This window comes from Nicotiana tabacum, chromosome 3 (assembly GCF_000715075.1).
Source record: "Nicotiana tabacum cultivar K326 chromosome 3, ASM71507v2, whole genome shotgun sequence".
NCBI classification, from domain to species: Eukaryota; Viridiplantae; Streptophyta; class Magnoliopsida; order Solanales; family Solanaceae; genus Nicotiana; species Nicotiana tabacum.
This window is the reverse complement of record NC_134082.1, coordinates 166,305,321-166,377,409: the sequence shown is the minus strand read 5'-3', so window position 1 is coordinate 166,377,409 and position 72,089 is coordinate 166,305,321. Positions and strand designations below refer to the sequence as shown.

The 72,089-nt window shown below is 34.9% G+C and overlaps 4 protein-coding genes across 7 annotated transcripts; 1 reads left to right on the top strand and 3 right to left on the bottom strand.

Annotated features, from left to right (window-relative positions):
* The first annotated feature begins 7,908 nt into the window (after positions 1-7,908).
* Positions 7,909-11,619, top strand: LOC107775631 (mitochondrial ATP-independent inner membrane protease subunit 1a). 2 transcript variants are annotated; one of them, XM_075250155.1, is made up of 5 exons: positions 7,909-8,297; positions 8,392-8,616; positions 8,713-8,823; positions 9,338-9,399; positions 11,238-11,619. In XM_075250155.1, exons 1-4 carry the CDS (start codon positions 8,172-8,174, stop codon positions 9,383-9,385), a joined length of 510 nt encoding a protein of 169 aa, XP_075106256.1. In that variant the 5' UTR covers positions 7,909-8,171; the 3' UTR covers positions 9,386-9,399; positions 11,238-11,619. The 2 variants fall into 2 exon arrangements, with proteins under 2 accessions (XP_075106256.1, XP_016450869.1); XM_016595383.1 differs by lacking the exon at positions 11,238-11,619 and adding an exon at positions 9,897-10,503 and having other exon boundaries at positions 7,912-8,297.
* A 9,875-nt stretch (positions 11,620-21,494) lies between these two features.
* Positions 21,495-24,205, bottom strand: LOC142177942 (uncharacterized). The gene is made up of 6 exons (XM_075247023.1): positions 23,988-24,205; positions 23,317-23,930; positions 22,895-23,130; positions 22,729-22,813; positions 21,989-22,284; positions 21,495-21,932 (listed from the first exon to the last, which is right to left on the bottom strand). Exons 1-6 carry the CDS (start codon positions 24,203-24,205, stop codon positions 21,495-21,497), a joined length of 1,887 nt encoding a protein of 628 aa, XP_075103124.1.
* A 5,914-nt stretch (positions 24,206-30,119) lies between these two features.
* Positions 30,120-44,435, bottom strand: LOC107814012 (tobamovirus multiplication protein 1). 3 transcript variants are annotated; one of them, XM_075250153.1, is made up of 13 exons: positions 43,958-44,435; positions 39,997-40,047; positions 38,825-38,858; positions 36,741-36,827; positions 36,615-36,666; positions 34,706-34,874; positions 34,014-34,109; positions 33,448-33,508; positions 32,677-32,741; positions 32,344-32,418; positions 32,188-32,263; positions 31,018-31,178; positions 30,120-30,511 (listed from the first exon to the last, which is right to left on the bottom strand). In XM_075250153.1, exons 1-13 carry the CDS (start codon positions 44,207-44,209, stop codon positions 30,461-30,463), a joined length of 1,230 nt encoding a protein of 409 aa, XP_075106254.1. In that variant the 5' UTR covers positions 44,210-44,435; the 3' UTR covers positions 30,120-30,460. The 3 variants fall into 3 exon arrangements, with proteins under 3 accessions (XP_075106254.1, XP_075106255.1, XP_075106253.1); XM_075250154.1 differs by having other exon boundaries at positions 30,120-30,501; XM_075250152.1 differs by lacking the exon at positions 30,120-30,511 and having other exon boundaries at positions 30,704-31,178.
* A 7,605-nt stretch (positions 44,436-52,040) lies between these two features.
* On the bottom strand, positions 52,041-54,897 carry LOC142177941 (uncharacterized). The gene is made up of 5 exons (XM_075247016.1): positions 54,552-54,897; positions 54,175-54,379; positions 53,475-54,025; positions 52,915-53,300; positions 52,041-52,484 (listed from the first exon to the last, which is right to left on the bottom strand). The coding sequence occupies exons 1-5, from the start codon at positions 54,895-54,897 to the stop codon at positions 52,041-52,043; spliced, it is 1,932 nt and encodes a 643-aa protein (XP_075103117.1).
* Between the last annotated feature and the right edge of the window lie 17,192 nt (positions 54,898-72,089).

The window sequence follows — 72,089 nt, the reverse complement described above, 5'->3', positions numbered from 1 at the left end:
TGCGTAGAGACGTGTGCCTAATCAATTGTCAGAAGCCTTTCAGAAGGAATCATAGTATTTACCGCCAAAATAATGTTTCTACCAACTTCCCGGTGACACAAACCTATGTCATCGAAAAGTATGAGGATTATTTGTATAGGATAAAATATGATATGTCAGGTGACCGCTTAAAAAAATGACACGTGTAACCGAAGGCAGTTATCATGTTTGGTACTGGAAGGAATGACACTCATAAAGATTCAATACATACCCCCCGCCTAGTGGCATTAATGAAGAATATTTCACAGCATTGAGTGCACTACCCATTACAAAGAATTTATCATTTATGCTCACGGTTATACCTCCATCAATGACTCTCTTAATTAAGATTAAAGAAGGGCATGATTCTAGGACTTTGTTCCCTAGACGTAGCTATAAATAGTGAGTTCTATTATTATTATTATAAGATATGAATTTTCTGGCAAAACTGATATTGTAATCTATTCAAAGCTCTATACAACTTTATCTTCTTACTTTTTGTTCTTATTACTGTTGCTCCGGGAGGCCTCGTAACCAGAATCATTATTTCTGCTTTTTCGTTTTCATATCAAGGTTAAGTGTTACATATTTCTTTAATTATTTCATTATTTCAGGATCGAATTAATTCACTTATCTAGAAACCACGTATAAATTCAACTGTACCATTTTACGGGTAAATAATACTTGTACTCAATGCTTATTCGTGACAACAAGTTAGCCTAAAAGAAGATGGCCCTGATATCTTGGGAGAAGGTTTATATCCCAAAAAAGTTTGGTGGTTTAAACATAAAAAGTTACAGAGCATGGAACATCGCATTAGTAGAAAAATTACTATGGCAATTAACTAACAAACAAGATCTGTTGTGGGGGACCGGTTCCCATGATATATATATATATATATATATATATATATATATATATATATATATATATATATATATATAAGCTATATTCGATACAGTATTACCATCAGCAGACTACAGCTGGTATTGGAAGAAATTGAATGGTTAAAGACACAAATGACAAGTTGGTACCATGGAGGAAAATATCAACTAGCCTCAAATGGTGTATACTCAGCATCTATAAGTTATAATGATATGTTGAGGAACCTAATAAGAGTGAAAGAAGCTGACCTAATCTGGAGCTCACTAATATTACCAAGAAGCTATATTACTATGCTGAGGAACCTAATAAGAGTGAAAGAAGCTGACATAATGTGGAGCTCACTAATGTCACCAAGACAAAATTATTATCTGACTTGTAAACCAGGATAAGCTAATTACTAAAGAAATATTACACATGCTACACATTCCAATGGCTAGTAATAGTTGTTGCTTATGTGAGGAAGAAGAAATGTGATGGTAGGCTAGAAATCCATGTTATAGTCATATTCTGCACTCTAATCACTGCATTTTGCTTGTGTTTGATCTTAAATAATGGTAATTTGCACCGATTACGTATTTTATATCTTGTAGAACATGATTCCTAGTTGAGAAGATCATCTGGAGCTAAATTGAATAAGTTGGAACTTTGAAGTCTGAGAAAAAGTCCAAGAATTAAATCGGGATCGCTTTCGAGGGTTGAGGACCAAGTCTGGATGTCAAAAATTGAGAAAAAATATTACTCTGGGATTTTTACACTACCGCGCCACATGGAACATCTGATAGAAATTCAACTCTCTCAAAATTTCCACTAGCACGATGCGGCAGATCATTTTCGTTGTCCAACTTTTCCACTTTGTCTCAAAGAGGGTAGTTTTATCCGGGCTCGTTACTACTTGGTATTAATATACTAAAAACACGATGTTTAGAGGATTTTTGACCTTGGGAGCTTTTGGAGAGCATTGGAGACTATTTTCTTATTCTTTAACTCTATTTGTGATGACTTTCTCCATATCTATGGAGTAGTTTACTTTAGGGTTTGACGTGGTTCAGTGATTTGGTTCTTATTTGTGGATTTGACTACTGTTTAATTGTTTGAATTTATTGGAGGAGCTTTAATATTTTTTGTGATTTTATTTTTTATAGTGTTTAATCGAAAGAGAAACATCTTATTGAATATTATTGTAGCGTATGCATTAGTTTATTTTGGTGATTCTTTGAAGTAATCGAGAGAGCTTTTTGAGTTACCGTTTAAATTAAGATTGAAAAATATTCGTGAGAAATTTCTCGTAGATCGTTTTGACAAATAGATTCTTGCAAGTTTCACTGCACTCCATATTAGTTTATTTGAAAGATTTAGATTTAATCGAAAGAGGAATCTGAATCGGAAGTATAATCGGCAGAATCTTAATAGTGAAATATAATAGTGTCAAATTCAGGATAGCAGTCTTGCACCTATCATGTCAAAACTCTTATTCTTCGTCTTGATAATAACCCGTTGCTCTACTCTCTAGTTATTTGTGATTAATTGTTAATTGATTTAATTTTAATAATTAATTTTAGTTTATAATCATTCCAATCAAAGTGTTAATCATCCTGAATATAATTTAACCTAGAAAATACTTAAACATTGTTTAAATCCAATCTCGGTAGAAATGGTATTTTAATATATTATCTTTGACTAGCGAGCATTAACTTTATGTTGTGTTTTACGCTCATCACAATGGAAACTCAACACCATCTATTATGCAGATTGCAGATGGATAAATGAAGTGAGAAACGCACTAGCTACGTGGGCAGGAATGCCAATACAGAAGAAAGGAATAATGCAGTGCATACAATGGATCAATAAGAGACATTTGAGATAATTCAAGAAAAAACTACTAGCCGCAAATAGGATGCGATGATTCACTATACGTGGCAAGCCAGAAATTGAAAGATGTTCAGGAATACAAATGTAAAAACAAATTTGTCTAGCGCAGACTCAACAAGAGATTAGAGAAAGGATAAATTTATTAAAATACTCAAAAAGAACCGGTAGGTGTCAATGTGTAGTTGAAAGATTATGTAATTAGTTGGGTTGTTTCTTTGACAGTCTGAGGCCTAGATGTTTACAGCAGGGGGCTTTTGCATCTATACCCAGTTTTGGGGTCACAATTGAACCTACACTTATTTTGGGAAAAAATTTACTAGTCTATCCACTTTACGATCAACTTCAAACTTATCGGATCTGAAGTTAAGACAAATTAGTTTGAAATGAAAAAATTACACTTCAAATTCACTTAAGGCCAAATAGGCCTGAAGTGCAACCAATGGTTTCATGCACTTAAGGCCAATAAGTCTCAAAGGAAAAATTGCACTTTAGATTAAAGGTGTTAATCGGGCCGGATTGGCCCACTAACAATCCGGTTCGACCTGGGTCAGCCTGGTTCGGTAAGGGGTGGGACGGGTTGGCTAGGGTTGGGGGGTTGTGCCGGACGGGTCGGGCTTTTTTTGGCTACCGGTGCCCCGGAACCCGGCTAGCCTGCTAATTCCTTCAGCCTGGTCCAACCCGATTTATGTTGTAATTTTTTTTTTAAACAGTTACCAACAGTCAAAATCAAAAATGACGATTGGGCAATAGTCATTTTTTGCACTTTTAGCCATTTCAACCTATCTCCTTATTAAAATAGCTCCTCCACCCCCTAATAAAATATAAATTATATTCTTAGCCTTTTAATAACTATAAATAGCCTCTCTCTTCTTTATTTTTTTCACTACTTACTCTTTTCTTATACTCTAATTCTCTCTCAATTCCCTTTTGATTATCGAATTGCTTTTTGCTCTCAAGTTCTCAATTAATTACTATTTCAAGTTTTATCAATTATTTATGGTAGCCACTACACAATTTCAATTTTCAAGTGAAGTGTGGTTAATTTTTGTTAGGTTCAAGTTAAATCATTCTCCGTGCTTCTAGAGTGCGTCACATATTTGGGAGCACTTTGAGGTGGTAAAAGAAAATGAAGAAGTTCGCAAAGTAGAGTGCAAGAATTGTGGTCGAGTCTTTAATGTTCATCGAAAGTGGGAGAGCATAGCTGATTTAAGGAGGCATATCAAGGGTTATCTTGTACGTCCTCTAGGAATTCATATTTAAGTAGATTTGACACAATTTAGGTTATTTTGTATTTGTTAAACTTATTTAAGCATAATGTGTTTGTTTATAAGACAAGTTAATTTGAAGTATTATTATGCAATGAAAATATGAAATGAAAGCCTTTAAAGTTTGATATTTACATATTGATCTTATTAAATAATTTTATGTAGACACTTAATTTCAATTTTTAAATTTCAAGTTTAAAACTTTAAACTTTAAAGTTTAGTTTTATGTCGTAAAATACTTATTTTATTATTTAAAAGTTTGCAAACACTTAAGTAACAATTATATTGAACAAGGAAACATAATACAGTAAAAATAAAAATAAAATTAACCCAGCCCGGTTCGGGCTTATCAGGTCCGGACCCGATAAGTCTGAACCCGGACAAGTCCACCAAAACCCGGAATATCCCAGCCCACTATCACCCCGAAATCCCAACCCACTAACCAGCCTGCACCACTAACCGGACGGGCTATTTTTCCCATGTCCAGCCCAGTCTAGCCTGTCCGGTAAAACACCCTTATTTCAGATGCACTTAAGGACAAAAGGTCAAAAGTGCAACAAACGTTTTCCTACACTTAAGTCCAATAAGTTTGAAGTGAAAAATTACACTTCAGATGCACTTAAGGCCAAATAGGTCTGAAGTGCAACCAAATGGTTTCTTGCACTAAAGGCTAGGAAGTCTAAAACAATAAACTGCACTTTAGATGCACTTAAGATCAAAAGGTTTGAAGTGCAATAAATATTTTTCTACACTAAAAGCCAATAAGTGTGAAGTGAAAAATTGCACTTCAGATGTACTTAAGGCTAAAAGGTCTGAAATACAACCAACGTTTTCATGCGCTTAAGGCTAAATAGGCCTGAAGTGCAAATTGCAAAAAAACAAAAATTTGTTCTTCGAATTTTATCAATCCAATGTACAATTTAATATCTAAATCTACTCCAAATGAGATCAAATTTGAAACATAACTTCCAAATATCATCAAGAACGAACCTCAATCAACGAATTCATTTTGCAATTAAGAAAAAGAAAAAGAAGAAACCCTAAGCAATAGTAAAAAAATAAAGTGCCACAACAACTCATAACTGTAAAACATCATAAACTACCTTAAAATATGTTCCCAAATACCATATAAAATCATTGTTACAAGAAGAAGAAGAAGAAGAAGAAGAAGAAGAAGAAGAAGAAGAAGAAGAAGAAGAAGAAGAAGAAGAAGAAGAAGAAGAAGAAGAAGAAGAGAGGAAAGAGGAGAAAAAGATGTGAAGTTTTTTAAACAATGGGTACAAGTTAAAACAAAAAGTGGGTACATGTTAAATGGGGGCAGCCAAATAGGGCGCTCGTGCAATTTTTACTTATAGCACCCTTCCTAGAAGGTTACTCTAACACTAAATGCTCTTGAGATGTAAATTTTTTATTGTTAATAGTAATTTCACCGGTTATTACAACAACCCAAAAAAACACAAGTTGGCCGATTAATTAAAATAGTTAAAATTACACTAATTTTAAATTTATGATCATGGCATCATGTTTTAAAGGACAACCTTAAAGGTGGCTATTGGTGCAAATGGCCCGGAGGCATGAAGATGAGGCTTGACCAATTGACCGCAAATCTGCCCTAACTCCAAAATTATTACGCAAATTGTTAACTAAGAGCCCGCTTGGCCATGAATTTATTTTCACTTTTTTTGAAATTAGTGTTTAGCCATAAAAAATTTAATTTTCACTTGAAGATGAATTTTAAAATTTTTCAAAAATTTAAAAACTTCAAAAGCTGTTTTTCAACATTTTCACTCAAATCACACACAAAATTCAAAAAGAACCCAAAATTATATTCATATCTAAATACAATTCTAATTTTTAAATACCATTTTCATTTGAAAAAAAATTCACCTTTTTTCGAAATTTTACAATTCTTATGTCCAAACGCCCACTAAGTTAATCAAACTTATCAGATGCAATATGTTTAAATGAAAAATATTCTAAATATCGATCCTTCGGAGAACAAACAAGAGATAATTTCCAATAGGGTTATCTCTTTTAAAACTACAACCAAACTAGAAATTTAGGAATATTGAATGAATTAACTAAAAATCAATTAACAAGCAAAAAAAAAAGGATAAGGTCCAGATTTGTCCCTATACTATTGTATATTATTTATATTTGTCCCTCGTTATACTTTTTATCCATTTCAGTCTCTACCGTTAACAAATTCTTCAGATTTGCCCCTAACTCTAACAGTGGCAGCTGAACCATCCAATTTTTGTCCATGTGAGCTGCCAAGTTAGACCCATGTCATTCATCACATAATGGGTAAAGATCTAACTTTTTTTTAAACCTCAAAAAATTTGTATTTTTTTCCTAAACCACAAGATATGGAAAAATGATGTGTCAAACCAACGATGGAGTAATTTAAGAAATGGAACAAAGTTCCGGGCAACTACAAGACGAAACAAAAGCCTAAATAAACACTTAACATATTATGAAACAACAAAGTCAATGTAAAAGCTAATAGAGGTATGAAATTAGTATCTCGGACAATCAGCAATGATAAAGGCGACAATAAACAACGGCAAAATCAAATTTCAATAGAATGTGAGGGGATTCACAACTACAAGAAATGACAATAGTGAAACACAATAGTAAGATTAGATCCATGAAACATGGTTTCGTTTTACCACAAAAGGTTTAGATCTTGAAAGTTTATCGGCGGTCTATACTTGTAAAATAAAAAATAAAAAGAATTAGAAAAATACAACTAAAAAATTGGAATGGGATCGTGTGGAGTTGCTCCGATGGATTTGACGGATTCCGGTAGCCAGAGACAGCCACAACTCCTTTATTCTTCCTTTTTTTTTGTTCTTGGGGGAGAGTATTTCACTTGAAAAATGTTGGAGGAGAAGAAAAAACAGATGCCGAGAAGGTGTTCGACACGACTCTGGCCAGATTCCGGCGAAAAGTATGTCGCCTCTTTTTTCCTCTCTTTTATTTGTTCCCTCTGCCATCTGACTTGGCAACTTTTTTTTTTTAATCTGACATGGCAGCTGACATGGATATAAATTGGAAGGATCAACTGCCACAGTGTAGGGTCATTAGGGTTTGGGGCAAATCTGAAGAGTTTGTTAACGATAGGGAATGAAATGGACGAAAAATATAATGAGGGACAAATGTAAATAATATACCATAATAGAGGCAAATTCAAACCTTCTCCCAAAAAAAGAGAATTATTATTACGAGAGAACAACAATCTTGTTATAAATATATTATATTATGGATGTTCATTTAGTACCCTGTTGTAAATAAGCTTCCTGAAGAAGCTTATTCATATGGGACTTCGCCGTAAATATGTTTATCTATTTAGTACTCTATTGGAAATAAGCCTCCTGAAGAAGCTTATCACTTCGATACCCGGTCATGGATAAATATTATTCCCGATAGAAGATTATCCATACCGGGTATAATAAGCTTATCCTTTCGATACTCCGTTATGGATAAACATTACTCCCGGTAGAAGATTATAGCTTATTCTTTCGATACTCCATTATGGATAAACATTACCCCCGGTAGAAGATTATCCATACCGGGTACAATGAGCTTATTCTTTCAGTACTCCGTTATAGATAAACATTATCCCCAGTAAAAGATTATTAATACCTGGTACAATAGCTTATCCTTTCAGTACTCCGTTATAGATAAACATTACTCTCAGTAGAAGATCAGCAGCTTCCTTTCTTCTATAAATAGAAGGGATTTCAATTCATTATGTACATTAGTTTGAATTCGAATAATACATCAGTTTCTCTCTATACTTGTCTTTACTTTATTGTCTTTATTTTATAACAAATCTATGATTTTTCCCATTTCCTCATTCCCTTTCTGTATTTGTTTCAATTCAGTTGCCACATTCAATTTTTGCACCTCTCTTATTTAGTCTAGGGATATTAACATCGTCTTTTGGTAATTGGCATGTGTTTAGCAGAGTTCAATCCCCTTGCCTAGGCGTCCGAACTCATTTGTAGCATTTGAGAGAGATATGTGACATTTGCTTAAATAACACAATGCCCAACTCTTATTTACTCAGTCGTTGTGTTTCTCTTTAAAACCTTTCTTGAACCTCAGTGGAACAGAAATCAGGGGAAAATGGGTCTGGGAAATCTGAAGCAATTGACACCTTTTGTCAAAGAAGCATTTCAACAAACACTACTCGTGGCCAAGTTCCTCTGTGGTCTTCATGTCACCAACACCTACCTCTGCACCTTCGCTCTCGTACTTTACCATAAGCAGTATTTTTTTTGTTTACTACTTCATGTTTTGGGCCAATTGAACAGCAATTTGAAATCTTCTTTTCTTTTTTGGACAGACTCAAGGTCCAAGCATGCTTCCAACGTTTAATCTGACTGGAGATCTCGTTTTGGCCGAAAGGCTTTCGACTCGGTTTGAGAAAATGCAACGGGGCGATGTGGTGCTAGTGCGGAGCCCCGAAAACCCGAGAAAGATTGTGATCAAGAGACTCATGGGTATGGGTGGTGATACTGTTAAATATATTGCGGGTCCTGGGAATAATGACAAAGAACATACTATTGTGGTAATAATTGATCGAAAAACTTAATTTACAACTGCCTTTTCCCTTGTGCATGTAATTGGGGTTTCTTTTTTTTAAACCTAGGTTGAATGTGAACAGGTACCAGATGGACATGTTTGGATTGAAGGGGATAACAAGTTTAATACCACTGATTCAAGGAAATTTGGACCTGTTCCTTATGGACTTGTACAGGGCAGAGTCTTTTGGATTGTCAGTGATTCTTCTCTATTTAAATTTTCTTAGCTTTAATTGCTAAATTGCTATGACTTGATTATATTTAGAAAAGGCTTTTACTTAATTTCTTCTAAAAAACTTTCGAAGGTACCTTTCATGCTAGTCATCATATTTGCTGTGTTAAATACTGCTTCTACTATATTTATTGGTACTGTTAGCTACAGTTTGGTTAGTTTGGGCTAACTGTATCATATAGTATGTATTAACAGACCAAAGCTTATGAAGCTGTTGAATACTTCAGGTTCTTGTAGACTAGTTGATACTTGTAAAATTCATCTGATATGTTTAGTGTTTCAGAATTGAATCAATAAGCCAACACATATGTCGTTAACTCTTTCTGGAGACTCGTATTGAATTAGTAAAGTAGGAATGTTATAGAAAATACTAACTTTGTAATCATTTCTCCATTTTTCAAGTACTAGTATGTGCAGCATTCTTTCTTTAATATTGTTGTGTTATAGAATACTAAAAGTTCTGCTATTGCGATTAGGTATGGCCTCCTGAAGATTTTGGATCAGTAGGACGAGAAGTACAATAATTTAACCTTTTAAGGTACAGTTGTTTAGCATTTCATGTTTAAAATGTTTATGCTAATTAGGAGCTTGGATCCTTTGCTATGGGCTCGTATCATTGATTTGCAATATAGTCATATCTTCACTTTGACTTTCGTCTTTATGTTGTCATTGATTGGTATCGTGTGTTCTTTGATTGCATCACCTCTCCTCTCATTTATCATTATTCAAAAGATCTTCTCTAGCTGCCAAAATTACTCTTGTTTCCTCTTACCATTTTGAACCAATGGTTTTAATTTGAAGTAGTGTCATCAACTTCATTCTTGGAATTTAATGCAAATAGAAAAATCATCATTCCTTACTGAGAAGAAGCTCATGTAGGTTCTTTAATAATTCTAAGCCAAGTTTAATAAGTTAAAGTTTGACAATATGGGATCTTTATTTTTTGGATAATCTTTGTTTAGTGAATGAATTTAGAGAATCAAACAATTTCTCTACAAATTGAAATGTGTTTTTTCCTTTTTCTCATTTTTTCAGCAAATACGTACAGCAGTTGACATTACTTGTGATCTTAGTCAAAGGCCGGATAAGTATGTTTGGCATGCACTGTACTCAAAAGTACTAACCAGAGTATCTCTTGCCATAAAGACAAAGCAGTGCGCTGCCACCTATTATATGGTCCATAGTATCAGATCTTTTGCATAACCAGGAGATTGAACTAGACATTTTCTAGACTTCAGCAAGGTTAGCAGGTATTCGTGGAGCATATGTCATGCCTGACAAGTATGGTTGACTGAACTGTTTTTCTGCACTAGATATTTAGAAGCTGGTATGTATCAGAAATCTCAAATGCAACACAGAATGGCTTGATAGTTATAGGTACTTGGAGTAGATTGGGATCTTTATGAAACCAGTTGGCTATTCAATTTACTCACGGTAGGAAGGGTCCTCTGATTTGGTGTGCATGAGTGTAAGACAAAAACGTCTTGGAATGGACAGTAGCAACTATAGCCAATCTTTTATGTTATGCAGGGTATGTTTTTATGCTAGCGGATACTATGAAATACTACTGATTTTAGATAATTGTAAGAAATATATTTTTGCATAAACCATTTTGTGCTGGAGATAAAAGTATTTTATGCTAGTGATCAAGCATTAACTCTGAAATCTTCGAAATATATCGTTTCGAGTAGCCTTTGACAGTACGGACAGATTTCTACAGATATTAACATAAATTTGATTTGAAGTGCATGTCATGTGGTCCCTTTGTAAAGGTGAACTTTCAACATGACTCGGGAGCTCTAATGAAGCGTACAAACCCTTGAAATAGATGATATCTGACTGAGATTTGGGACACTTCTTCCAGGTTGCTGTAGGGTATGAAAAGTCATAACTTTTGAAGAAGTTATCTGAAACTTGATATGTGTTAAAGCTTCATGTACCCACATTATAAGAGGTAGCAAAATGTTTAGGAAATCAAATGTTCTGCTTAGGTTTCTTCCTAGTGTTTCTGCCTAATTCGTATGGGGTAACTCAAAATTTTACCTAGTGGTTTGCTTGTAGGAAATTTGCACTTTTTCAAACTAAGCTTCTTCTTTGCTTAATGTTTGATCTATCGTATTGCGTCCGAATAATAACTGTATAAAGTATCTAACTTCATTGGCTGTGGCCAGTGAGTGAAAAGGCGTGTGCTTGGTAGGATATGACAAAACTATGCCTCGTAATATTGTATCTTTTGCATAGTATTCTGATTCTTTTGCTATATTGCTTCCCATAACAAAGGCCTTGTTAGATGGCATTCTATTTTGTTGGACCATGTGATTCCCTGTTTTCCGTGTGAAAAGTTGAAACTGATTAATGCTGACTTTACCTTGGCAGATTCGGAGTGTTCTCTTACAGCATGGAATTATGTCTAAACAATTTAATGAAAAATGGCAAGTTGTGGGTTGTTTCACTGCTATGTGCTAAGGTGGAACACAAGATGCTAGAACTGTTGATATTCGGTTAACGCATATCTAATTCAAAAAATGGCACGATTTGCATCATTCTTTCTTGAAGTGAATCTGCTAATGCATAGGAAGTTCCTATTAAGAAGGCTTTTTCCCACCCGAAAGAACCCGCATATGATTACTCCTCAAATTATAACCCAAATATTGTTCAAATTGCTACAAACAATTTCCCAATACCTATATTTCTAGCTTGTTGCAAATGATTTCAATTTGACACATTGGGATAATTTTCCGCTAAACTTGCTTTGTTATGCTTCCTTAACTTTATCTGAGCTTATTTGCATTTTGAAAGAAACAATCTCGACAAGATAATAAAGATATAAAGTACCACTAATCCTTTTTTTTCCTCACTACTATTTCTTCTCGCTTATAATATATTGAACAAGTTTGAATGTTCTCAGTCATTTTAATTGCTTAAACTTTTTGCTTGAACAACTATCATTTGGCAGTAGGGGTGGCAAACGGTCGGGTGGGGTCGGATATGGACTGGTTGAAAATGGGTAATGAAAAACGGATAAATTATCCGACCTGATGCACATTTAATACGGATAAAAAACGAAGCAGATAATATATGTTTTCATATTATGCATGGTTTCTTGAATATGATCACTTTTGGGAGAATTCTTAGTCTCCCAAACTTGAGGATTCCCCAATTTGAGGTTTTACAAATGTAAAAGTTAAACTCATTGGTTATCCATTTTCTAAATCGATAATATGGTTCTTATCCATATTTGATCCGTTTTTAAAAATATTATTATCCAATCCATTTTTAGTATATAATATGGATAATTATTTTTTTGCCACCATTATTTCGCAGTTATTATTAGTTCTTTTCTTATGCAGACAACTTGGGACCCGTAATTTGTCTTCTTGGACTCATTCCGCTTTATTTAACGGGGCTTTTGATCACCGTTGAATCTATACCTACTTTGCAAAAAGTTTGCAAGCGTACCCACTTTACAATTAACTTAGACTTATTTGGTGTGAAGCTAAAAAAAATGTCTGAAGTGAAAAAAATTGCACTTCAAATGCACTTAAGGCTAAATAGGTCTGAAGTGCAACCAATGGTTTCATGCACTTAAGGCTAATAAGTTTGAAGTGAAAAATTGGACTTCAGATACACTTAAGGCCAACAATCCTGAAGTGAAAATTTGCACTTCAGATGCACTTAATGCCAAATAGGTCTGAAGTGTAACCAATAGTTTCATGCACTTAAGGCCAATAAGTCTGAAGTGAAAAATTGCACTTCAGATGCACTTAAGGCTAAAAGGTCTGAAGTACAACAAGCGTTTTGCTACACTTAAGGCCAATAAGTCTGAAGTGCAATAAATGTTTTCATTCACTTAAGGCCAATAAGTCTGAAGTGAAAAATTGTCCAGAAATAGAAATTTGTTCTTCGAATTATAACAATCCAATATACGATTTAATACCTAAATCTACTCCAAATGAGCTCAAATTTGAAACATAACCTCCAAATATCATCAGGAATAAACCCCAATCATCAATTTGTCAAAACAACAATAAATCTGGTGAACCCATTTTGCAATTAAGAAAAATAAGAAGAAACCTTAACCAATAGTAAAAAATAAAGCGTCATAACAACTTACCATTGTAAAACATCATAAACTACATTAAAATATATTAACCACTATACAAAATCATTGTCAAGAGGCCTAAAGTTGTTTAAAAAGTGTGTACATGTTAAAACATTTTTAAAAAGTGATAAATGGGGGCGACCAGATAGGGCGTCCGTGCAATTTTTACCTATTCAACTCATTTTATTTCAATACTTAAAAATAATTTGCCTTGTAAGACAATAATGGAACGTATAATTAGGGAAATCTACGTAGTATAACCACCAAATATAATTTGTTTGCTGTTATGAATAGTTTGTACATTGGATACTACTTTGGATACTACATTGGATGCCCATGTTGTGAATAACTTAAAGATTAAATTTACTATTTTATGTCCATCATCTTTACTTTTTATGCCTATAAAAGGTCATGTAATTGCAATGAAAAATTACACTAAAGTGAAAGAAGAAAACACTTCTCCATTCTCTCTATCTCTTCTTGTTTACATTTTACTGCATTGCTTTTATTTTATAACACGTTATCAGCACGAAGCACTAATTTTATTCTTAACTCCCGCTAAGTTGAGCCATATTTTATTAAGGTATGTATCATTATAATCATTTTATTTATGGCAGTACATATCATATGCTCATTGTTTGCAGATTACTTATGCGCTTGGGCATCTTAAATAGTTTAAGTACATTGCAGTGATAAAATAACTATTTCCTTCCGTGCTCAACTCTTAGAGGACCTCAAAGTCATCAAACTAGCTATGCACTAATGTCATACTTATAATATTCATGGACTCCCTAGATCAAAACATATCTTTAAGGCATTTTGAAGAACTGTGAGAAATAAATTGACAAGCAATAATTTTATAGTTTAATTACTTTATATTTATTGGAACATATAAATAATGTTAGTCACGTTCAGTTCTATTAACACATATATATATATATCAATAATATAAAGTGAAATGAAACAAGTATGTAATTTCTACTTTATGGCAAGAATAAAATGAAATAGTAGATTGTTAACATGATATAGCTCTATTTTCATTTCTTTTACCTTAATCGTTTTGTTTTCATTAATTGTTTATTATTATAATTATTTCTCTAACTTATTCATCTTTTATGATAGTTTTCACTATGTCAAATTTATCAAAACTTGAATTTGTGGCACTTGACATCACCGGGAGGAACTATTTATCATGGGTTCTTGATGCTAAAATTCACCTTGACGCTAAAGGTCTTGGAAATACTATTATACAAGGAAATGAAGCATCAAATCAGGATAAAGCGAAGGCCATGATTTTCCTTCGTCATCATCTACATGAAGGGTTAAAAACTGAATATTAAATCGTAAAAGATCCACTTGAATTATGGATTAATTTGAAGGATCGATATGACCACCTAAAACTTACGGTATTACCGAAATCTCGGTATGAGTGGATACATTTAAGGTTGCAAGAGTTTAAAACCATAAGTGAGTATAATTCTGCTATCTTTAAAGTAAGTTCTCTATTAAAATTATGTGGAGACACTATCACAGATGAGGACTTATTGGAAAAAATATTTTCTACTTTTCACGCTTCAAATGTGGTGCTACAACAACAATACCGTGAAAAAGGTTTTAAGAAATATTCTGAGTTAATCACATGTCTACTTGTGGCTGAGCAGAATAATACTCTATTAATGAAAAATCATGAAGCCCGTCCCACTGGGTCAGCTCCATTTCCGGAAGTGAATGTTGTAGCAACATATGATAAGTTTGAAAGAAAACAAAATAATTACCGTGGTCGTGGACATGGTCGTAAACGTGGACATGGCAGGGGGCGAAACAATTATCGTCATTATGGTGGAAATAAATTGGAGAACAATAAGGGTTCTCAAATTAATCATTCAAAATGTAAAGCTAGTATGTGTCACCGATGTGGTATGAGAGGTCATTGGGCACGCATTTGTCGTACGCCAGAACATTTTGTCAAACTTTATCAAGCCTCCCTCAAGAAAAAGAAAATAATGTGGAGGCACACTTGACCTTTCAAAATAATGATGATGAAGCAGGTCCCTCAAATAAATATGATTCTAAGGCACATCTTGCATATAAAGATGATGATTTTGAAGGTCTAACAAATATTACTCATTTAGAAGTTGGGGACTTCTTTGAGGATATTGACTGAAGAACTAATCATCTTACTGGGGCATGAAGCTATAAAAGTTGTTATGTTTATGTTTGCAACTAGTTTATTTTTCTTGAGTGTATTTTCCTAATGCATCATGTGTTGCTAGTTTCTACATTTCTAATGTATTTCTTAATGTTTTTTTCCTTCTTGTCTTTCATATTTCTTATGATGTATTATTTGTCTTTTTTTTATGAAGAATATGAAAATTCCCCGGTCTTCAGTTGGACTCAAGATTAATAAAGATGATATATGTCTTCTGGATTGTGCTACAACACACACTATTTTAAAAGATAAGAGATATTTCTCTTATTTGGTAATGAAAGAAGCGAATGTTAATACAATATCCGGTAGTACTAGATTAATTAAAGGTTCTGGAAGAGCCAATTTATTACTACCAGGAGGAACAAATTTGGCTATTGATGAAGCACTATATTGTAGTAAATCTCAAAGAAACTTATTAAGTTTCAAAGATATTCGCCAAAATGGCTATCATATTGAGACTACAAATGATGAAAAGATTGAATATCTTTATATTACTACAATAATGTCCGGTAAGAAATATGTGCTTGAAATGTTACCTGCTCTTTCCTCCGGCTTATACTACACAAGTATTAGCAGGATTGAAACACATGTCGTAGTAAACGAGAAGTTTACTAATCAAGATAATTTTATTATTTGGCATGACCGGTTGGGCCATCCTGGTTCTAATATGATGCGTAAAATAATTGAGAATTCACATGGACATGCAATGAAGAATCAGAAGATTCTTCAATTTAAGGAATTCTCTTGTGTTGCGTGTTCTCAAGGAAAATTAATTATTAGACCATCAACTATTAAAGTTAGGATGGAATCCCCTGCATTTCTGGAACGTATACATGGTGATATATGTGGGCCCATTCACCCTCCATGTGGTCCATTCAAATATTATATGGTTTTGGTAGATGCATCTACAAGATGGTCACATGTGTGCTTACTAGCAACTCGCAATATGGCATTTGCGAGATTGTTGGCTCAAATAATAAAGCTAAGAGCACAATTTCCAGATTATGCAATTAAGACAATTCGTCTTGATAATGCCGGTGAGTTTACATCCCAAGCCTTTAATGATTATTGTATTTCAACTGGGATAACAATTGAGCATCCGGTTGCTCATGTTCATACACAAAATGGTCTAGCAGAATCATTGATCAAACGCCTCCAATTAATTGCTAGATCAATGCTTATGAGAACAAAACTTCCCATTTCAGTATGGGGTCATGCTATTTTGCACGCAATAGCGCTTGTGCGGATAAGGCCCACAAGTTATCATAAAGTCTCCCCATTGCAATTGGCTTTTGGTCAGGAGCCAAATATTTCCCATCTTAGGATCTTTGGTTGTGCGATATATGTTCCAATTGCTCCACCACAACGCACAAAGATGGGTCCTCAAAGAAGGTTGGGGATATATGTTGGATATGAATCTCCTTCTATTATAAAATATCTAGAGCCGATGACTGGAGATTTATTTACGGCAAGATTTTCTGATTGCCATTTTAATGAATCAGTATATCCAACATTAGGGGGAGAAAATAAGCAGCTGAAAAAGAAGATAGATTGGAATGCATTATCACTGTCTCATTTAGATCCTCGAACAAATCAATGTGAACAAGAGGTTCAAAAGATTATTCATTTACAATTCGAGTTGATATCCCGACAGAAAAATTAATTAAAGCAAATAAGTCTAAGCCATGCTTGAAACGTGGTAGACCAATCGGTTCTAAAGATAAAAATCCTCGAAGAAGAAAAGGAGCAAGTGATCAAAGTGAACATAACACAGAGGTAGTGGCTCAAGAAGAGCCCCAAGACGTAACAAATGATAAGACCTTAGGGGAGGTCCAGGTACCTAAAAATAATGAAAATGAAGAGATATCAATAAGTTACGTCTCAACCGGGAAAAGATGGAACCGAAATAATATTTTTATCGATAACATTTTTGCTTATAATGTTGCTGTTGAAATAATGCAACAAGATGAGGATCTTGAACCAAAATCTGTCAATGAATGTAGACAGAGAAATGATTGGCCAAAATGGAAAGACGCTATCCAGGCAGAGTTAACTTCACTTGGAAAACATGAAGTCTTCGGACCCATAGTTCGAACACTTGAAGGCATTAAGCCAGTAGGGTATAAATGGGTTTTTGTGCAAAAACGAAATGATAAAAATGAAGTCGTTAGATATAAAGCACGACTTGTGGCACAAGGGTTTTCCCAAAGGACTGGAATTGATTATATGGAGACATATTCTCCTGTAGTGGATGCTATCACCTTCAGATATGTCACACCCCAACCTTGGGAGGTGTGGCTGGCACCCGATGCCCGAAGGCCCGAACGAACCAACCATGAGATATGATCTGAAATATAATAACCTGCAGGCAGAAGAGCCCAACACGACATATATATATATATATAAACTAGGCCAACAAGGCTGCAACAACAGTATAACAGCTATCCAGAAGGCCGATAGGGCGATCCGAAAAATATATATATATACAATGACCGCTAGTCTGCAAGCCTCTAAGAGTGTAAGACAATCTCAACAGGGCGGGACAAAGCCCCCGACATTCCCAAAACCACACATATACATATGTAATAGTACTTATGGACTCAAAGTCAGCAACTCCAAAGAAGTGGAGTGCGAAACCCAACGCTGATCCTGGGGGTCCTACTGAGGAGGCACGCCGCTCTGTCTATTCGAACCTGTGGGCATGAACACAGCGCATAAAAATGCGTCAGTACGAAATATGTACTGAATATGTAGGGCGACAAGTGTAACATGAAAAATATAATTAACAAGAGAAGAGACATAGAGACAATTTGAATTCTGAAACTAGCCTCGGTAGGAAACTAAAATTCAATATGGATATAAATGTATGCTCGTGACACCGTCGTTCACTATCGCTACTTATAATATATCACATTATATAATAATAAATCCCTCGTGGGGCTATAATATCCATAACATACCCGGCCATAATAAAGGCTCGGTAGAATCGTACCCGGCCACGTGAAGCTCGGTAATCCCAACTGATCAGTGGTTACACAATATGTGTCATACCCGGCCGTCTATAGTGCAGCTCGGTAATGAAAGTAAATACATACATATACTAAATCATGAATTATATAGGTGCAATGCGAAACCAACCTTAAAAGACGTATTCTAAGAAGAGTCGAAGTGGCCTATCATCATTATTCCCCGACTATCATGGTTGTGGCTAAAAATATTTAATTTTCAACTACGAGCCAACAAGTACTAAGAACATGAGAGTTATGTATTATGAGTACCTTTGAAGTAAATGTTACTTATTCATGATTTATATGAACGTCGAAAGGAGAACGAGTAAAAAGGCTCTAGTTCTTTTTAAGCAAGGAACAAGGAAATCCGAGAATTCATAGATATCCTCTAGAGTAAGCAATCTATGAAAAAAGATCAGGTCTAAGCATCTTTATAAGTTGAAGATGAAATAACTCGAATCCGACGAGACAATTCGATAAACGTTTATTCGAATTCTAGTCATGCCGAAAAGTATAGCGAAAGCCCTACATACCTTGTGGATGAAGTTATATACTGTTTCCAAGACCTCAAAAGCCTTAGGAATGATTTCCTACATAATACAAACCATTCAAAATCAAATTCAAGATCATAGCTTATATAATTCTTCATTTAGACATTTACGCGAACAACTTGTGGCCATGAATTTGTAGACTATTTTGCAGATTAATTCCCCCCAACACACCACCAAATTTTACTTTACTACATCTCCTCATCGACAGGAATCCACCCATGTCTTCACAGATCCAAACAACACAATAAAACCATATAGAACAGGCCCATCAATCAAGTCATATTAAGAGAGGTTTCTTAACAAAATCAAGAACATTTCTATAGAGGTTTCAACTATTTCTTAGGAATTCTTATGGTAGAAGTTTACAAAGATCAAAGAGGAAGTTAAATCATACCTTATGTGACCAGAATTACTCAAAATTCGAAATTTCTTCAAGGCGGAGTCTTGCTATGAAAAGTGAAACACCGAAGAATTCACGATTCCGAAGCTACCATGGTGTTCTCCATCTTGAGGATGACTAAATTGTTGTTATGCTTGGCTAGATGGATGGGAGGAGTTTCAGAGGAAATCCCTAGGTTTTTGGTTCTGTTTTGGAGAGGATAAAATGCAGGGGTTCTGTTTTAAAAATTGACTTAAATAAAGAAATTTTGACTAAACCCGACTAGGCACATTGTTCCCGTAACAGTGTGTACCCCTGTACGAAAATGTTAATATCTCTCTACTCTGAAGTTGTATTAATGAACGGTTTGTTGCATTGGAAACTAGACTCATAGACCTTCGATTCGGTAGGTAGAACACACCATAAATCCCAGTATATTGAGAGAAAAACTCATCAACATTTTATCCAAATTCCAGTGAAATTTAAACCCGTAACTTGCGCGTGATCTTTGTCGAATTTTTAATCACAACTCAAATGACTTCCAATCTTAACATATAACTATCGCATCATTTAAATATCTCATAGAAATTATCTTCCTATCGAATTAGCCCATTTACAGCATGATAACGCCGAATACACAAGGTGTAACATTCTCCCCTCCTTAAGAACATTCGTCCTCAAATGTTAACGGTTAACCTAACTTCTGAATTTTTTTTTTTAAAAAAAATTGCCAGAGTTTCCCCTATAAATAGAAATATCCAAAACTTGTCATCAGCCCAAACATACATATCTAAGGCCACACAGGGCTACACATCATAATAATAACATCAACTTGGCCTCACACGACCATTTACTTATACAATAATGATAATAAGAAGGTTAGCCATAACTTAATTACCTCAACTGTCACTGGTTGATATATGTGCAACACCTGCCATATTTGTCTCAAGCATATCACCTGAAGACTCAACTAAATGAGGGTATCTGGACTTCATGTCCTCCTCGGCCTCCCATGTCATTTCCTCTACATTATTGCTCCTCCAAAGTACTTTTACTGAGGCTACCTCTTTAGTCCGTAGCTTACGGATTTGACGGTCAAGAATGGCAACAGGTATTTCTTCATATGACAAGTTCTCGGAAACTTCAATATCCTCGATATGGCTGATGCAAGAAGGATCACCTAAGAATTTTCGAAGCATGGAAATGTGAAATACCGGATGGATTGCTTCTAATTCTGGTGGCAGGTCAAGTTTGTAGGCTACTCGCCCAATTCTCTGAACAATCTGATATGGCCCAATATATCTAGGGCTGAGTTTTCCTTTCTTACCAAATCTCATTACACCCTTCATAGGCGACACTTTCAAGAATACCCAGTCTCCCACAGCAAATTCCAAGTCTCGACGTCGGTTATCTGAATATGATTTCTGTCGACTTTGAGTTGTACGCAACCTTTCCTGGATCAACTTTACCTTTTCTATAGCTTACTGTACCAATTTAGGTCCTAGCAACTTTGTCTCGCCAACATCGAACCAGCCAATAGGAGATCTGCATTTTCCTCCCATATAGTGCCTCATAAGGTGCCATCTGAATACCGGTGTGATAACTGTTATTGTAGGCAAACTCAATAAGCGGTAAATGATCTTCCCAACTTCCCTTGAAGTCTAAGACACAAGATCGCAACATATCTTCGAGTGTCTGAATAGTGCGTTCGGCTTGTCCGTCGGTCTGCGGATGAAATGTTGTACTAAGGTTAACAAGAGTACCCAAACCTTCTTGAAAAGACCTCCAGAAATTAGTTGTAAATTGGCCACCTCTGTCAGATATAATAGAAAACGGAACTCCATGTAGCCGAACTATTTCCTTGATATACAGGCTCGCATAGTCTTCAGCTGAATAGGTGGTCCTAACTGGGAGAAAGTGAGCTGATTTCGTCAGCCTATCCACAATGACCCAAATAGAATTGAACTTACGGCGAGAATTGGGCAATCCTGTAATGAAATCCATATTAATCGATTCCCATTTCCAAGATGGAATCTCAATATTTTGAAGTAGCCCTCCAGGTTTCTGGTGTTCAGCTTTAACCTGCTGGCAGTTGGGACACTAAGCCACAAATGTGGCTATATCTTTCTTCATGCCGTTCCACCAGTATAGCTGACGAAGATCATGATACATTTTGGTTGAACCAGGATGAACTGAGTACCGAGACTGGTGCATCTCTGTCATAATTTGCTTACGAAGCTCCCCAACATTAGGTACACACCATCGGCCTTTATATTTTAGAATTCCATCATCAGATTGCTCGAACAACTGCTTCTTCTGAAAAGGGATGCTCTCTTTAATTTTGACTAACTCCGGATCCTCAAATTGATGCATTTCTACCTCAGCTACCAGTGATGACCCCGCAATATTTGGACTACTACACCATGGTCACCTGTATCATGCAGCCACACACTCAGGTTAGCCAATCGATATATCTCCTTAGTCATTTCTAATTTCCCAGCTTCTACATGCTTCAAGCTGCCCATGGATTTGCGACTCAATGCATCAACTACCACATTCGTTTTGCCCAGATGGTACAAAATATCCACATCATAGTCCTTCAACAATTCAAGCCATCTTCTTTGTCTCAAATTCAAGTCTTTCTGCTTAAATATATATTGTAAACTTTTGTGATTTGTATAGATATCCACATGAACACCATAAAGATAATGACGCCATATTTTCAAGGCAAATATAACGCCTGCTAACTCAATATCGTGAGTTGGATAATTGTATTCGTGCTTCCGCAACTGCCTCGAAGCATATGCAATAACTTTTCCATGCTGCATTAGAACACATCCCAATCCAACCCTGGATGCATCACAATATACCACATAACCTTCAGATCCTTCAGGAATGCTAGAACAGGTGATGATGTTAAGCGTTTCTTCAACTCATGAAAGCTCATTTCACATGCATCAGACCATTGGAACTTAACGGCTTTGTGTGTCAATTTTTTCATGGGAGCAGCAATAGAAGAGAAGTTCTCAACAAATCTCCGATAATAACCAGCTAAGCCCAAGAAACTACGAACTTCCGTAGGAGTTGTAGGTCTAGGCCAGTTTTGTATTGCTTCAGTTTTCTGACCATCTACCTTAATACCTTCATCGGAAACGATATGCCCAAGGAAAGCCACTGAATTTAACCAAAATTCACATTTGGAGAATTTAGCATATAATTTCTGATTTTTCAAAGTCTGCAACACCACACGCAAATGATCCTTATGTTCTGCTTCTGATCGAGAATATACCAGAATATCATCAATGAAAACAATTACAAATATATCTAGAAATGGCTTGAAAACCCAATTTATTAAATCCATAAAAGTTGTTGGCGCATTATTAAGACCAAAAGACATCACAAGAAATTCATGATGGCCATATCTAGTCCGGAAAGCCGTTTTAGGAATATCTCTCTCCTTAACTCACAATTGGTGATAGCCGGATCGAAGGTCAATCTTTGAGAAATATTTGTCACCTTGCAACTGATCAAACAAATCATCAATTCTGGGTAAAGGGTACTTGTTCTTGATAGTCACTTTGTTGAGCTGGCGATAGTCAATACACATTCTTAACGAACCATCCTTCTTACGAACAAACAACATTGGTGCACCCCAGGGAGATGTGTTGGGCCTGATAAAGCCCTTATTCAGAAGATCCTTCAACTGGGCTTTCAATTCTTTTAACTCAGCAGGAGCCATTCTGTATGGAGGAATAGATATTGGTTGAGTATCTGGAAGCATAACAATAGCAAAGTCGATTTCTCTTTCTGGAGGAAGACCAGGAAGTTCATCAGGAAATACATCAGGAAATTCATTCACGACGGGAACCGATTGAAGAGTTGGAGATTTCACCTCCATATCATGCACTCGTACCAAATGATAGATGTACCCTTTCAAAATTATCCTTCGAGCTTTAAGGTAAGAAATAAACTTTCCCTTAGGCGCTGCAGCATCACCTTTCCATTCAATAATAGGCTCACCTAGAAAATTAAAACGAACAATCTTTGTCCAACAATCTACATTGGCATAACAAGAAGCCAACCAATCCATACCCATAATGATATCAAAATCAACCATTTCTAGCTCATGCAAATCAGCTAACGTATGGCGGTCATGAATCTTCACGTCACAACTTTGATATACCCATCTAACTACAACAGACTCACCCATTGGCGTAGATACCTCAAAGGACTTATGCAACAATTCAGGCTCTCTATCCCATTTACTAGCAACTAAGGGGGAGATATACGACAATGTAGAACCAGGATCTATCAAGGCATACATATCGATAGAAAAGACGGATAGTATACCTGTAACCACGTCCGGAGATGACTCTAAATCCTGACGACTCGATAAAGCATATATGCGATTCTGCTGACCTCCTGAACCAGAAGCTCCAAATCTTCCCCTACCCCTGCCAGCTGATGTCTGCATACTCTGCCTAGGAGGACGTACCGAAGAAGAAGAAGCCCATGCAGATGCCGTCGGCTGAGCCATACCCCCTCCACCTGTCATCGGACAATGTCTCATAATATGACCTGGCTGTCCACATGTATTACATGCATCAGAACCCTGGCGACATGGTCCAAAATGATTTCGGCCACATCGATCACATCTAGGAAACTGAGGCCTCATCTGACTGAACTCGCCTCTAAACTGTGGACCTGGGGTCCGTGAACTCTGACCTGGACCAGAATAAGTGGTCCGATCCTGGCGCTGTCCCTGAAACTGTGGCGGTGCACTGCCTGCTGGATAAGACTGACGCCGGGGAAACTGTGGCCTAAATCCACCTCGAAACTCTCATATGTTACCTGCGAACCGCGCCCTCTTCTGCTACCCTCTATCATGCTCTCGATTGGCTCGTTGTTGCCTCTTGCGATCCTCTAGACCCTGTGCATATGCTTGAATACGGGCAATATCTATTCCTTGGTTTAGAGAAGTTGTAGTGCACTCATTTATCAAGTGTGCCCCCAAACCACTAACAAACTGGTGTACCCGATCACTCATATCAACAACAATCATAGGAGCATACCTAGCCAAAGAGTTGAACTGCATGCTATATTCCCGAACGCTCATATTACCCTGTTCTAAGTGTAAGAACCTATCTCGTCGAGCTCTTCGAAGCTCGATTGGCAAATATTGTTGTAAAAATGCCTCAGAGAACTCCTTCCATGTCACTGGTGGCACATTAGGCCCTCGATTCTGCTTTCAAGTCTCATACCATGTCACAGCAACATCACGTAGTCTATAAGAAGTAAACTCCACTGACTCAACATCCGTGGCATGTATAATTTGTAAGGTTCGTTGCATAAGATCCAGAAAATCCTATGGGTCAGCATTAGGATCAACCCCTGTAAATACTGGAGGATCCAAGTTGATAAAGTCCCGAACTCTCGCACTCACAGACCTATCAGCAATACCGAGGGTCTGGTGTTGGGCCTGGGAGGCCACTATTCGAGTCAGCAATTGTACAGCAATCTGCATGTCTAGGTCCTGATCAGGAACAACTAGGAGAGGGACTGGAGGTATGTTAGCTCCTCTACGCCCTTCCGAGGGTGGTGGGGGTACTGCCCCAGAAGCCTGCGAATCAGCCACATTCTGTGGCTCATGTTGATCTACATTAGCAGGTGGCACCTGACTTGTGCCCTCTCCCGTCTCCTCATCCAACCTCTGAATAAATTTCATAGCCACTTGTCGTCTCCTAGTGTTAGGCATCACTGAGAAGGTAAACAAAAAGAGAATTAGGAATGAACACTTATGATTAGGCTCTATTGCACGATCTAGATCAAGAAGAAAGTAATAATCCTAAATGCCCAATAGCCTCATGTTTATAAGTGTGGTGCACAACACACCATAAATAAGACTCTACTAGACACGACTTGCAGACTCCCTAGGATTGACCTGCTCTGATACCAAGTTTGTCACACCCCAACCTTGGGAGGTGTGGCTGGCACCCGATGCCCGAAGGCCCGAGCGAACCAACCATGAGATATGATCTGAAATATAATAACCTGCAGGCAGAAGAGCCCAACACGACATAATGTGTGTGTGTATATATATATATATATAACTAGGCCAACAAGACATAAACTTTTAGAACAAGGCTGCAACAACAGTATAACAGCTATTCAGAAGGCTGTAACACAGTATAACAGCTATCTAGAAGGCCGATAGGGCGATACGAAAAATATATATATACAATGACCGCTAGTCTGCAAGCCTCTAAGAGTGTAAGACAATCTCAACAGGGCGGGACAAAGCCCCCGACATGCCCAAAACCACACATATACATCTGTAATAGTACCTATGGACTCAAAGTCAGCAACTCCGAAGAAGTGGAGTGCGAAACCCAACGCTGATCCTGGGGGTCCTACTGAGGAGGCACGCCGCTCTGTCTATTCGAACTTGTGGGAATGAACACAGCGCATAAAAATGCGTCAGTACGAAATATGTACTGAATATGTACGGCGACAAGTGTAACATGAAAAATGTAATTAACAAGAGAAGAGACATAGAGACAATTTGAATTCTGAAACTAGCCTCAATAGGAAACTAAAATTCAACATGGATATAAATGTATGCTCGTGACACCGTCGTTCACTATCGCTACTTATAATATATCACATTATATAATAATAAATCCCTCTGTGGGGCTATAATATCCATAACATACCCGGCCATAATAAAGGCTCGGTAGAATCGTACCCGGCCACGTGAAGCTCGGTAATCCCAACTGATCAGTGGTTACACAATATGTGTCATACCCGGCCGTCTATAGTGCGGCTCGGTAATGAAAGTAAATACATACATATACTAAATCATGAATTATATAGGTGCAATGCGAAACCAACCTTAAAAGACGTATTCTAAGAAGAGTCGAAGTGGCCTATCATCATTATTCCTCCGACTATCATGGTTGTGGCTAAAAATATTTAATTTTCAACTACGAGCCAACTAGTACTAAGAACATGAGAGTTATGTATTATAAGTACCTTTGAAGTAAATGTTACTTATTCATGATTTATATGAACGTCGAAAGGAGAACGAGTAAAAAGGCTCTAGTTCTTTTTAAGGAAGGAACAAGGAAATCCGAGAATTTATAGATATCCTCTAGAATAAGCAATCTATGAGAAAAGATCAGGTCTAAGCATCTTTATAAGTTGAAGGTGAAATAACTCGAATCCGACGAGACAATTCGATAAACGTTTATTCGAATTCTAGTAATGCCGAAAAGTAAAGCGAAAGCCCTACATACCTTGTCGATGGAGTTATATATTGTTTCCAAGACCTCAAAAGCCTTAGGAATGATTTCCTACATAATACAAACCATTCAAAATCAAATTCAAGCTCATAGCTTATATAATTCTTCATTTAGACATTTACGCGAACAACTTGTGGCCATGAATTTGTAGACTCTTTTGTAGATTAATTTCCCCCCAACACACCACCAAATTTTACTTTACTACATCTCTTCATCGACAGGATTCCACCTATGTCTTCACAGATCCAAACAATACAATAAAACCATATAGAACAGCCCCAACAATCAAGCCATATTAAGAGAGGTTTCTTAACAAAATCAAGAACATTTCTATAGAGGTTTCAACTATTTCTTAGGAATTCTTATGGTAGAAGTTTACAAAGATCAAAGAGGAAGTTAAATCATACCTTATATGACCAGAATTACTCAAAATTCAAAATTTCTTCAAGGTGGAGTCTTGCTATGAAAAGTGAAACACCGAAGAATTCACGATTCCGAAGCTACCATGGTGTTCTCCATCTTGAGGATGACTAAATTGTTGTTATGCTTGGCTAGATGGATGGGAGGAGTTTGAGAGGAAATCCCTAGGTTTTTGGTTCTGTTTTGAAGAGGATAAAACGCAGGGGTTCTGTTTTAAAAATTGACTTAAATAAAGAAATTTTGACTAAACCCGACTAGGCACACTGTTCCCGTAACAGTGTGCACCCCTGTACGAAATTATTAATATCTATATACTCCGAAGTCGTATTAATGAACGGTTTGTTGAGTTGGAAACTAGACTCATAGACCTTCGATTCGGTAGGTAGAACACGCCATAACTCCCAGTATATTGAGAGAAAAGCTCATCAACATTTTGTCCAAATTCCAATGAAATTTAAACCCGTAACTTGCGCGCGATCTTTGTTGAATTTTTAATCACAACTCAAATGACTTCCAATCTTAACGTATAACTATCGCATCATTTAAATATCTCATAGAAATTATCTTCCTATCGAATTAGCCCATTTACAGCATGATAACGCCGAATACACAAGGTGTAACAAGGTATCTCATAAATATGGCAGTACAAGAAAAACTTGATATGCATCTAATGGATGTTGTTACAGTCTATTTGTATGGATCAATAGACAACGAAATTTTTATGAAAGTACCTGAGGGATTTAAAGTGCCAGAAGCATATAAAATTTTTCGAGAAATTTGTTCAATAAAGCTTCAGAAATCTTTATACGGATTGAAACAATCAGGACGTATGTGGTACAATCGCTGAGTGAATACCTGTTGAAAGACGGGTACAAGAATGATCCAATTTGTCCCTGTGTCTTTATAAAAAGGTCTGGATCTGAATTTGTTATAATCGCCGTGTATATTGATGATTTAAATATCATTGGAACTCCTGGGGAGCTTCCGAAAACAGTAGACTGTTTGAAGAAAGAATTTGAAATGAAGATCTTGGAAAGACAAAATTTTGTCTTGGTCTACAAATTGAGTATATGAAAGATGGAATATTTGTCCATCAATCGACATACCCCGAAAAAATTTTAAAGCGATTCTATATGGATAAAGCACATCCATTGAGTACCCCGATGGTTGTGAGATCACTTGATATAAAGAAAGATCCATTCCGACCTCATGAAAATGATGAAGAGCTTCTTGGTGCCGAAGTACCATATCTTAGTGCAATTGGGGCATTAATGTATCTTGCCAATAATTCCCGACCAGATATAGCTTTCTCAATAAGCTTATTGGCAAGATTTAGTACTTCGCCAACACAAATACATTGGAATGGTATTAAACATATATTCAGATACCTCCAAGGGACCATTGATATTGGTTTATTTTATTCAAATGAATCCAAGCCATCATTGATTGGTTATGCAGATGCAGGATATTTGTCTGATCCACACAAAGGTCGATCTCAGACAGGCTATTTATTTACAAGTGGAGGTACAGCCATATCATGGCGTTCGACAAAACAAACTATGGTTGCTACTTCTTCAAATCATGCAGAGATAATAGCCATTCACGAAGCAAGTCGAGAATGCGTTTGGTTAAGATCTATAACTCAACACATTCAGCAAACATGTGGTCTTTCTTCGAAAGAGAATATTCCAACAATATTGTATGAAGACAATGCTGCATGCATAGCTCAATTGAAAGGAGGATATATCAAAGGAGATAGAACAAAACACATTTCACCGAAATTCTTTTTCACTCATGATCTTCAGAAGAATGGTGAAATAGATGTACAACAAGTTCGTTCAAGTGATAATTTTGTTGATCTATTCACTAAGACATTACCAACCTCAATATTTGAAAAGCTGATATATAAGATTGGAATGCGTCGTCTTCGAGACATTAAGTGATTTTTCATCAGGGGGAGTAACTACACGCTGCACTCTTTTCCTTAACCAAGGTTTTGTCCCACTGGGTTTTCCTGGTAAGATTTTTAAAGAGGCAGCAAGCAATGCATATTATAAATAACTATGTACATCCCAATATTTTTTTGTAAGTTTTTAATGAGGCACATTATCTTACATGGATATCCAAGGGGGAGTGTTATGAATAGTTTGTACATTGGATACTACTTTGGATACTACATTGGATACTACATTGGATGCTACATTGGATGTCCATGTTGTGAATAACTTATAGATTAAATTTCCTATTTTATGTCCATCATCTTTACTTTTTATGCCTATAAAAGGCCATGTAATTGCAATGAAAAATTACACCAAAGTGAAAGAAGAAAACACTTCTCCATTCTCTCTATCTCTTCTTGTTTACATTTCACTGCGTTGCTTTTATTTTATAACATTTGCCAATATATATAAAACACATAATCAGTATATGTTTTTTGTGTATTGACTAGTGGTTATAATTATTTTCGGCAAACCAACTAATATGTTAAAAGCCCTAATATTTTTCCTAAAAATACCAACCTCCTCTTTTTGACATTTTTGCATCATAATATTATATTCATTTATGTTTATTGGCCACATTTCTAGCAAAAGTTATTTACAGAGTAAGAAAAATTAAATAAATAGGAATCAAAAAGAATGAAGTGATTTTGAAAGTAAAACAAAAAAATTCCCCTAACTCTACTTTTTAGCTAATCAAAACGCAGAATTTTCTCGACAAAAATAAAACAAAATAGAGAAGTCTCAAATACTCTAGGCATGCACTTAAAAGTAAAATAGCAATGCTCAAAATAATGGTAGATGTTACATCAATTTATTAAAAGGAACTTCTCTATCCATGTTGCGAATGCATTATAATCAAAATTTAGAAAAATGTAGAGCGCCAAATTATAGGTAAATAACTTAAAGTGAAAACAAAAAGAAAGATTATAAAGCCAACTTATAATAATCTGTTTGGTCAAGCTTCCTTCTGGCCAAATTCTTTCCAGCAAGCGAGCACCCGGGTATACTGAAGACAAAGCATTTAGCCAAAAATAATTTTTTTAAAAACAAAAGCGTAAAAAAAATAACTTCTCCCCCAAAGCATTCAGAAACAGGAGAGTATCTACGCTAAATTTAGAAACAGGATAGTCTCTCTAGGAGGGAGCTACACAAACTTAGAGGGAAAGAATGATTTTCACCTGATTAGAATCCTAAAATGCAACAACTACGACATTCCTGATAATTGATTCTACTTCCCATAACATTTCTATATTCTCTAGCTACCCTGCCAAGGGGGATAAACTCGAGAGGCCAATGAAAATTACTGTCTCAAAGCAGCAATTTGCATTATATCCATTTCAAGAAATTTGTAAGGTAAGGTAATTAGATAAAAACCTTTGCATGTAAGAAACATCTAAAACCTTCATATTATCAACAAAAAGGAATCCATAAAATTTGGATGGTTCATACAGTGCTTGCTATGTACAAGAATCCAAGTTATGCAGGCCTCAGTACCCCGAGCAACCAGCTTGTATGGGGTATTTCCGTCGAGCTTTCTTCGATCACTCAACCACGATATCCCCTCAACTCAATGAGTAGTTATCCCATTTTAGTATTGTCAGTCCCTCATCTCTAGCTGAAGATCACCAATCAATGTACAATTCCATCACGATGATCATATTGGGCTCGCCCTCCACAATGCTCAGAATACATTGCTACAAGTGCGTCTAAATAAAGTAAGATAATGAAAATCAAGAAATGAATGGAAGGACCTCCAGTGCAGAAAGTTGAATTCTTTATTTACTTTGCACTCTAGTTTCACATACTCTCTTTGGGGCTTGGTGTTTGGTGTAAAGGGAGGTAAAAAATAATGATGTTGTATAAGTTCTTATCACTTTCAAGTTTCAACTGCTAAAGCTGCATTCCTGGCAAGTTAGTAGACCTTAAAAAATATTAAAGGAAAGCTCAAAGTGATTTGCACCCATAACTTCATTATATACAGCCGACCTCCAAGTGCAACGATACCACAATTGTGGAAAGGGAAATTAAAATATTTGCTGTTTCAACTTTTTCCATTTCATATGGTCAGTGATAGTCTTCATAGAACAATACACATGTTCAAAAATTTTGCTGCTCAAGGTCATCATGCACATGACTCTAGACCAAAAACGAGATGTCCAGGCAAGAGTTAAAAGAAGGCATATCACCTGATTCTGCGCACTTGCAGCAGCTGTCCATCGCTGAGGCTGTACTGTCACTGAACTATCACTGATAAAAGCTATTGTCCTCGACTCCTGTTGCCAAGTGACAAGTGGAGGTGGTAGTTCTCTCATCACCCATAGCACAAACACTGAAGGTACAGAAGAACCTGGAAAATATTTGGTCAGGTAAATAAGTATTAGGAAGTTCTCCCCCTTTGTGAATGAAACTCTAATTGGTAAGAAACAACAGCATTGTGAGATTAGACTCCTTCCCCCCTTACATAAAAGCTGCTTGTATTCTTGGTTGAAGAAAGTAATGGCAGTCTCCATAATGTAAACAAAACAATGAAGGTAGGTGTAAATTTTTTAAACTAAAGGGTAGGTACTATGATATTGCTAAACTAGGAGGGTGATACGCAATATCTTGATGCACCCTTGCTATGTCCCCTCTGTCAAGTCAAGTCAAGTCATTTTCTAGAAACATTTGATGTGTCCGAATGCAGTACATTTTTTTTATAACCGTGGTGTCCAGGCCAACTTGCACGCACCTCGCCTAATTCCACGGGATACCTGCCACCTCTCACCAGTCATATGTATCAGGTAACTTTGCCCCGTGTCCACCAAGGCTTGGACAGAAATGAAAAAATAACCTAGTATTTTCGGTCTCCGCTGGGTTTAAACCGGTTTAAACCTGAGACCTCATGGTTCTCCACCCACTTCATATTGACCACTAGGCCACACCATTGGGTGCGAGTGTCCGAATGCAGTACTCGTGTGAAAGTACTTATCTTATAGCTCATAGTTTTTGTTTGAGTGCATCCATAGAGATGTCTCGTGACCACTCATGCTTTTACCAAACTCATACTAAATTCATACACACTTATATAACGTCATCAGTGGTGCCAACTGATTGTTAAATTGATTTCTTGCACCATGTTTAGTTCAAGCTTCCATCATCTATCAACTTCAGTTAGTAGATCTTAGGTATAATTGTTAACAGCAACTAGCAGGCGGAGAGCAGAAATTTTCATTATAAGATTAGCAGAAATCCATTATACTGGTTGAGATGTCAATGTTATTCTCTAGAATCATCAACCTAAAAATTTGATTAATTTGGATATTAAGTCCAGAATTTCAAATCAAGCTGTAGCTTCAAATAAGGATTAATAAGAGTACCTATAAAATAATACAAAATCATGAGAAGAGATGTACAAACACCATTTATCTTCTGTCCATGCCAGTGAAAAAGAAGCTGCAAGATAAAGTATTATCTTTTAGAAACTTACGCATCCAAAACAAAAGAAAATCTCATGAGACCGACAGAAGACATACAGGTATATCTGTGAATATGGCGACAGAGGCACTTGAAGTGAAACATAGCACAGAAACAACTGCCAAGCCTGCTACCTTCATTTCAAAGAATATAGCAAAAACATCAAACATCAGAAGGAAATAATCTATCAGAATATGTGTCATGAGCACTAAATTTCAACCAAAAACAAAAATAGAAACAGTGCACTTTATTCAAGCTATCAGTTCTTAAAACTAGAGCTATAAAAGATCTCAATACGACAAGACAGAGAAGTTTTTTGCAGTCTGCAAATCATGATTCTAATTGGCAGACAGAAAATGGTAGAGAAGCACCATCGAAAGATGAGTTAATACCTTCCACATTTCTGATGAAGCCCTTTCAGATCTCACTTTGCTCATTTTCAAGAACAGTACCAGTCCTGCATAGCAAATGGACTTACGGTTATGGTCAAAAGACAGTTTTAAATGGAAAACCTTCACACAAAATAGTTAGGTATACATAAGACCTAGTTTACAAGTTCAGCAGGTTCTTTTAGGACAACTGTTTCTTAAAATTCCAAACAGCTCGATGAGAGATAGCCGTTGGTTGGACAATCAACTGATCCAATCAGGAATTACTGATGATATATTTATCTTTCTTATGGTGAGACAGCACCATCTATTATCTTACTGCTTTAACTATTTCTGAACGTTAGTCACAACCGCTAGGTGGCTCCCCACATCCCACCTACTGCAAACACTCATACAGTATAACCCCAAGTACTGTACTCCAATATAAGATAAATATACTTTCTCACAAATAAGTGCCATCATCAACGGTTTGCAAATCTAGGTAAAAATAATGTCACACACTGTATGACTTCGTAAATCAGTTCTTTCGTTGACTAGCCTGACATCGGTCTTTTACATCAGCTGATTCCATGAAGGAATGGTGGATCAAGTCATTAGTTATTACACAAGTACTGAAGTGTCCATAAGCTTTCATGGTGAGAAAAGGATTTACGATGTATAGTTGCAATAAGTAAGATTCAGTTAGTGAAAATGGCAGGATAACAATTTTCTGTGACGTGTGAACATTAATGTGGAAGCTCGTCATAAATAATCCATAGTGTATGAGATACTGACCATAGCATGCCAATGCCAATCCCAGCAGAAGAACTGCTATTGCAAAGAGATCTACATACACCTGGATGAAACTGCAGTTCATCAATTATCAAGAGGAAGGTAGGGAAAGGTGTCAGGCAAAGAAAAAAATACCATGAAACAGTGTAAATTGATAGTTTCTCCTACAATAATTTAAACACCAAAGAGCAATATTCTAAGCAAATCAATAATAGCATGCTAATCAGATTAAGAATAAAAAGCACTTTACAAGAACTACCCTATCCAGACATATAACAGCAACCTATCAAGGTAATTATTACAGACAAAAACTTTGCACAAAATTAGATCATGCCTCCTTACTTGCAGGAACACACTCTCTCTTTCAGTGAGATGCTCCACAGTAAATAATAAGCAACAATTTGGGTTCCAAGTTGAGGATACATTCTGTATTATAAAATCTAATTGCAGCTAAAAATGAATACAGAAGGCAATACAGAGAACCAACAACTGCTAAATCAATTGGGTAAAAAGAATATGCTAGAACAACAATAAACAGATACAGGTAATTAAAGAGCCATAGTCCATACCCGAGCCACAACAGAAGAATCGATAGGATTCTTTCCCCTCCCAATCCATATTAGCACAGCAGCTAGCAACATTAACAGAAAAACTAACAAAGTAACCTGGTCAAAAAGCAAGTACATGAATTAAGAACAGAAATGTGCAAAGACATAAAAATACGAGGAGTTTGAATATGTCATGTATGTAGAACATACATGCAGTGTCTAAAAAAGCAGGGGCACAGTGGAGAGGGCCTCTTAGGGTAGGGCTTTTGCCCCAATGTAGGCATATCACCCACGGAATTTTTAATTTTAATATTTTCAAAAGAAGTTATTAAAAATAATAATATGAAAAATATACTAAAATTGGATATAATTCATAAGCAAAAAAGGACAAAAGTAATTAAGTACCAAGGGATAATAACACATGTTCATTTCAATATAGTTTACCACCAAATTCGAAGTTAGAGAACAAAAAACATAGTTTCTATAAGTTAAAATTATGTAAGTTATACTCAAATACTTAGAAGAAGATATTCTGAGTCGTACGAGGCGGATAATGCAAAACATAAAAGGGCTAGCCTCACTTATTTGGCTATCCGCAAGAGACTTTTCGCCACATGGCTGTCCCATTACGTTTAGAGCCTGTGAAGCGAGTTGCTAGGCAAGTCACGACTTTGCCTCTTAAACATTATATGCGTGTACTTTATTAGCTTTACCAGAACCACAACTTTTTGGCGGCTTCCCACATTGACCGCACGAAAAGAGCAGCATCTTCGGCGACTATCAGCATTTGATTTTGGCTTATTCTTCTCCAACAAGGCTTCTCGAGGACTATACCCATCATCTTCATCTTCTTCATCATTTGACTGATGACAAAGATCAACCCTGAATTCATTTGCAGAGAAGGCATTACAAATCATTCTATATAATTAATTTCTACATGAAGATTGAGTTCATGTCTTGGACCAAGCCTTAAACCAAAATTACAAAAGGAAAGATATAATTACGGCTATCGGTGGCAAAAATCATTTTACTGTATCGGCTTGACTAATATGAAGCATAACCAGATTCTTGACCTAATCTTCAACCAAACTAGAACAATTCATGTTGAACTTAAAGGAGCAATAGATTTCTGTCATGCCAACACCAGAATAACTACAAATGGAGTGATATAGAGCTATCGGCTTCGTTTAGAAAGTTGAATAATAACTTTAAGTAGAATAGGCGGAGGAGCTACTTGGGCAATAACTTGTGGCACTAAACAATATCCAAAAAAGGCTTAATACACAATTTGACACTTGTACTTGCACAGTCTTCAAATGCAGGCCTCCTAACTCCACAGGTTTTCAAATAGACACCTAAAGAGTCAAGTGTTTTAAATGCCTTTAACCATTGATCAAGCTTATGTGGTGTTGATTTGACCAAGTTGGACAAAGTGGGTGGAATACACACATATAAGGAGAGTGAATGTTGCGATATTGATTTAGTAAAGGCAAAATCGGGGGGTGATGAAGACTTGTGAAACAAAATTTCCCCACCCCCCTATTCTTTCGCCCTCCCAACTTTATCTTCATTCTTACTTTTCCCCTCCCTCTCTCTCTCCCCCTTTCTCTTGTTCTTTTTTTCCCTTCCATGAGCTTGAGGTTTTCATTTTCTTTTTGGTGAATCTGTTGCACTTGGGTTGCTTTAGGACTTTTAGGGAGAAAATTTCAGAGACTTTTCTGGAGTTAAGGCAGAAGGGTTGTTTGACTTTCTCTTTAGGTATTTTTACCATGAAACCAATTTACAGAAATGTAGAGCAACTCGTTTAGAATTGGGTTTTGAGGAAAATGATTTTGTGATGGGTTAAGGCCTAAGGGAGAAAGCAATTTGGCATTGCTCTGGTTAAAGGGCAGCCCGCTGCACTAAGCTCCCGCTATGCGCGGGATCCGGGGAAGGGCCGGACCACAAGGCTCTATTGTACGCAGTCTTACCCTGCATTTCTGCAAGAGGCTATTTTCACGGCTCGAACCCGTGACCTCCTGGTCACATGGAAGCAACTTTACCAGTTGGCATTGCTCTGGTTGAGAATTGCATTTTGTGGAAAACTTTGAGAGCTTCGATAGTAAACCTTTCTTATCTAGTTTCAGCTGATCCTTCAGCGCTTTGTGGGGAACAATTATGGAGGAAAAATTGAGAGAGAGTTTAAAACCTCAACAACTGCGAACCAAGTTCTAAACCTGCGCCACTGGCCCAAGGGATTTCTTGGTTATCAAAAAGAGAGAGAGAGAGATACGTGACAACTTTGTTGATTTTAGACCGGAAGGATCTATATGACTAGCTCATGTAACTGCTATTCACCGAAAGAAGATCATGATTTGGTCAACCACTTTCTAAAGTTCGATAACAGTGTCTTTATGAATTGCTGATTTTGGCAGCTCACTAATAAAAGATATCACTTCTCTGCCCAAGATTATTTTCGGGAAAGAGAAAGACTGGAGAAAACATGGGAAGTTCACGATACCTATTCCCTCATTAAATTAGTCTCTTTTCCTAAAATGTGAAACAAAGAAAAGAAAGCAAATATTTAGATTCACAAAGATAACTTTCACACATTCAAACACAGCAAACAGAAGGCGAACTTACCAGAATGAAAGGAGAAGAAGAAATGCAGCAAGGAAAAGAATTTTGGGGGAAGCTGCAAATATAGCTGTGTATTAGTCCTAATTACAAAAGCATCAGCTGAAAAGAACATGGTGGGTTTGCACATACCCATAACAACAAAACCACAGAAGTGCGACCAGCAAAGCCAATCCTTACAAGCGGCAACAAGTGACAACACAAAATAAAGGAAATAACCTGCAAGAGAATAAAGTCAATGATCCATTCATACTAGTTACTAAACTCTTATAGATTACTTGCCTGAGATGAACTTTTTTCATCATTATGAAATGCACAGGAAGCCAAAAAAAAAAAGCCGAAAAAAAATAAAGGTAAGGCAAGGTAATAAACGAGATTATACCCACGTGCACAGGTGCTTCATCAAAATTTCATGTTCAAATTAACAATATTGTTCGTGTTTACCCTTCTTTCTACCAAACAAGAAGCTAGCTGAACTTTTATTTGCTGTATTAGCAAACTACCCAAAAGAATGCACTTCCTCAAGCACTATAGCTAATACGTTATACAAAGAGAGAAACAAAAGGAGAAGAGCTCTCGTACAAATGGTTAGTGATAATATGCAAGAGGACTCTAATTATAGGAGTTTTGAGCTTCATGATATAGAGAGTTTCCAACTTATTGGCATTATAGTTATTATGACATAGCATTAAACTATACCCTATTCACAATAGAATATTTCCAATGATTCTCTTCACTTTAACACATCCTCTCAAACTCAAGGAGGAAAAATAACTTGAGCTTGTTTATTTCGGAAACAAGATATGCTACAAAATCACTTTAAGATATTTTCCGGTGTCACCGGAGAAGTGAACAATCACAGAAAAGAAAAGTGGTGCTGAAACCCTTTTCTCCGAGCCAATAATAGCACAAAGAAGGAATTTTAAAAGAAGTGTTTTTTTTAATGAAGTCTCGGAGAAGGAATTCATGTTGTGCTGTCAATGTCTTGGAGGTTTTTCGAACCACACCTCTTGATGGAGAAAAAGATGAGCTTTTCTGTAGTGCCCACGAAGATCAATTCTCCATCAAGAGTTGTGGTGCAAAAAATCTCCAAGACATTGTCAGAACAACTTGAATTGGCAAATTAACAGTAACCAAAAACAGCAATAATGCTCAAAGGAGGACTCAGTACCAAACTATATTATCATGAACGGAGAAGAAAAACAGAGACAAGGAGACTTGTTGAAACAGTAACCAAAGTTCAAGTTCACAGGAGGAACCTAATACAGTGTCATTGACAAGGAAGACGATGAGAAGAGTGAAGACTTTTCAAGAATAATGACAAAAAGTTCAATATTTAGAGGAGAGATTTAATACCTAGTTTCCAATACGATGAAAGAGAGGAAAGAGACCTTTCCAGAATGTGCTATAATTTTCAATATCTAGCCTCTATTATCATGAGAGGAAGGAGCGATAGGATTTTTTTGAACATCCACTGAATTTAAGAGTGGTACTGCTAGAACTGTCGCTAGAAAGGGATACGAACAGTAAACTCATGAAACGAAGGAAAAGCCTTTACCAGACAGGTGGCATAAGGCTCGCCTGGAGTTAGAAGACACTTAAATCACTGAAAATAAGAGTGGTGTAGCTAGAACAGTCCAACTCACAAAGATAAGAGGTATAATTTTCTAACTGTTCATGCCTGAATTAATCTCAATGCCTACTTTTGTTAAAAGCTCTGCTGGCACGAACTTAAACCCCAACTCTTAGATGTAGTGCAAGCCAGCTGGCCAGGCACTTTGCCTCGCTGAGACAATACTTCAACGTAAGCACTAAAGTGTTAGGGGCGTGCTTTATTGTCTATGGGATATATCTTGCTCAGCTGCGCAATAAAAATTAAATAAAAATAGGAAATAATATATTATTTTGTTAAGAAAAACATTACAAATGAATTGCTACTGTAAAGAATAGAAATTACTACAAAATTAAGAACAGGCGAACTAGTCGCTAAACTTGAATAGAAACTTAAAAAAGCAATTTGCATCTGAATTAAAAAACTAACATGATCTTTGAACTTGATTTACATCATATATTTCATCTATTAGTAGCTCTTTCAACTCATTTTGTCTATGTTAACATTGTTTGTTTATGGTTATTTTGATAAACAAACACAGGAAGCACTCAGCAAAAACAATCCGTGGATAAACCAATAGATATAGAGAAACTAAGATGCTTACCCAAATTTGAAGATCCAATCATCAAGTGAAATACCTGCAATTGCATAGTAAACTCTAGTAAGCATGATCTATAATTAGCACATTAGTGAAATAAGAAACCGCGCTGATTGTAGTATAGAATTTTATTAAGGCTAACCAGTACAAAAGGAAGAAGAATCGTAGAATCTACTTGTAATGTTGACTTCATAGCCGTTAACTTTAAGGGATTAAGGGCTACGGCAATAAATTTCCAATTTCTAATATGAGTATATCCTCCAAGAGATGTAGTGCTACCTCTGAGCTGATGATGTCTTTTATTTCGCTATTACAGAGAGCTAGTTTACTTAGTAATTGTCAAGTGTGGTCTATCACCCTGACTGCCACAGAGCTCAATATCACACTCGTAAAACCTCCATCGTCCTTGGGATCATCTATAGACTGAGCTTGCACCAAGAACTGCGACGCCCGTAATCTTAAACACCAAAGTGTTATAACTCGAGCACACGACAAATACCATGATGTCTAAGTGACTAGGCTAGATTTAATATCCTAAAGTTAGGATTTTGTATTTGGCAGAGGGATGAGAGAGCAAAAGAGATATACTGAGAGAGTACAACTGGATCCCATCGAAAAAGCAGGAGATTCAATTCACCTGCTATGGTGCTAAAATTTAGAAAACCTACATGATCATCAGTAATTTGGCAATGCTTATTCAAAAGAAACTTCTAGGCAATAGTTATCAAGTTGTGGAAATGAAAGGAAAGGGTTTACATGACTATAATAATGGTGAAAAAGAATGAACTTTTAGACCAGAACTGTAAAGGCATTTCGAGTTTAATTTAGCTTGTGAAGACCACCGTTAAGTCACCTGAACCTTAAATGCTAGCACACAAGTGTTGAACATTACTAGATGTTTTAGGCATGAGTATCCAGTCGAATATCATCAACATGAGTTCTTGGACGCATATTAGCATCTTGTAACAGGCTTTATCGCGTTAGCATATTCGCTATTCATAATTGAAAGTTGGAACTAAATAAAGAAGTGTCATTGAAAAATCGGTTTTTTCCACATTCTGGACTAATTGCTTGGACCTCGGGAAGTTGCTTTAATTTTCTAGCAGGACAGATAGAATGTTCTCACCCATCTCAGATACTAATAAAATCAGAAAGAGAATTGAGGATGAAATGCTTACTTTCTGACGAGTCCAGCCAATGTGTGTATTCCGGGAGTGAATTCTCATTAACTGGAACAATACATAAGCAAATTGAGTTGAGAAAAAATGTGTTAACACAATCTATTAAGCAAGAAATAATCAGTAGCGCAGAGCAGATGTAAACTGTCATTAACAGTACATGAACACGCTACTCTGATAGCGAAACACCAACATTATACAACTACAATAGGCACAAGCAGCAACCTCTAAAAAAAAAACCAACCTCTTAGTTTGCAGCGACCAGATGGCAGTAAGTTGTGGAATTTATCATAATCCAAGTATACCAACCAAGGTTAGAATTAAGATTCTAGATTAATCATTAATGTTTTTTCTTTTTCAGTTAAGTCCAAAAAAAAATTAACAAACACCAAGTTGGTGTCAAAAAGTACTCTGCTTGAGTCATCCATAGTCTTTACAAAGGTTCCAGATTATAGTTGAATGCTGAATAGTAGTCGGCAACATCAAAATCTCTCACAATCCCCCACAGCCTCCCTGGTTCTCAATTCTAGCAACTAGTCAAACTAGGCAATCACCTATTCACTTAAACACAATAATGTGATATATAAGGTAGGGGTAAAGATTAACAACTTTGCTATTAAGACATGATCTATTTTGGCCATTATGCTAAAAAAATTCCTCTCTGATATTGCCGCCTTTGCAGAAAGTTGCTACTATCTGTTTTGTACTCCAGTGTGTATTTCCGTGAAGTTGTTAATGTAGCATGTCCATTTGACTATCTTGGCATTAATGCTTATATTTAGATTCAGAACATGGTGTATAAGTATTAGCTGATTACTATGGAGTTCTCTTTGGCAGTTCTTTTTTTCTCCAATAAGGTGTTCTCTTTGGCTGTTCTTGTATTGATCATCAAGGTCTTCATCAAGATAAAAATATTTGAATAAAGTTACTGAAACAAAACCCTAGTATGAAAGGTCAAGGTTCACTCACTTATCCAAAAAAAGGTCAAGTTTCAATCTAAGGTGAAAATGCCAGGTCCTTGGTCCAAGAGATTCACCCTAGCTTCTCTTGAACATGTGACACAGTGGTAACTATACAGATGACAAGAGGCCACCAGATTCACTATTGCAGCTTATTCTACATTCTTCGTTATTCTTTCTGTAATCTCGTTGCAACAGTTAAATCTCCATTCATTATTGAGCAGAATGACGAGAAAGGCAAGTAAGTAAATGCCCTTTCCAAACTTTTTGCTTGACATGTAAGAGCATTAATCAGGAAAAATCAAAATATTACCAAAAGAGAAGGTTAAAATGGTCCTTCCTTTTATGGGTATCAAAGATATAATATCTCCTAATTCTGGTTTCGCCCGCAATATCATCCTAAGGAACTTAACATTAACTTTGCTCTTAAACGTGTTCCAATTATATATATTAGATCAGTTAAAGAAACATATCAATCACACGACTCCATGATAATCATCATTTCTGAACATTTTTTTTTTATAAGATAAATTGTATTAATCAAAAGGGAGAAAAACTCCAATATACAAGAAGTATACCAAAAAGTAGAGAATTTACATGAGAACATGATTCTCTACAAAAGACGCCCAATCTTCTGAACATTGTTATAACTAAATGGGTGGAAAACAACACGCACACGGGTCAGGCACATACCATTCATGTACTCTATACAAGTCTATTTCTACCAAAACATCTTATACATGTATTCCAACTATCAGATGCTACAATGCTTTCACCACTACCTTCACACAATTTAGCAAAAGTTAAAGAAGGTTGTTGAAACTTTACACTGTTTGATCAACGTAAAAAGGGAATGATAGACAAGAAAGATAAGTACCACTCTCTTCCTTTAGTTAGAAAATCAAACAACCCTTCCAATTTTTTTTTTCATTTTTTCCAGCAAGCCAAAGTGGGACAAATAACCAAGTGACTCTAAATGATTTCCATCTTGAACCGACCAAGATACATGAGGAGAAAGACAAACACATGTACTTGCTAACAAAACCGATCTGGCCTCTCTTGGACTAATTATAGAGTAAGTTTGGTGGGAAGCGATCATCGGGTAACAAACTCTTAGATAGAACATATCCTTATTTCGTGAAACTATACTTTGTCCGATGTAGCAGATATCTTCCCTAGCTAGATTTATCACTTGGAATAGTACGAATAGGGGAAAGAACATGTATTTCTCATCACCAAATGATTAACCAAAACCATTATCCACCATGATCTTGGGATATGAAGTGGGACATGTCGGTTTATCTTCAAAAAGGCCGTGCCTAAAGGAGGAGGTAAGGAGTAATTTGGAGATTCAGTCCAAGCCAGCATTAGCAACAACATGGATTAGGAAAAAAATCCGTGCACTGAGTTATATTTTTACCATTTTAGCTTGCACAAGTGTCCACTATTAAATGTCTGCCAAAACTACCAACTTTATGTTTTAACTTTTACTGAAGACAGAAAACAAAAGGATCACAAAATTCTGTTAAGATTACAGAATATCTCAAAAGGAAAAGCAAGGTATTCTCCTGTTTTAAACAAGAGATATTAGCTTTATAAAATTGGCTACTTTTCAAAAAGCTTTCAGCTATACTTCACAATGATGTTCTGCACAGTGCACACTCAAGCAACATAGAAGAGGTTTACATGTATCTCAATCCAAATTTTTGGCTAATCTTTGATTAAGATTTCGTCGTCTTCAAATTGAATTAGTATTCCACGATCTCCTTGATTCTCCGAGAATCATTTAACAAAATAACTTCAGATATTTATTCCATTTTCAATCAAATGTTATGAATGTGTGGTACTACTATGGTATTTGATAAGCATTAGCAAAAAAAACATGACTTCCTGAATCCAATATCTGCTCCAAGCACAATCCCAATATTGTCCATATTCAAGGACATAAAAAATCACGTTTACCTGAAGAAATGCCGAGTGGTCATAAGAATACCAAAGATTCAAAATTTTCAAATCTAGTTAGTTCTTATATGGCATGCAACTACTGCACCAACCGTATTCACCAAATACAGTAAACAATTTTGAATCCAAATGGTATGGAGAAGATACTAATTTTCTGAGTTAATGCAATCCCGATTAGGAACCGTATTGGCCATAAATAGCATCATTACTGGTGAAGTCACTCCAAACGGTGAAAAACACTTTCAACAACTCTCCGAATGCTGCTTCAAGCACTATATGACGAAACCTATCATAATTTGGCTAATGCAAAAAAGTTCAATCCTACTCGAGCCAGCAAAGAGGAACAACAATTAGTAAAAATCATTACGTAGGTAGTATATGGCAGTTTGAAAAATGAGCGTCTCTACTTCAGAGAATCCATATCCAGGCCAAGAAAACATCCGGTCTCTTTGAACACTAAAGGTTAGCAACGTTAAATTACTCAAATTTCAGCATAACTTTTCAAAGACTAATCCCCTTCTGTCTACTATTACAATAAATAAAATAAAAAGCACCACAAATGGCAGAGGAACTGTCTCAAGAAAATGGGTCCGCACAAACCCACGATAAAATTTAGGGAAAGAGTACAATCTTTTAACCCCATTGTGACAATTGACCTGACATTCCTTAAAATTCAAGCATTATAAACCGAATTGACCACACAGAATACTAGACGCTAACAAGCCGCGTCAAGAGTATTAGGTAAAAAAGACTCAATTTTTCAATCCAATAGCACAAACCTAGCCAAAACAGCATCCTTCCAAACTCCATCTCAAATAAGATTGATATTCAAAATCTGTTAAAACCCTTCAAAAATCCCAGAAACCACAACCCAGAATCCCAATTGAGATACATTCATAACATAGCACATTAAAAACACTCTCCTTTCAGAATTCCAAGAAAAGAACAACCAACACAGCAATTGAAAGATAAAGACAGAAGCTTTAACACAAATCCACATATATATAACCCTCTAGAACAAAGATAAAAGAAAGAGTTACCTGAGCAAAAGCAAGAAGAGCAATAACGGCATCGACAGAAGCAAGAGCCACATTCACTCCCGTTAAAGCCTTAGGATAACAACTCCCTTCTCTCAACTCAAACATGTTCTTCTCCTCACTCCTCTTCTTTACAAAACCATCCACCACTGCCAAAACTCTCTCAGCCCCTCTTTCCCCTTTTCTTTTATATAGAGAAAAAAATGTAGACACACAAAATGATGATAAGCTTATATATGTATGTTGTACACACATACAAAAACTCGTGAAGAACTTTTTTAAAAAAATGGTATGGTATAGTATCGAAAACGATATTCTCCCCTTTGCTTTTTCTTTATTCGCAGCCTCGATGGTATCTTTTCTTTCAATTTTTGGTGCAGATCTGCCCCTGGATTCTTACCCTCCAACACTCGCTTTATACCCTCTCTCTCTCTCCTCTCTCTTTCTCTTTCTCTCTCTCTGTAGAAAAGAAAAGCAAGACAAGAGTTGAGTTGGCCCTTTGGGGACCGAGTACGAGTTTGTATCTTTGTCTTGATGCCACGCGGGTGGCTTTCAAGAATTCTTGAAATCAAAGTAAATAATTTGTAGTAATTTTTCTAAGTTGGGAGGTTTTCGGATCCTCATAGTAAATTATGGTAAAAATAGCATGTTATAGCCGGTCATTAAAAAAATAGTCAGTGTTTACGAAGTTAATGAAAAATAGCAACTGTTTTGCTGCAACAGAAACCGGTCCAGCATAATATACTGAAGTTCGGTGCACCTGTGTATGAACTCCAGCATATTATGTTGGACCGGTATACTTTGCTGACTCCAGTATAATATACTAGAGATTGGAGCACTGGTGCTCTAAACTCCAGTATATTATACTAGATATTATACTTGCTGGAACTCCAGTATATTATGCTGGAGTTCTAATGTACTTATGCTGGAACTCCATCATATTATGCTGGAGTTCCAGCATATTTATCTTGGAACTCCAGTATAATATACTAGTGTATTTTCCGATTTTTGAACTGTGTTTTCGCTCAGATTTATCTTTATATGAAAAGTGGCTAAATTTCGATTACTTTTGAAACAGAGCTATTTTTGAACGACCAGTTGTAAATCTGGCCATTTTTGAATTTCTCCCTAAATTATGTGGCAAGTGCTAGATAGCCATTATGAATGACGTTGTTTAGAGATTAGTCATTACTTATTTTATTTAAAGATTAGTCATTACTTATTTTATCCTGAATTTTTTAATTAAAAATCTTAATTTGATGACAATTCATAATATTTTTATCCTGAAAAACTTAAATTCCGGACGCACTCGTTAATTCCTAAAATGTAGCCCTTTAGAGTGGCTACCTAGTGCCATTTCTACTAAATTATGATTGTTTACCGGACGAGTTAGACCGGGCTGGTAATGGAAAAAAATAGCTCGTCCGGTTACAGGGGTGGGCTGGTTAGTGGGCTGGAATGCCGGGCTGTTAATGGGTTGGGTAATTTCAGTATCTAGTGGACTCGTCCGCCTTTGGACTTATCCAGTTTGGACTGGGCTGGATTTATATTTTTTTAGGGGATTTTTACCTATCTATACCATATATCAAAACTTATTACCCTCAATGTTTAAGGTTTGTGTTTATTACATTTAAGCATACCAAATTACCATTTCTATACCATAATTCAAATTAGGGATATAATTAAGGGTTCATTTTTATTAGGCATAATTATAGGACTGTATCTTCACGTTATTTGGTTTACCCGCCCCTCTCTCCTCCCACCCCCCCCCCCCACACCCCCTACGATTTACCTTCAGTTCCCCACCCCCACGATTTACCTTCAGTTTTTCCTCCATTCTCGTACAATCTCTTCTCACCCACAATTACCATCACTTTCTTCTCCACTTAATTACCTTCAGTTGATAGTATCCCCCACGATTTGAATTCACTTCCATCTTTGTCTTCAACTCCTAAATCATGAAAAAAACCAACACTCCCCAAAAAAATCATCAAAAGCTATATTAGCTGATATTCCAACCTTTGATTTGGGTGTTTTAACACCAAAATCACCACCAAAAAACCCACAAACGACGCATGCAAGTGAACAAACTACTGGTATTTCATCTCCTAGACAAATTCGTGCGGAGATGAGAAGCAAGCATTTTCACGATGTTGATGTTGGTGGAGTTGATAAACTAGTCGACAATCAACTGAAACGCAAGGGGAAAGAGTTGAGTGTAGATGACGATTTTGTAGATGATTCTCCCAAAGTTCAATCTGTGAAAAAACACAAGGTCTCTCCTTCTTCATCAAAACCAAAGAAGAAGAAACCCTAAAAAAAAGTACCAAAATTGGTTAAGGAAAAAATTTCAATAAAGGTAAACACTATTTATGTTTCCTCACTGTTTTGTAGTTTGATTTTGGTTGTAAAAATCTGTTGTTCAAGTGTTAATTTAGTGTTCAAGTGTTTTTTGGCCAAATGTGGTATTGTCCTAATTTTGTAGATTATTTTTCACAATTTTGTAGGTTTAATGGAACTGTGATTATTAGACAGTGTATACTGTAGTTAGTTTGTAGTTGATTTGTAGTCTGATCGTTAAATTGTAGAGATGGTATTTTTCATTGCAACCTGTATTGCTGCTACATTTAACTTCATTCTAAATACAATTTATCTACATGTTGTGAGTTAATTGAAGTAACTGTTACATTCTGTAGATAATGTTTACAAGTGCATTGTTCTTCTTTGATTGTTCAAGTGTATTTTGGTAAAATGTGGTGTTGTCCTAATTTTGTAGATTCTTTGTCTCAATTTTGTAGTTTAATTGGAACTGTGACTCTTAGACAGTGTATAAATGTAGTTAGTTTGTAGTTGATGTGTAGTCTGATGGTTAAATTGTAGATATGTTATTTTTTATTGTAGCCTGTATAGCTCATATATTTAACTTCATTCTAACTACAGTTAATCTACATTTATGTGACATACTTGAAGTAACTGTTACATTCTGTAGATAATGTTTACACGTGCATTGTTCTTCTATTATTGTTTTGTAGTTATAGGTGTGGGTAGGCTATTCTTCTTCTAGTTATATTTTGTATTTGTCATGTAGTTATATGTAGATTACTGTTTCCTTTTTATGCAAACTACTAATGTTCATTAATTTTATATTTTCTACAGAATGGACCTTACTTTGCACAACAAAATGTTGATTGTGGTGTGCTTAGATTCCACAGTTTGTGTGATCCTAGCATACCTAGCCAGATACAAGCTTTACTCTCTCCGAATGCTTTAAGGGTTTTCAGAAAAACTTGTTTTGGTTACTTATTAGGTCTCCCCAAAATCTGTATGCAAAACCAAACACTTCATCTTCTGATGAAGTATGAATTGACAAAGTCTACTGACTCATATTTTTCAGTACTATTTAAGGGTGAAAAATTGAATTTTTCCTTGAGAGAATTTGGGTTGATAACTGGTCTTAATTGTGTGAATAAGTTTTCAGACTATGGTTACACTTCCACCTATGTTAGCCCTTTAATGAATACATATTTTTCGAACAAAGAAAGGGTTGAGAAATGGCATTTGAAAAAAGTAGTGACTAATAAAGCATGGGCAAACGATGTGGATGCGGTGAAGTTGTGCATTCTTTATATGTTGGAATTTTTTGTTTGTCCTTCTGATAAAGACAATGTGACTTTCATAGACAAGTTTATGTTCTTTCTAATAGAGTCTGGTAATTTTGAGTCATACCCATGGGGTATCAAATCCTTCAAGCAGGTTATTGAATCTGTCCGACATCGTCTTAATCCCCATATACATTCTTATCTAATACGGGGATGCTCATTAGCCTTGCAAGTGTGGCTATATGAGTGTTGCTCGTCCGTCAGCACCGAGCTTGCAACGAGATGTTCTGAATCTATACCTCGCATTTTAAGATGGTCAGCTACAAAGGGGCAGATTTGGTTAACTGCAATTGAAGAGAAGATGATCAAGCCTGAGTGGATCAAGGTATTTTTTTCACTTTTGTATGATGCTACAATTACATTCATAATAACTACATTGAATCTACATTTTTTTTGTCACTTGAATTAACTGTTATTTTCATCATTCAGTTCACAAACATGATTGAATCTGGAGAAGAGCTTGGAGTGCTTAATCTGCCAGACAAGATTCAATATGAAGATGAACATGGTGCTTAACCATCACATGTTCCAACTGCTGCTTCTCCATCATTTGAACCCAAATATACAGATTGTCAAGAGGATATTGAATCTGTCAGTAGCAAGCTCATGAAGTTGGAAAAGGGGATTGTGCAGGTATTATGAATAACTACAATATATTGACATAATTTGCTACATTTTGACTTCATTACATAACAATTATAGTATGTTATACATTGTAGTTAATTTGTGGTATAAATCTATAACAATTATAGTTTGTTGAATTGTAGTGTAACTGTAGCAGTTAGAATAAGATTACCAACTAATTATATATTTAATTTTTAGGTTGATGTAAAGTTAGATGCCTATAGGAAGGATGTTTTTGAGGAACTCTCAAGCCTTCGAGAGTTCATAGATCAATCTTTGAAGGGTGTTATGAATGTGATAAACAAGAGGTTTGATTTGGATGAGTCAAAGGTAAGAATTTACATATAATTTTGTACTAAGACTAATTAAGACATATGAATAAAGTAGTCTCAAATATTCCCCAAAATTGTAGTTTGCTGGTAGTTCAACAAAAAATAATTACCAACATCAAGGAGATAACAACCAGCAATTCCAGTTCAATGCTGGTGATCAACTGCATGGAAGCACAAGCAATACAGGTATCTACAAAATTCCTGCATACATATCTACAAATTTCAAGACAGCATTATTAAATTATACTAATCATTTTTTTACTATGTGTTGCAGCTACGATTTCTCCAGAACATTTTCAACCACATGTTGACTTATATCCTGACTTCCAAGAAGCAGCTGAGACATATAAAGCAGGTACAGAACCATTCCTTCATTACAATAAGGTTTTATGCAAAATTTTAATAATTTACACCTTAACTACATATTCCTACATATATCTACAATTCTCATTCTCAATTATTCATTCAAGCTGATGTTTCAGCAGAACATCTACAAGGAAATATTGAGGAAGAACCAGTAATTGATGAAGTGGCTGAGCCACAACAAGCAGGTAATATATTCTCTATAACTCCATAATATTGTTCATATCTACATTGATCCACACTTATCTACAGAAGGTGAAGTTCCACAGTCGCCAATTCACGGTGTGACTGTGACTGAAGTTGTTCCTGAAGGCATTGATAAAAAAGTTGTTCCTGGAGGCATTGAAAACAAAGGTTTGACATTGGATGACTTTGAGCTGCCAGAAAACTTATCACAGTTGGTCATGTATGGCGAGCCCATACGAGATGAATCAACCCCTGTTCATCCCGGTAGAACAAGGCAACCGGGAAAACATGCACGATCACCTTTCACATCTTTGTATAGTTCTGGAGGCAGCACATCTGTTGGACCTAAAAAAATTTACCTCAAGCACCCCTTCACAAGTGTCATAGGTGAAAATATAGATCCTGAATTGACAGAAAGGTTCACCAACTGGTTATACATTCATAGTGATAAAGTATCTAGGAGGTATGAATGCTTCATTTTACACTGTCTGTTCACCATTTTTATACTTTAAAATTGTAATTCATTTTGTAAATTTTTTGTATTTGATCATCTTTTTTTTGTTATTACAGGAGGAAATATTACTTTTCCAAGAAGGATAACCAAATCAAGCCTTGGTTGGATTTTGGTTGTGAAAAGATTGATAAGAAGGACTGGTTTTATGACCTTGCTCACCCCGGACAAGTCATCAATAACACAGTAAGTATAAAGAACATAATCATTCACAATATTTGTTTTGTCTTCAGCTGTGTAGTGTAATTGTAGTTTATTTTTCAGCTATGATGTGTAATTGTAGTAATATTGTAGACAACATATATATGTTACTATATTTATGTCTCAGCTGTGAAATTTTGCTTTTTATGGACCTTATGTATCATATGTGATGATGATTGTATGTACAAACTGGAATTTTGGTACTTTTGACTGACTTGGAATCTCCGTGTACCACAACTGTAGTTACCTTGTAGTAATATTGTAGAGCTTGTGATTGTGCCTATTAATATTAACTGTAGGTTGAACTTGCTGATTTTTGGGAGCTTAAGTTAGGTGGTATGTTTCATTTGTTCCTCTGTATAGTGAATAAATGTAGACAGTGCATAAATATAGTTAATGTGTAGTTGTTTTGTAGTCTGATGGGTCAATTGTACATATAATACTTGTTCACTATGGTTCATACAAACTACAATTAAATTACATTTTGTGAGGAACTTGGACTAACTGTTATATTTCTGTAGTTATAGTGTAGCTAATTTGCAGCAATCTGTTAGAGTTTTTAATAAATTCAAATTGTAGTTAATCTGTAGCTGTCTTGTAGACAAGTGTGGTTACACCGTACCTTATTGTATATGTTTATTCTATTTTGGCAGCACATTGATGTTATTATGTATTATCTGCGAAAAAGAGGCAAATATGGCCCCAACAATAATACTAGGTTCACAACCACGGATTGCTTGTTCAAGACAAAGATTGAAAGAATCTATGACAAGTTCATAAGTTCTCCACCGGAACAAAGGTATTCGGTTGTTAAACCCGAGGATGATGTTGGAGAATATATTCTTGGGTACAGAATTCTTGCTAATGTTGTCTGGGATCTTGTTGACTATGTGCTCATTCCTGTGAACCTTGTAGAGAACTTCCATTAGTTGTTGCTAGTTTTTGACATAAAGGACAGACAACTTTATGTTTATGATTCCATGGTGAGAGCAAACCGTCATAAAACAGTAGAGACATTGGTTGACAAGTTTTCAATCATTATCCCTCTGTATTTATCATGCACTGGTTTCTATGGTAAACGTAAAGACATTAACTTCAAGAGCACAAAGGCATACATCGAAAAACCAGTTACGGACCCTCTCGACATACAATGGATGGTTGCTGAGATTCCACAACAAAAGGAAGACTCAGTGTAAAAAAATAATCTCCCTTTCTATATGTTTAATTTTTTTATTTTAATCATTTGTTATATAATGAAAAATTCTCATCTTATGCAGCGATTGTGGTGTATTTGTGGCTGCATTTGCGGAGTATGTTAGCCTTGGAGATTTGGCAATCCCAAAGGAAGATCTTTCTGATATTGACCAACACCGTAGACGCTATGGAGCTCTACTGTGGGACTATGCAACAAAGAAGCAAGAAGATGGGTCAATCAGTGAGAGTGAGGTTACTGACAGGCTAGCAAGGAGGAAGGGTGCTCCGGCAAAAAACGAGAGGACTAGAGTGCAACGAAAGAAGAAATAGACTATTGTGTTCCTAGTTTGGTCTGTGAAATTTGGTAGTTGAATTGGAAAACAATGTAGGAAATATGTCGTTTTGGTTTTCTACAACACTTTTTGTTGATTACATTATACTCTAGTACTCTGATTACATTTTTACAGCAACAGCTTTGTCTTACAATTTGACTTTAATCTTCAAGTTATTTTTATAAATACCTTCAAGTGCCAAGTAATATCTGTATATAACTGTCATTTGTTACACAACAGAAAGATAAAATAAATACAGGAATCATATAAATAATTTAGCCATTTTTTAACAACAAGGTTTATCAAAAAAATTCAATTTATCTACATTTAAACTACGTCAAACTACATTTTAACTACAACTCCTCTACATATGAATAACAGGACTACAGTTCTAACACAGTTAAACTACATATTCACTACAATCTGGATACAATTTACGTTGAATGCATTCTTTATTAATATCAGTTTTTTTGTATACAATAAATATTAAAGTTTAACTATTCTATAAAAAAAAGACAACTTTAGATGCTTGACAGAATACATAAAAACATAAATAGTGCAGATACACAAATTGATGTTTATACTTCTTATTCATCTTCAAAAACTTAAACAATTAGACAAGAAAATCCGATAATTTGAGCTCACTAACATTTATTTTGAATAACTATTCTAACTACATGATATTCATTTCTTTTTCGGCGCATTCTTGCAAGTTCTTTTGTTATGCCCTTCACCTTCACAATTACCACATGACACCTTGTATTTCTTTGACTTTATTTCATCAAATGTTTTATATCTTTCCTTGTGAGGTCTCCCTGGCTGCCTTTTATCTCCCGCCGGTGGCTTTACTACCTCATCCAAAATATGTTGTGGCACTTCCCATTTGCCTTCATCAGGAAGAGGATTTACTGGCATTTCATAGGTAAGCAGAAGGCTCTTCCTTGTGTAATACGGAGAGCAATAGTTTTCGTATGTTTCATTCTTATGCCTTAATGCTGCCAAAGCATGCGCACATGGAAGTTCATCAAGTTGGAATTGTCCACAGCTACATTTCTTGTTTTCTAGACACACAATGTACCGCTTCACACCATCTAACACAGTATGTATATGATCTGTTGAAGCCCTCACCTACAATTGAAGACCAAATAGAAATAATAATAATACATCAATCATTAAAATGGATTATCAACAATTTACCTACAAATCAGCAACAAATATATTACAGCTCATCTACAAACTATTATTACCGACAATTTGACTACAGTTTAACTACAATCTGGAAAAACTGCAGCTAGTACTTTTTTTATTCTACTGCACCAAAAAAAAATCTTACCCTTAGTTTCTGAGATAATGTACTGTTGTCTTCCAATTATTTGTTGTATTTGTGACCAAGGTATGTGAAAGTACCCTTTGCCTTCGATAACTTTTCTTTTGTCCAACGTTCAAGAAGAGTCCTCATATACTCAAATAGATCAAATATTGGAAGCTCTCTTGTATATTTTGTTACAGCATTCAATGACTCGGCAATGTTTGACGTCATAGTAAAAGTTCTATTTACCGTTGCATGTACTCTTGACCATCTATGATAGCCAATATCATATAGGTAAGACTTTACACGCAGGTCTACCTCTTCAATCTTCAACATCCTTTCATTAAATTCATCCATAGTGTATGACCGTGCTGTAGCAAAGTACAATTCATGTAATTGTAGATGTCCCTTCTTGAATTTTGACCTTATATTTGTCCATATATGCCACATGCAAGAGTAGTGTGCCAATCCCGGATAGACAACTGATGTTGCCTTCAGTATACTCTCATGCCTATCTGAAACAACACACATTGAAGGTCTTTCACCATATGCCTCCTTGAATTGCTCAAAGAACCACTTCCAAGACGCGTCGTTTTCAGAATCAACCACAGCATATGCCAAGGGAAAAATAGTACCTACATTTTTAAGACATAAAATATGATTAAATAACAACTACAATATATATTGAGAAATATAGACATGCTAACTACATTCTTTTATATAACTACAAAATAACTACAACATAACTACAATTTAACTGCATTTTAAAGACTGTCTACAAATAAGTACAAAATTATTCCATTATTTACCTGCTGCATCCATGGTGATTACTGTCAGCATAATCCCCCTGTAGGCTGACTTTAAGAATGTCCCATCAACCATTACTACCGGCCTACAATGTTGCCAACCATTTATTGATGTACAAAGAGCAACAAATGCGTATAAGAAGCAATCATCTGCTGCCTTCTTCAATTTAACAACAGAACCAGGATAATTCTTCTCAATAATATAAATTTTTTTGGGTAATTTGTTGTAGGAGTCACACGGATTCCCTCTCAAAAACTGTAAAGCTTTTTCCTTTGCTCTCCATGCTTGCATGTAGCTTAGGTTCAGTACATGTTCGGATAACATGTCAGTTTGTATGTCCTTTAGTGTGTAAACAGTCTTAGGATCACAATACTTTGGAACGACCATGCTACCAAGTACTGTTGCAGTACGTTTGCGTTGTATGAATGTTTCGTCCATTAGGCAGCATGTGTGTTGACGGCTGAAACTTCTTATCTTGAACATTGCCAAATTATTAATTGACGTTGCCTTGAAATGCCATTTACAGCATTCAGCAACACATATAAGCCAGTAGCTACAAAAGAAATACAATATTTACACAAATTTATGAAAAAACTACAATTAACTACAAATTGACTACAATTTAACTACAATTTATAAAACCCACCTATCTTCAATCATACACTGATTTTGCTGATATATTATCCATAAATAACTACATACCTTCTATGACTGGATCTTTTTACTCTGAACTGGAACTTGTGCATCACTGAATAATTCTTCATTGCAGCAGCTACTGTTTGCTTGTCCTGATAAACTTGTCCTTCTTCAATATATGTTTGTGTAGATTCAATTATTATTTCACTTTGATATTCCTCTATAGCTGGTGAGGATGGAAATTCAAGTAAGTTTAGGGATCCAGACGAACCTGCAAACAATAAATTCATAAATGTAGTTTCTATGTAGATAATTTTGAAAGCAACATTGCTTTATCCTTTTCAGTACTATGTGAGCTTTGTAGTTTAATTGTAGGTAATTGTAGTAATATTGTAGATAACATAGTAACACCATAACTCTCTACAATGTCGAATCAAACATACCTGCACTGGTGCTTTCATTGTTGATTGCCAATTCCATATTGAAATCTCTTACGCTTATACATAAAGGATACGAACCTAAGTTTTTATTCTCCTTTTTGGTTTCCATGTAAGCACGAACCCCCATATCATTCCTAATCTCCATTGGAGGACAATTCTCGTTCACAATGTATTTGATTTCTATAATTTTATCCGATGTATCAATCGATAATTGTTCTGCAATTGTAGAACTGAGAATTCCGTAGTTTGCATTATCATCTACCACAATGGCATCAACTTCAAAATCTCTAAATCTGCCATAGTTATCCCAATTACCATTCGATTTCAGCATTATTGGGATTTTTGACATGATTTCGTGTAGTTGATAGGAAAAAAGACGAAGAAGAGATATAGTTTCTACAATTTGAATACTGATATCGACGAAGAGCAATTTTGTACAATTTGAGACGAAGAACAGATATAGTCTCTCTTCAGTAATTGTACAATTTGATTGCGTTTTTTTGTGAAATCTCTCTGTTGAGGAAGGAGAGAATTACGCAATTGGTGCCTTCATCAGGAATGAAAATCGCCTTCATTTCAAAATTGGAATAAAATCCTTGACAGAATCACATCAGATTTGGTGCCTTCATTTTAGGGCTTTTTTAATGGCAAAATCTACCTATTTTTGGATTGGTATATAATTTGTAGTAAAAGTGTGGACTACATGGGTAAATAACAAATTATGAACATTTTTGGTAATAATGTTTGATATATGGTATAGATAGGTAAAAATCCTTTTTTTTAGTGTATTATGTTTTCTTGTTCAATGTAATTGATACTCAAGGGTTTGCAAACTTCTAAATAATAAAATAAGTAATTTAGACATAAAATTAAACTTTAAAGTTTAAAGTATTAAATTTAAAATTTAAAATAAAGTAGCTGCATAAAATTATTTAATAAGACCAACATGTAAGGATCAGACTTCAAAGGCTTTCATTTCATATTTTCATTGCATAATAATACTTCAAATTAACTTGCAAGTTTTATTTTGATTTTTTTAATTTATTTACTTGCAAATTAAAAGTTTACAACAATTAAAAGTTTAGTGTTTACTGTTGGCAAATGCCAATTAGAGCAAATTGTCTAATAAACTAACACATTAAGTTTAAATAAGTCTAATAAATTTAAAATAACACAGCCAATTAGAGCGAATTGTCTAATAAACTAGCACATTAAGTTTAAATAAGTTTAATAAATTTAAAATAACACAAATTATCTCAAATCAACTTAAACACAAATTTATGGAAGATGCTCAAGACAACCCTTGATATGTCTCCTTAAACCATACGTGCCCTCCCTCTTTGAATGAACATTAAAGACTCAACCACAATTCTTGCACTCTACTTTGCGAACTTCTTCATTTTCTTCTACCACCTCAATATGTTCCCAAACATGTGACCGCATTGTAGAGAGCACGGACATGATTGAACTTGAACCTAACAAAAATGATACCATACTTCACTTGATAATTGTAATTTTGTAATGGCTACTGTAAATAATTAATAAAACTTAAATAATAATTAATTAAAAAGCAATTCAATAATCAAGAGGGAATCGAGAGAGAATTAGAGTAGAGGAAGAAAGCAAGTAGTAAGAAAAAATGAAGAATGGTCTAATAAACTAACACATTAAGTTTAAATAAGTCTAATAAATTTAAAATAACACAGCCAATTAGAGCGAATTGTCTAATAAACTAGCACATTAAGTTTAAATAAGTTTAATAAATTTAAAATAACACAAATTATCTCAAATCAACTTAAACACAAATTTATGGAAGATGCTCAAGACAACCCTTGATATGTCTCCTTAAACCATACGTGCCCTCCCTCTTTGAATGAACATTAAAGACTCAACCACAATTCTTGCACTCTACTTTGCGAACTTCTTCATTTTTTTCTACCACCTCAATATGTTCCCAAACATGTGACCGCATTGTAGAGAGCACGGACATGATTGAACTTGAACCTAACAAAAATGATACCATACTTCACTTGATAATTGTAATTTTGTAATGACTACTGTAAATAATTAATAAAACTTAAATAATAATTAATTAAAAAGCAATTCAATAATCAAGAGGGAATCGAGAGAGAATTAGAGCAGAGGAAGAAAGCAAGTAGTAAGAAAAAATGAAGAATGGGGGGCTATTTATAGTTTTTAAAATACTAAAAATATAATTTATCAATTATTAGGGGTGAGGAGCTATTTTAGTAAGGGGTAAGCCGAAATGGCTAAAAGTGCAAAAAATGGTTGTTGCCCAACGGTCATTTTTTTATTTTGACCATTGGCAACGGTCAATTTTTTTTTTTAAAAAAATGCAACGGTAACCTGGCCGGAACCCGGTTAAAACTCGTGAACGGGATACCGGGCTAGCTGGGTTCTGGTGCACTGGTACCAAAAAAAACCTGCCCCCATCCGGAACAAACTCATACCTTAACCAACCTGTCCCACCCTTTATTGGACCATGCTGACCCGGGTGAACCCGGGTCGAATCGAACTGTTAGTGGGTCGGTCCGGCCCGATTAACACCTTTATAGTAAATGTACAACTCTTTGAGATAAAATGGTTAGGAATGGGAAAAGGATCATTATAAAAAGTATTTATAAGACAAAAGTAACATAGTTCGAAATGTATATTAAACATATGACACGAGCTTAAATTCTACCTGATGCATCAAGCTAAGATATTTTTGTTGTTGTTGTTGTAAATAGGAAAATTTTATTAGAAACTAAGTAGCTTACATACATTGTTCCCAGTCATCCCATTGGGATCGAAACTAAGAGGATTTGCAAAAGTGCTAGAATTACGAACTGCATTGATGTTCCCCATACTGAATCAAGCAAGATATTTTATTTTAAAAAGATAAATAAAATTTATCATTCACTGAATTCTAAAACTAAGTACTGAAAACTTCTTATTTGTATAAAAAAATAGTAATTTCGTCTGAGCTTCATGCAACGGTGAAAAAAATGATCCTATTACACTTTAAAAAAAAAGAATATTACTCGCTATAGAGATGGAATTATTATGTACGTATATGAACATTAATTCACAAATATAAATATTTTTCATATTAGCTTTAACACTCTTTGTATTTTAATTTCACATAAACAATCCACAATAGAACAAAATAATCATATATAAGATGTTTACCTCAAGATTGGACAACAAATTTAAGGTAACACCGCCCATCAAGATTTAATTTCAAAATTGGTCATCCTACATTTGATTTCTCGAAAGCGCGTACGTGTTTGTAGTTTTTTTATACTAGAATTGTCTTCCTATATTTGGTTTGTCGAAAATACTTGCATGTTGTAATATGTTCAAAAAGACAAATTCAAAGACCCTTTATGCTTTCGTTAGAATTAAAAACTTTCAGGATAAACATCGTAAAATTATTTGTATAAAATCTTAATGCTCTCATATGCTTATTAATTATTTTAAGCATTGACTGAATATTCGTTTTGATACTGCATCTATCCTTGAATATATTAAACAAAATAAATTATCTCTTTGACCAAAGAGGGAAGAAACAAGAAAGACCAAATGCATAGACATCCTCTAATTATGACATTGTTTTACATTCGGCCAAATAAACTGTACGTATAATTTATTGGACATCTTAAGTTGTGATGTATCCATAGAAATGAATTAGAATATGAAAAAAGAGGTAGGGGCGTCAAAATAAATAGCACAAGCGTGGGGTCATCACCTAACATCACTCTAGAAATGGGCTTAGAATTTTTCCTACATAAGTTCACTTGATGGGCCTAAGGTTTGCCAATCTGGACTCAAACCCAAGTCATTCCAAAAGTATTTTTTTCTTCCCATATAATATAGGGACTTTTTCTTTCCTATACCATATATGAAACCTTATTATCAAAAATGTACATAGTTTCATATTTACCCGCCATGTTTATAGTTATTTTACAAAATATATACCATTCATTAAATACCAATTATTAGGAGTTGATTCCTTCCTAATTAGGCGCGCTACAAATCTGGAACTAAATATTCTTCTAGATATTCCTATTTAAGCGCGCTACAATTATGGATGTAAATATTCTTCCAGATATTTTCCACCATTGACAGCCATTAAAAAGCTTGAAAGCTTTGAATTCAAATTTGGGTTTTCAAAAATCATTATTTGTTTGGATTGGGTGTTGTTGAAAATAATCGGAAATATGGTTTGGAGTTTATATCTCAACTTTGAGGGGTTTTGGTGAAGATTAGACTCGGTTTTGACTGAATTTCGGATTGAAACTCGAAGAAGAAGAAGAAGAAGAAGAAGAAGAAGAAGAAGAAGAAGAAGAAGAAGAAGAAGAAGAAGAAGAAGAAGAAGAAGAAGAAGAAGAAGAAGAAGACATGACATACATTATATTGCAGAAATTGTAGATAAATTATATTCTAGTTGTAGATGCTTTGTTTTCTGTTTTCACAAATAAAAAATGACTAAAACTTCTATAAATCTTCTGTAAAAAATGCAATTATGTCGAAAATCTCAATTAAACTACAATCGAATGGGAATTGGGATATTAAAATTCAATATACCTAGTTTGTAGATTTTGTAGATGAATTGTAGATTATTTGTATTCTAATTGTAGATGCTTTGTTTTCTGTTTTCACAAATCAAAAACGACTAAAACTTCTACAAATCTTCTGCAAAAAATAATCTACAATTTATCTATAATTTCTGCAATATGTCTTCTTCTTTTTCTTCTTCTTCAAGTTTCGATATGAAATTCAGCCAAAACCAAGTCTAAATCTTCACCAAAACCCCTCAAAATTGAGATATAAACTCCAAAATATATTCCCAATTATTTACAACAATACCCAACAAAAACAAATAATGATTTTTGAAAACCCAAATTTGAATTCTTTCGTATTCGGATCTCTTATCTCCGCAACATATCTACCCCATGGCCTTCTCCTTACGCCTAAGTATCTGTAGTTGTTCTGTTGTTCCTCTGCATTTTGAGTACTACTTATATTGTTGTCATTCTTTCTTGGTTTTGTGCTCTTGTTATTTGAAGAAGTGGATGATTTGATGATATTCATATTCAAATTCATTAACGTGGGGGGTGGGTTTGGGAGAGAGAAACGTGGGGGGTGGGGATTTGGAGGAATATACGGTAGCGTTAATTAAGGAGTGATATACGGTACATTAATTGTACAGTTAAAACATATTATGATATAAAATTGGTAATTAGGTATACTAAATGTAATTAAATCAAACCTTAAACACTGAGGGTAATAGAGTTTCCTATATGGAATAGGAATGTAAAAATACTTATAATATTTGAAATTTATTTATCAAAATTATCCTAGTTTTGTATATTACCCACCCTAAATAAGAATTACTTACAAATTATATACAATCTATTATTAGTGCCTTAAATTAGGAGATTTAGTTACACATTTTTCCTCCTTTCTCTCCTCTCCTCTTTCCCTATTCTCTATCGCCTCTCTCCATATATAATCCATTATTAGTGCCTTAAATTAGGGGATTCAGTTACACCATTTTCCTTTTTTTCTCCTCCCCCCTTTCCCATAGTGCCTAACTATAGTATTTGTGCAAAATGAAAAGGAGGAAAGTATTATTTAAGAATTACTTCTTTTATATATGGACGATAACGAGAGGAACGAATCACAAATAAGGTTTGGCTTTTCTGAAACAGAGGAAAAGTCGAAAGAATTTGTTTTAAATGCTCAAAATATTCTTGTATCCTAAACTTTTCCCACGAACTAATGCAAGGGTGCGATCATAACTCATGGTCGTAATGAATTTCACCTACAATAATCATCTATATATTTGTATTTGGAGGGTATATATGCCTTCGAAACTATACAAGAAATTTTCAGTGAGCTATCGATAGCTTTATTTGGAACCTAAACCAGACAAGTTGAATGTCAGAATATTTAATATTGATAAAACTTTGATATATCTATAACAATATATAAACTAAAAACATATTTTATATGATTAATTATATAATATACAATTTTTTATAACTTATTTACAACTTTCATACATTATTTTTATCCGGTTAAATATAACTACAACATTGTACAATTTAAATACAATTTTTATACAATATGTCTCTTATATGTATTTTGTATATGATTTGTATATATTTTGTATGTGGTGTGTTCTTCTTCCTCTCGAAAATTTCAATAAAAAATTCCTTTCTTAATAAAATTTTGATACATATCAACAACTTTATATAAAAAGATAACATTTGTAACTTAAATTTAAAGTTCATACACTGATTCATACATTATACAACTATTTTCAACTTTCATACAATATTTAAATAAAATATATATAACTACAATTTAAATATAATTTATATACAACTATAATACAACTTTAATACAATTTCATAAGTATATTGCATGTCATGTCTTCTTCTTCTTTCAATTTGAAATTTAGTCAAAATCAAGTCTAATCTTCACCAAACATCCTCAAAGTTGAGATATAAACTCCAAAGTATATTTTCAATTCTTTGCAACAACACTCAATCCAAACAAACATTAGTTTTTGAAAACTCAAATTCGAATTTAGAGCTTCTTTGGAACTTTTTAATGGCTGTCAATGGTGAAGAATCGAATACCTTCAAAATTTATTGATTGACAATTTCAATTCGAACACCAATTGTGCAACATGAAAGGAAATTGCTAAGTTAAAACTCTATATTATAACAATTGAAATTCATTGATGAATTTTCTGGAAAAAAAGGATGAAGAAGTAGAATTCCTTTTTTTTTTCCTTTTAATTTTCTTCACATCTTAGATCTATAAATTGACTCATCTTCATAAAGGAGCCAATGAAATCAAAGTTTCATGTTCGATTTTGAATTAGAGACGTTAAAAATAATGAATCGACATCGACTATAATCCCTAGCCTTCCAAACTAACGAAAAGCTGACAAAAACGAAGGAAGAAAATTGGGGAAAGAACAGAGAAGGAGAGAGAGAGAGAGAGAGAGAGAGAGAGAGAGAGAGAGAGAGAGAGAGAGAGAGAGAGAGGAGTGGGGATTCCCTATTCAATTCCTAATATAAAAGAGATACTCAGTTAAAACTAATTTGTATATAATTGATAAATTGTATGTACCGTGTAATTAAGTTAAAACTTGATTACAGAGGATAATAAAATTTCATATATAGTATATGAAGGTAAAAATCCCTTTAAACATTGTATGCAAGGATTACAGATTACTTCCCTATTCTCTACACATTAATATCACTTAACACAGTATAACATTGTATTATTTAGGAACTTCATGTGCTAACAATATTAGTGGACCATCTATTTCTATACCTTGGCCCAATTCGAGTTTGTAATCCAGATCAGCAGAACAAAGTTCCAGTTGTCACCTACAACACCGTCATCGTTTTTAATCAGCCAAATTGCTGAGTAGAAACTTTACCTATGAACTCACCACCAAGAATTGTAATGAGATATATATATATTATTTTTCACTCTTAATCAGAGATCTCAAGTTGAAGCCTTAGGTATAGGAAAAATCCTAGTTAAGACTTTGGAGTGCTTACCCCGTTAATGAATATGCAAATCCAGGTTAATTGGGATCAAAAAATGATTATCAGACACTGACTGAAAAAATAAAAGAAAAATCTCCTGGTCAATTTTTTTATCCAATTTAATTATATCTATTGCCCAAATGAGAAAAAGAGAAGTAGATTCAAATTTGTTTTTACCAAGTGACCCAAAACGTTAGTTCTTCAAATTCACTTACCTAAGCCGGCTTCCCTAAAGCAACAATCCACTGAAGCAACGTGGGCAGACGGTAAAAATTTACCCGCACCCGGTGTTTACATTAAACCAATAGATGCATGACATATATTTTGTATATGAATTTCAATTATTTAACCATGGTAAATTATATGTATTCTCATCTAATTAAATTAATTAACTATAGTGAGTTAATATAGTTTGGTGTAAACACCCGATGTGGGTAAGTATTTACCGTGGGCAGACATCTAAGAATTTACGTTTAATAGACAAATTATGACATGTAATAGTACTAATATTTTTTAATGTTTTTTTGGGCAGCTGAATAGTCTCAACGTCCCAGTAACAGTGTAATTTTATATAAGTAATGTAATTTACCCCGCACAATAAAAAAAAGTCCAACGAGGAACTGACAAAAACAACCATGGCCCTAAGCATAATGTATTGTTTTCATAATATTCAAAAATTTTACTGCCCACAACTTCATAATAAATTCAGAAACTTTAGAACATAATCAAAAATTAAATACGGGGGACAGCAAGAAATTAAACATTTATAATTGAATAGACAGGTGGGTTGCTTTCCATGAGTAAAGCATAATATCGTCCACACAAAGATTTATCAAAAGCTACATTAGAAGGAAGGGTTGGGCAATTGTAAATGGGTTGTATGAAACATTGTAGACCAGTATATATAATAAAGAAAATGAATTTTTACCTCGTATAGCAAAGGTTAAAACCTTATTTATTTTAAATAAATACCATTTAAAAAAATTATATTTTATAAATACCTTTTAATGTTTATAACAAAATATCTAATTTGGTTACCTCCCACCCCTAAGCCACTAAATACGCTATTCAGTTACACTCTTTTCTTTCTCTCTCTATTTTGGTACATGCCATTCTTTTCCCCCATTCCCTGAAAACACAACTGAGGGCTTCGTCAGAAGCAACTTGATTTTCAGTAACTTGATTTTCTATTACGAAGGGCTCCCTTATTGGATTTTGTGAAAATTTCTCTTACGAAGGGCACCGACGGAGGGCACTTGATTCATGAAAATTTTTGGCGAGACTGTTACGAAGAGCTTGTCATTAAGGGATATTGGCTAGAAAAATGGTGATGTACCAAGTAACAAATTGCAGCATGAGTAATCCATAAAACCAGGCACAAGCATCATTATCCTTTGAGAGAGTATAGCCAATTTATCAAAAAGCCTGTTATTCTGCTTTTTCTTATTGATTTTCTGTTATGCAGGGCTCCCAATTGGGTTTTCTAAAATACGAAGGGCACTTGATTGAATACGAATGGCCTTTTTGGTGAGATTCATAGTTTTTGCTCGACAGTGGATTCGCCGAAAATTAGGGTTTGTTCTTGAACAAAGACGACGGAGTTTGGGGCTGAGCAACTTGATTTTCTGTTAATATATTTCAATGTATTTTCATGTATTTCATTGTATTCATTGTCTTTTTTTCTATTGTAATTCAATGTATCTCGTTGTATTCCATGTATTTCATTATATTCACTGTCTTTTTTTTTTATTGTATTTCAATGTATCCCGTTGTATTTTATGTATTTCATTGTATTCACTGTCTCACTATATGCCATGAATGTATTCATATGTTTTTTTAATTAATATAATTTATGTATTCAGATGTATTATATAATTTCTCTGAAGATTGCTATGTTTTTTTTGTATTTTTCGGCTGAGAATCTTTTTTATAACTGAAAATACAAAATTTGTGTGTTATAATTGAATTTGTTGAGTTATATTAGGAGTCTATTATGTTAATTGATTCACTTTCCGTTTTAAAACAGTGTAATCCCCTATTTCACGCCGTGAATACAATAATCTGTCTAGTTGTGATCCCATGTTTCACTCCATGAATACAATCAAATTCACTCGAATACAACAACTGATTAGCTGGACTTCCCTGATTCACGCCTATTTTTGCTACTGTATTCATGAATACAATAGCTTAAATACATCAAATATATCTTATAACCACAAAAAAATGTATCTATAATCCGCAATATAACAAATAATATTTATAAATGGCTAATTACTACTAAAAGATAGTGCTTTACGAAATTTTTTCTAAAGAAAACATAAATTCTCAAGACAAACATTATTGGACCGTTGGAAAGAATGACAATTGACAGGTTTGCAATTTATGATTGCACTGGAGTGGATTCGAGCAATTCATTCAAGTTGTTGGCTTAAAGTGTAACAACCCTCATTTTCTGATTTCTCTCTTAATTACAACAATAATATGTCGAATATCTAAACGTTTATTAATTTGACCCTTCATCCAATTTACAGAAAAGAGAAAAAGAAAAAAAGAGGAGGGGAAAGTGCATGGAGGAAGAAGAATAAGTTTACGGTATTAAGCCCCCCAGTTTATGTGGAATATTCTGAAGCCGGTTAAAAGAGAAAAATGTATTCCTAAACCTTTGCTTTATATCACATTATCACTTGCTTTTGCTTATTTTAACTTTGAAAAGATACTTTTTTTGTAAAACATAAATCTGAAATGATATTACTAGTCTATTCAAAGTAGAAAAATGTTATTCTGCACAGCCTTGAGATTCTTCTATCTTTCTAGCACTTGAGAATAAAGGTGCACTACGTGTTCAATAATTGGACTTCTGGTTTTACTTTTAACATAACTCTGGCGAAAGTTGTGTGTTAAAAATTTGTTTGAAGAACATATTGTTTGTCTTTGAGATTTAATTTCCATAAAATATATATTGGTGCGACTTTCCTAAAGTAAAATACATATATAAACCAAGTTTCATAGGAGTATATATTAAAATAATTAAGATAGAAATAGTATTAAATAGTTCGGTTTATTTAATTAAAATAAAAATAACTAAACATGTTTAACAAAAATTGTTAATTACAATCAAAATCAACTATAAGCAATTAATTCGGGCAAAGAAAATTCCTAGCACGTCGTTAATTGGATTAGCAAAGAAACAGGGGGGAAATGAACATTAATGAAAAAATAACTATAGTATTAGTTTGCAGATGAAACGATATTATAGCTAACTGGCCTAAACCTATTTACCTACGCAATAAGTAGTTTTTGTTAAACAAGAAACCTTGTTATTTTAATCATTTGGAAGTCCATGCTATTCCTTTAGATTACCAAGTCTTTCACAGTACTAAGATTGATGTTGAGATGCTCCACAATATGATCTCTATATTCTATAATCACTATGAGTCTATCAGATGTGCTAAGCATGTATGATCTCGAATTGATGATTTGTTTCAAATACTAATTTTCTATGTAAACGATAGGAGTAATTAATTTTTCAACTTCTAATTCTGATTGAACTAAGACAGACGTTGATTAACTTGTAGTCGTAAAAGAAGTCACACTTTTTTCTTGTTGATTAGCTACCTTCTAGTATATCTCTTAACTTTTAGAAAAATTCTACTTTGTTTTAGATGAGTAACTATCTCACATTTTATCTCAGATAACTACACCTCCATGTTTGCTTTATTTTTGTGATTGATTAATTATTCTTCGTTTATCCATCTAAACTCGATCGAAAGTGGTTCCTCTTTAAATACCACATTTGATGTAATTGCTAGGTCTCGGACTAGTGACATGCGTTAAGCACACATCTCGTTTAAGAATATCACGCATCATATTTAGCTTAATTCTTATTTTCTCTAAATTTAATTGGTCTCAAGATGATCTTCACGAATAAAACAATTGATCATTAAATTTGGTATTTGATCTATCCTCTTAAGTGCAAAAAAAAAAGTGAACTTAATTCTTATGCACTATGGTATAGTTATTACAAGCTTAAAAATCAATTACAAATACTTTTATGCATTAAGGATGAATTGATGACATGGAAAAATATGAGAACTAACCTACTATTACAGGTTGAATATGTGCAAATTAAAGCTCTTTTTTGAAGACAATGGAAGTAGCAATAGGGAATCGTCTTAACGTTGCAAATTTATGGGAATTATAGCAATTGAAGGATTTATTCTGTAACCTTATAATTTATATATTCAACGGTCCAAATACAGTAATGACCAAAAGTCCCTTCAGTTTTCACTCTTTCCACTCTGCTCCTACCTAGACTTATTCCACAAGGCACACGCGGAAATTTATTCCTACAATAATATGCCCATCTAATTGACTTTCCTAAAATACCCCTGCCCACACCTTAAATACCAAGATACCATTCTCCCTGTTATTGCAAACTTCTTTTTCTCACCGAACTCTGTTTTTTTCCTTCTAAACAAGAAATTCCAGAAAGAGCGAACAATGAAAGCTGGTGGCTATTTGTTTTCATTCAAGAGGCTTAACAAGAAGGGTGTCGCCGGAACTGTTGGTTCTGAAGTTGGTAGCGCCGGAGATCATCATCAACTTCATGATTCCTTAACTGATCAGCCGCGGCCGTCGTCGTTGCGGTGGCGATTCAGGAATTTGTCTTCTGGTTTGAGGTGGAAGCGTAAGAAGCTTTACAAATTGAGATACTGGATCGTTGACTGCCTCCTCTTCAAGATTGTTTCTGTCTTTGAAGCCATTTTTCTCGTCTCCACCTTGGCTTTTTTCTACCTCTGCTGCGGCTGCCATATCTAGATTCTTCCATATTAAAAAAAATAGCCATTTATTATAGATTTTCCTCCTTTTTGAGCCTTTCTTTTTACTAAGTTGATGGAGCATATTAACAGCTGGGAAGTGGAATTCTGAAGAAAAAAAAAGTTGATATCTTTGTGGGGAGGGCCGGGGCAAGAGATCGTTGGAGGAGCTCATGGCTAATGCATTAATGCTTAATGGGGTGAAAATTATCATTAGATGACTCTTTTCTTTCTTCTATTTTCTGGTTGAATTTTGTTGACGTTTTGTAATGTATAGAGAAAGTTAATGTACTAATTTGCATTACTAACTTAGAGATTCTTTTGTATGTAATGTAATCTTAATATCTTATTGTTCGTTTCTTTAACTAGTAGTCCTTAGATTTCTTCTCTTTCTTGTTATTCTTTACTCTCTTGGCCTGTACGCAAGCCTTTTTACTTAATTATATATGGTTTTTTTTTTCTGGTGTCAATAGTGGGGTTTGGCTAATCATATCCTAATTAGTTTCATATGGTAATGACAAATCATTACTCCTTCTGTTTCAATTTTGATGTGATAGTTTGACTCGACACGGAGTTGAAGTAAAAAAGGAAAGATTTTTGAAACTTGTGTTCTTAAAATTTTAAGGGGTAAAAGTTTTGTGGGCCATAATATTTTTGTGGTTATAAAAACTTCTCATTAATTAAGGATAAAATCGGTAAAATAAAGAGTTTAAAGTTGAATTGTTTTCAAATTTAAAAATTTGTCATTTATTTTAGAACCTGCTAAAAACTAAAATACCTTGTCTAATTTGAAAGGGAGAGAATAATAAATTACTCCTAATTGGCTATATATTAATGATAAATTTTGACGTTGAATGTAAAACTCAACCACTGTACGATTTGAAAATGACGAAGCAATACTATAGTAGCAGATAGAAACGGTATGAGCAAATATATGGAAATTATATTCAAACACCTAAGGTATGACCTAGTGATCAATGAAATTGGAAGATAATTACGAGGTTTCAGGTATAACTTGTAATGGAGGCAAAAAAATATTAGGTATATTTCCCTTTGTGTAAGCTTGATGTGCAACGTTACTTGGTATTTCTGCTGGTGGAGGTAACAAATTCAGATTAAAAAAAAAAGTTCATCTAGACATTACGTAAAAAAAAAGGTTCTAATCCTTTTTTCTTTTAAGTTAAGTTTTTTCATCGGATCCTTCAAGAGCTAAAGTTAAAATGTACCCCTATCCATTTGCAATTGCTTATCATAGACTTATAATGATTGTTAAGTAATTAGTTTAACATTAATTACTTTATTATTTGTCGAAAACCGGCAAAATCATTTTTTCTAACCTTTTGTATTCTAAAGTAATAAAATAAGCCTAAAGTGGATGACATTCCATGATTCCAATTTCCAGACAAGTTCAAATGAACTTAGGACAATTTTTTGGGATGTACGTGACTTTAATTTTTACCTTGTTTTTTCCTCCTCGTTTCCACTTTTTTTAATAAGTACCAAATTTTGCAGCTGCTGGATGTGTAGGCGGTATACTAAATATGTGCTTTACATGTAAACTTTTATCGTTAATAAATCATATTTAAATGATATGCATTTTTATTTAATATCTGACTCCAACATTAATTGTTTGACTTAATTAGTGTAAATATTGAATTGGATAAATTTAGTTTGGTGAAGGAGTCTAACATCAACTGAAAAGAGAGTTGTACCCGTGCCAATGAAACGAAAGAGCAACACTTCGTGCGAGGATGTTCTATGTATTGGAAGCTTCTTAGGAGAAAAAGGGTTTTTAAAAATAGAAATATTGAACTGAATTCGTTGATCTAATTTTTGTGGGTTGTACTTAATTGATATCATATACCAAACAATCGGTTTCTTCAATAAGATGGGGTCTATAGACAAAACATGTGATCAATTTAATTTTGAAATTTGCTATTTACAAAGTTTTTGATCTCCCTCTAGGCCTCTACTAATTGTAATAGGAAATGACGACAACTTTCTATTTGACATGGACATTAAGTCTTTAACGGTAAAGTTCGGTAGAAATTATGATGACTTGCTTTGATACACATCTACTCAACGTGACCACAACAACAATATACCCGTGTATATTATCCCACATCGTAGGGTTTGAAAATGATAGCGTATGCAAACTTTATCCCTACCTTGTGAGGATAGAGAGATTGTTTCCAATAGACCATCGGCTCAGGAAAGCATAAGTACCATATTAATGAAAATATAGACAAGTAGGGACAGTACCAAAAAGCCATATAAAAGTAGAATAAAAACAACAAGATAATAAGGTAATCAACAATGGAAGAAAATAACGGTTAGTCATAAAAACCTACTATTACCAACAGAACGCGAGACTGTGTGTCAATACTACTGTTATGAACACTCTAGAGTCTAGACTACCTACTCTACTACCCTAATCCTCGACCTGCATATTTTCCTATCAAGGGTCATGTCCTCGATCAGCTGAAGTTGCGTTATGTCTCTTGCCTAATCACCTCTCCCCACCTCTTCTTTTGGCCTACCTCTACCTCTCCATAAGCTCTCCAATGTCAACCTCTCACACCTCCTCACCAGGGCGTCTCACACTCACCTTGTCGCGAATAACCTCATTTCTGATCCTATCTAACCTGGTGCGCCCGCACATCCATCTCAACATCCTCATCTCTACTACCTTCATCTTCTAGACATGAGCGATCTTGACTAGCCAACACTCAACCCCATACAACATCGATGGTCTGACCACCACTCTGTAGAACTTGCCCGTAAGTTTCGGTGGCACCTTCTTGTCACACAAAATACCGGAAGCGAGTCGCCATTACATCCATCCCGCTCCAATACAATGTGTGACATCTTCATCAATCTCCCCGTATGAAAATAATAAAATTCTAAGCTCCGGCTGTCTACTCTACCAGGAATGATTACAACTATTATTTGTCAAAAAATGCTTAAGATATATATATTATCTTAGCATTTTTAAGTATAGAAGGTTGTAACTTTTCGCAGTATTTTTTTTATGTAATTAATAATTATCTAAATTTTATTATCGAAAGTTTTTGATGTCCAAATTCGTACTTTTTACTTACCATCATATATATCTAAATTTTATTATCGAAACGGTAATATATATATGCTTGAGGCAAAGATTCCCTTTAGAAGTTTCTTTAAAAGGAGAGTAATGAGGTTGGACCAGTTCAGCAGCCATATATTTTTCTTGTGATATATATATGTGGGGTTACATTAACACTTGCCAGGCAAATTGAACGGTCATATGTATATATTACTCAAACATGCCATTATATGGCGCAACGGCCATCTAGAAAAAGAGCAAATTAAATGGCTCTTCATATATTAGTGCAAATGACAGCTAAGTATGACTTGAATTAAGGTGTCTCCTCTCTGGTACAGTATAGTCCTCTGATATTATGTTTTAATAAAACAAAGAAAGAGAAAAGGCCAGACTTCTTGTTCACGTTTAATTGTAGGGTAGTTTGGTTTTAGAATACGCAAGCACGTAACGTTCATTTAGAATCAACTAAGAAATTTTACTTTTACTATCTTCTGACATTAATTGGCTTCAAGTTTCATATTTGGAAATGGAGAAGATTTATTTATTTTCATATATCTTGGTTAATTAGAGATGGAGTGAAATGTGCATGCAATTTTGATGTCCAATGGGACAGTTGGCCCTTAACGTTGGGTGCAAAAAAGGAAAATACAGTTGTAATATTTCTTTAGTTCCTTGTAATATTTCTTTAGTTCCTATATCTGTCGAATGTCATTCCAAATTGAAGATAGTAAAGTATATAGGACAGGCCAAATTGAACCGTTGGATTACACCTTTTACACCTAACGGCAAACAATCTCCACAATATTCACATTCAAAGGTATAGAAATGAAAAGGAATTTTGACGTAAAGAGTAAGAAATTTTAAGCTCAGATCACCTAAAAATATATATATTCCTCTTTTAAAAAACTAAAGCAATCTATTGTTGGGTTTTGTTATTATTTATTAATAACAAAAGAGGCGTGAATGGAAATGGTGGGAAAAAAAATGAAGGGAAGCGAAATTTTAAATGAGTTCATTTTACTAATGCACTTTGTCCCTCATTGGTAGAAGGAAAGAAAATCTTTGTGTATATATAGAAAAACTCATCTTTTAGCTCTTAAAGAGTTAAGAAGAAGGCAAGCCTCGCACCGCCGTCGTCGCTCGGCTTGGCTTCGACTTCGGATAATATTTAATTAATTAACGAAAATTCAATTCGAAATAACCTGCGACCTGGTTCGGTTCGGCCCAGCTATGGCTGTTCTAAAGGTTGCAAACTTTTTCAGAAACAGTACCAAATTGGCTATAAATATACCTTCAAATCCCAGAATATTTACTTACGAAATTTTCTGATAATTTTCTTCTTTTTCTACACAAAAATTCCAGTGTATTTTGCAGCCTTCGAGTGGTTCGCTGTTCATCGGCGTTTTTGGTACCAACACTCTGGTGAGTTAAATCATTTCGCTGTTCATCGGCGTTTTTGGTACCAACACTCCGGTGAGTTAAATCGTTCTATCCTAGGAGGATATATTCCAGAACCTCGGGTACTTGAGGGGAATAATTTTTAAGGACACACTGTGTATTCAGTGGGCTCGATTTGTTCCTATACCGTTTTCAGAATTTATTTTGAAGAAGTTCAAGTATTGTTTTCGGAATTTAATTTCTACTAACTTTCTGTTTCTGTTTTCAGAAAGATTATTATTTTAATTATTTACAGCAATATAGATTAATAACAATCTTAAAGAAATTATTTTATTATATTCCGTATTCTGTTCGTGGAGATTAAAACCTGTGTGGTTTTCTACATTTTACTATTCTGATTTGAAGATATAAAAACTTCATCAGAGTATTGAAATTAAGAAAATGATTTGAAGAACATAAAAGCTTCATCGTTTTTCTGTAAAACAATATATAAAAACTTCGGTTGTTTTTTTATTACGTACTATTTATTGATTACAATATTATTTGTTGTTTTGGTTTTGCCATTAATTGAACTCTTTTGTTGTTGATAGTGAGAAATGGCAAATGATAACGGAAATCCTTCTGCGACTGTTGGTGCAACGACGATAGCCTCGTCAAGCCG

Coding starts and splice junctions, on each gene's coding strand:
- LOC142177942 (XM_075247023.1), bottom strand. CDS start 24,205: ATGCAGTTCAACTCTTTGGCTAGGTATGCTCCTATGATTGTTGTTGAT. Junction 23,931..23,987: donor AATCGAGAGCATGATAGAGG/GTAGCAGAAGAG, acceptor AGGTGGATTTAG/GCCACAGTTTCCCCGGCGTC. Junction 21,933..21,988: donor CATTCCTGAAGGATCTGAAG/GTTATGTGGTAT, acceptor GTTCTAATGCAG/CATGGAAAAGTTATTGCATA.
- LOC142177941 (XM_075247016.1), bottom strand. CDS start 54,897: ATGTCAAAAATCCCAATAATGCTGAAATCGAATGGTAATTGGGATAAC. Junction 53,301..53,474: donor AATCACCATGGATGCAGCAG/GTAAATAATGGA, acceptor TTAAAAATGTAG/GTACTATTTTTCCCTTGGCA. Junction 52,485..52,914: donor GGTCAAGAGTACATGCAACG/GTAAATAGAACT, acceptor CTTCAATTGTAG/GTGAGGGCTTCAACAGATCA.
- LOC107775631 (XM_075250155.1), top strand. CDS start 8,172: ATGGGTCTGGGAAATCTGAAGCAATTGACACCTTTTGTCAAAGAAGCA. Junction 8,298..8,391: donor ACCTCTGCACCTTCGCTCTC/GTACTTTACCAT, acceptor TTTTTTGGACAG/ACTCAAGGTCCAAGCATGCT. Junction 8,824..9,337: donor AGGGCAGAGTCTTTTGGATT/GTCAGTGATTCT, acceptor TATTGCGATTAG/GTATGGCCTCCTGAAGATTT.
- LOC107814012 (XM_075250152.1), bottom strand. CDS start 44,209: ATGTGTGTACAACATACATATATAAGCTTATCATCATTTTGTGTGTCT. Junction 36,828..38,824: donor GATTGGATCTTCAAATTTGG/GTAAGCATCTTA, acceptor ATTCTCTTGCAG/GTTATTTCCTTTATTTTGTG. Junction 34,875..36,614: donor CTTCTTCTCCTTTCATTCTG/GTAAGTTCGCCT, acceptor AAATGAATTCAG/GGTTGATCTTTGTCATCAGT.